At 46.0% G+C, this 64,358-nt stretch overlaps 1 protein-coding gene across 1 annotated transcript; it reads right to left on the bottom strand.

Moving 5' to 3' along the window:
* Nucleotides 1–1,068: 1,068 nt before the first annotated feature.
* Nucleotides 1,069–55,767, bottom strand: EPSTI1 (epithelial stromal interaction 1). The gene is made up of 10 exons (XM_054162918.1): nucleotides 55,571–55,767; nucleotides 38,967–39,025; nucleotides 35,361–35,444; nucleotides 33,217–33,290; nucleotides 32,396–32,479; nucleotides 28,875–28,948; nucleotides 15,038–15,131; nucleotides 11,256–11,339; nucleotides 6,939–7,012; nucleotides 1,069–1,225 (listed from the first exon to the last, which is right to left on the bottom strand). The coding sequence occupies exons 1-10, from the start codon at nucleotides 55,765–55,767 to the stop codon at nucleotides 1,069–1,071; spliced, it is 981 nt and encodes a 326-aa protein (XP_054018893.1).
* Nucleotides 55,768–64,358: the final 8,591 nt, after the last annotated feature.

The raw sequence follows: 64,358 nt of genomic DNA on the forward strand, positions 1-64,358 counted from the left end.
AGTTGATTGGACGGTGTTGGATGATAGGTTGGACTCCATGATCTCAAAGGTCTTTTCCAACCTGCTCTATTCTATTCTATTCTATTCTATTCTATTCTATTCTATTCTATTCTATTCTATTCTATTCTATTCTATTCCATTCCATTCCATTCCATTCCATTCCATTCCATTCCATTCCATTCCATCCTATCCTATCCTATCCTATCCTATCCTATCCCTGGAATTTATTTGTCACCATGTACATCCCCACCAGACAGTCTGACTAATCCAATTCCAGTTGGTTGTTTACTTCTTTTCTATTTTGGTTTATCAAATGAACATCTTTCTCCTCACTGGCACATGCACTAAATTCTCTTAGTCTCATCTTTCTGCTGCTCAGTCGCTAGGGGCCTCTCAGAAACAGCATTTCAACCTACTGGAAATTTCCATCATGGGGAATATTATGCAATGTTTTAAATCTGGGTGGTTTTTTTTTTTTTACACCAAAGAGTATTAAGAGTGCATAATGGAGTTCTAAATATAAGTCACATTAATGCCTCATTAAGACAGCTGAAAAAATTAATGGACAGGATCATAGAATCATAGAATCAATAAGGCTGGAAAAGACCTCAGAGATTATCGAGTCCAACCTATCACCCAACACCTCAGGACTGTTTAATAAGCTCCAGTCAAGATCCTTTTCTCTTCAAAGAATTCTTACTATTTTGGATGAAGTTGGGTCTTCTTTGTCACCACTTTATATGGGCAAAAACTGAACAGCTGTACTCTTCATGGTATTTTTCCCCTCCAATTTCAGTATCACATTAAGATGTTTACAGCATTTCCAAACACCTTTCATTTAAATCCATTATGATTTTCTTACCCTTGTTACAAAGTTAAGGAAGTACCTTGGATATGGTTCTTTGCAGTTAAGTACCTTGCACTCGGTTCTGCTGCAGGAACAGCTGTTCCTCCTTCCTCCCATTTGAACAGCTTATTAAAAGTTATTGTAGACAGCCAGTCAGGGCTATAAGCTCTGTCAGGCAGGCTAAACATGCACAGACACAAGACAGTAGCTAAGGGGGAAAGTCAGCTTTTAAACAGTCTCATGGCTTTCATGTTCTGTATCCAAAAACTTACCCAGGTGTAATTACTGAGGCAGTCCAGACTCCCAGCACATCCAGGTTGGTAAATGCTATTAGGTTGTGTTCTGTTCTGGAGTCGGTCCAGAAAAGCATTATTTACCCTTCAAATACAACAAAAAATAATGACTGAAGGTAACTGAGGAGATCACCAGGTTTTGAAATTTAACACTCCATTGAGTGGCTTTCCCTATTCTCAGTTCAATAACCATCTTGTGCTTTTCAAGCCTGTGCTACATACCCAGGGGCTGGCATCAGAGAAGGTGGACTTCATTTTCTGTCCGGGCAGACACAGAGATGCACACTGACCATTATCCTGGCAGACTTACAGGCTCTCTCCAAAGGATAGGATAGGATAGAATATGACAGGATAGCATGGGATGGGATGGGATGGGATGGGATGGGATGGGATTGGATTAGATTAGAATAGAATAGAATAGAATAGAATAGAATAGAATAGAATAGAATAGAGTGGGATGGGATAGAGTGGGATGGGATAGAGTAGGATGGGATAGGATGGGATAGGATGGGATAGGATAGAATACATAGAATAGAATACATAGAATAAACCAGGTTGGAAGAGACCTTCAAGATCATCGCGTCCAACCCATCAACCAATCCAACTCCGCCCAAGCAACTAACCCACAGCACCAAGTACCCCGTCAAGTCTTCTCCTAAAAACCTCCAGTGATGGTGACTCCACCACCTCCCCAGGCAGCCCATTCCAATGGGCAATCACTCTTTCTGTATAGAACTTTTTTCTAACATCCAGCCTGTATCTCCCCTGGCGCAGCCTGAGACTGTGTCCTCTTGTTCTGGTACTGCTTGCCTGGGAGAAGAGACCAACATCCGTCTGTCTACAACCTCCCTTCAGGTAGTTGTAGAGAGTAATAAGGTCACCCCTGAGTCTCCTCTTCTCCAGGCTAAGCAACCCCAGCTCCCTCAGCCTCTCCTCGTAGGGCTTATGTTCCAAACCCCTCACCAACTTTGTTGCTCTTCTCTGGACTCGTTCCAGCAAGTCAACATCCTTCCTAAACTGAGGGGCCCAGAACTGGACACAGGACTCGAGGTGCTGCCTAACCAGTGCAGTGTACAGGGGCAGAATGACCTCCCTGCTCCTGCTGGCCACACTGTTCCTGATGCAGGCCAGGATGCCATTGGCCCTCTTAGCTGCCTGGGCACACTGCAGGCTCATGTTCAGTCTACCGTCGACCAGCACCCCCAGGTCCCTCTCAGCCTGACTGCTCTCCAGCCACTCTGACCCCAGCCTGTAGCTCTGCATGGGGTTGCTGTGGCCAATGTGCAGAACCCGGCACTTGGATGTGTTAAATCTCATGCCCTTGGACTCTGCCCATCTGCCCAGCCTGTCGAGGTCCCTCTGCAGAGCCTCTCTACCCTCCAGCAGATCAACTCCTGCGCCCAGCTTGGTGTCGTCAGCAAATTTACTGATGATGGACTCGATGCCCTCGTCCAGATCATCAATAAAGATGTTAAAGAGCAAGGGGCCCAGTACTGATCCCTGGGGCACACCACTGGTGACTGGCTGCCAGCTGGATGTGGCACCATTCACTACCACTCTCTGGGCTCGGCCCTCCAGCCAGTTCCTAACCCATCTCAGTGTGCTCCCATCCAAGCCATGGGCTGACAGCTTGGCCAGGAGTTTGCTATGGGGAACGGTGTCAAAGGCCTTGCTGAGGTCCAGGTAGACTACATCCACAGGCCTCCCCACATCCACCAGGCGGGTCACCTGATCATAGAAGGAGATCAGGTTGGTCAGGCAGGACCTGCCCTTCCTAAACCCATGCTGGCTGGGCCTGATCCCTTGGCCATCCTCTAAGTGTTGCGTGATTGCACTCAGGATGACCTGCTCCATAATCTTGCCTGGCACTGAGGTCAGGCTGACAGGCCTGTAATTCCCTGGCTCATCCAACCGGCCCTTCTTGTGGATGGGTACCACGTTGGCCAGCTTCCAGTCAGCTGGGATCTCTCCAGTGAGCCAGGACTGATGAAAAATAATGGAGAGTGGCTTGGCCAGCTCATCTGCCAGCTCTCTCAGCACCCTAGGATGGATCCCATCTGGTCCCATGGACTTGTGGGGGTCCAAGCTGCTGAGAAGAGCTCCTATCACTTGCTCATGGAACACAGGGAAACCATGCAGCTCCCTGGCTCCCTCTGCCAGTTCTGCAGGCCAGCTGTCTGGTAGACGTTCTTTCCAGCTAGTAAAAACTGAGGTAAAGAAGGTGTTAAGTACCTCTGCCTTTTCCTCATCCTGTGTTACAACATTTCCTTCCATGTCAACCAAGGAGTGGAGGTTGTCCCTGCCCTTCCTCTTGCTATTAATATATTTATAGAAGGACTTTTTGTTGTCCTTCACATCAGAGGCCAGTTTAAGTTCCAAATATGTTTTTGCCTCCCTAATTTTTCTCCTACATGCCCTAGCAACCTCTTTAAACATTCCATGGGTTGCCTCACCTTTCTTCCACAGATTATACACCCTCTTTTTTTCCCTTAGTTCAATTAAAAGTTCATTACACAGCCAGGCTGGCCGTCTGCCCCGGCGGCTCCTCTTCCGGCACATTGGCACAGCCTGCTCCTGAGCCTTCATCAGCTCTTTCTTGAAGCAGGTCCAGCCCTCCTGGACCCCTTTATTTTTAAGGGCTTTCTCCCAAGGAACCCTCTGAATTATTTCCTTGAGCAACCTGAAGTCCGCCCTCCGGAAGTCCAGAGTGGAGGTCTTCTTGCTGGCCCTCTTAGCTTGACTGAATACTGAAAATTCTATTATTTCATGGTCACTGGCCCCTAAACAGCCTCCGACCACCACATCACCCACCAGCCCTTCCCTGTTGGTGAAGAGGAGGTCAAGCATAGCCTTGCCCCTGGTAGGCTCACGCAGTACCTGGGATAAGAAGCTGTCCTCCATGCAGTCTAAGAACCTCCTAGACTGCCTCCTCTCTGCTGTGTTGAGATCCCAGCAGATGTCAGGCAGGTTGAAGTCGCCCATAAGGACAAGGTCAGGAGATCTTGAGACAGCCTTAAGCTGTCTATAGAATGCTTCGTCGACATCATCCTCCTGGTTGGGTGGATAGGATAGGATAGGATAGGATAGGATAGGATATGACAGGATAGGATATGACAGGATAGGATGGGATGGGAGTAGAATAGAATAGAATAGAATAGAATAGAATAGAATAGAATAGAATAGGAGTGGGATGGGATAGGATAGGATAGGATAGGATAGGATAGGATAGGATAGGATAGGATAGGATAGGATAGGATAGGATAGGATAGGATGGGATAGGATAGGATAGAGTGGGATGGGATGGGATAGAATAGGACAGGATAGGATAGAATAGAATAGAATAGAATATGACAGGATAGGATGGGATGGGATAGAATAGAATAGAATAGAATAGAATAGAATAGAATAGAATAGAATAGAATAGAATAGAATAGGACTATGACAGGATGGGATGGGGTGGGATGGGATAGAATAGAATAGGATAGGGTAGGATAGGATGGCATGGGATGGCATGGAATGGAATGGAATGGAATGGAATAGAATTAACCAGGTTGGAAGAGACCTTTGAGATCATTGAGTCCAACCTATCATCCAACACCATCTAATCAAGTAAACCATGGCACCAAGCACCCCATCCATTCTCCTCCTAAACACCTCCAATGATGGTGACTCCACCACCTCCCTGGGCAGCACATTCCAATGGCCAGTCACTCTTTCTATGAAGAACTTCTTCCTAACATCCAGCCTAAACCTCCCCTGGCACAGCTTGAGATTGTGTCCTCTTGTTCTGGTGCTGGTTGCCTGGGAGAAGAGACCAGCCCCCACCTGGCTACAACCTCCCTTCAGGTACTTGTAGACAGCAAGAATGCCTCCTCTGAGCCTCCTCTCCTGCAGGTACATGGTTTGCATTGCTATTGGTAAGAATGATGTAAAATATTTGATGTAAAAGATGCTGGATGATTTCTGTCTAGGGACATGAGATGGACTGAATCGAAAAGCCTTCATTAACTTCTATGGGTAATTATCTTAGTATCTGTTCTAGAGGAAAAAAAAAGTAATGAAAATAGTATGCAGAGTGGTTGCCTACAGAAGTAATTTTTTTGTTTAATATTTCCCTAATGATCTAAAAAAAAAAAAGGAAAGAAATGGTGTTTATTCTTTTTGAGCCTGAGCATTATTTCTTTTTACCATCAGAAAACAAAGCTGAGACTAAAGCTGTGCTTCTAGACAATGGGAAGTTAGTTACGTGACAGAAGAGCAAGAATAGAAATGCTGAGCACAAAGAGGGCACAGCAGTGGGGCATAGCCTGGGGTGTGAAGCAATGCTGCTGCAGAAGGCCTTGCTGCCTTGCTCCACTGCAGCTTCTGTCTGTATCAATATCAAATCCCAGGTTGATTTGGCTCTGCCTGTTAACCTCACTGACAGTCATCCACAAAATGGGGCATGGACCAGGTAGCCCATTCTGAAAGGAAGTAAAAATAAAGAGAGAGAGATTAGAAAGAGAGGTAGGTAGATAGACAGACAGGTAGATGAATAGAATAGAATAGAATAGAATAGAATAGAATAGAATAGAATAGAATAGAGTAGAGTAGAGTAGAGTAGAGTAGAGTAGAGTAGAGTAGAGTAGAGTAGAATAGAATAGAATTAACCAGGTTGGAAAAGACCTTTGAGATCATCGAGTCCAACCTATCACCCAACACCATCTAATCAACTAAACTATGGCACCAAGCACCTCATCCAGTCTCTTCTTAAACACCTCCAGTGATGGTGACTCCACCACCTCCCTGGGCAGCACATTCCAATGCCTAGAAACTCTCTGTGAAGAACTTTCTCCTCACCTCAAGTCACTCTTTCTATGAAGAACTTCTTCCTAACATCCAGCCTAAACCTCCCCTGGCACAGCTTGAGACTGTGTCCTCTTGTTCTGTTGGTGGTTGCCTGGGAGAAGAGACCAACACCCACCTGCCTACAACCTCCCTTCAGGTAGTTGTAGACAGCAAGAATGCCTCCTCTGAGCCTCTTCTTCTCCAGGCTAAGCAACCCCAGCTCCCTCAGTCTCTCCTCAAAGGGCTTGTGCTCCAAACCCCTCCCCAGCTTTGTTGCCCTTCTCTGGACACTTTCCAGCAATTCAACATCTTTCCTAATCTGAGATAGATAGATAGATAGATAGATAGATAGATAGATAGATAGGTTGGTCGGTTGGTAGGTTGGTAGGTTGGTAGGTAGATAAATAGGTGGGTAGGTAGATAAATAGGTAAGTAGGTAGGTAGATAGATAAATAGGTAGGTAGGTAGATAAACATATAGGTAGGTAGGTAGGTTGGTAGGTAGATAAGTAGGTAGGTAGATAGACAGATAGGTAGGTAGATGGATGGATGGATAGATAGATAGATAGATAGGTAGATAGGTAGGTAGATAGGTAGGTAGGTAGATGGATGGATAGATAGATAGATAGGTAGATAAATAGATAGGTAGGTAGGTAGATAGGTAAAATGTTTCCCTTTTGAAAGTACTGTATTGGCAATTACCAATGAAACTACCAATAGTTTCTACCCTGTGCTGTATCCCGTGCTGACAGGATAAAGTGAATAAGGCACTCTGGGTCATACTGCATTACAGTGAGCAGTTGTAATGATGGATATTAGTAGCTCATTTGAAAGCAAAGTCAAACCAGAGGCAAGGTCAGGGATCCCCATTGCAATTTTCATCTAAAAGCATGAATGCCTGCAATTTTGAAACCCTTTCCAGACAGGAATCCCATTAAGTGCATTCTGCATTTGTGCATTCTTGCATCATACCTCTTCTGTTCATTTTGAAGTGCTCTTGTCCTGGCTTCCTCTTTCTGCTTTTGTTTCAATTCCATTAATTCAGCCTGAGAATGATAAAAGGAGAGAAAAAAAATACACACCAACAAACCACCGAACACCAACAAAACCCCAACCCAAATTACTTTTAATTAACATACCTATATTGCAGTGACAGTTAATTCCACATGGTTTTAACTTCTGCAAGAGCCACCTGTCATTCCGAGAACCTCTCTCAACAGCATTTTGTTTACATGACAGCACAATATTGAAAGCTGAACTAATTTATCTCTTTGGCATTGCACTGGCTGAGTCTTGTTTATGCCTTAGAAAGTGGGAGTTTACTGGACTTGATGATCTTTGAGGTCTCTTCCAACTTTGGTGATTCTGTGATTTGCAGTTTTACATTTAAAGGGGTAATGTCAGACACCATTCTGCTTCCCCTTGCCCCAAACCATAGGTTTGAGTTTCTCTGTGAGTCCAGGGGGGAAGACAGCTGATCTCATCTAGCAGGAACAGGCACGGTTGTCACACATGTGAGGCATAAAGCAGATACACCCTTTGCCTCCTGCCTCCATGGAGTGTAAGGAGAAGATGAGAATGGGTGTACACAGTGTGGTGTGTCACCTCCACCTCCCTGGGACTCCTCCAAGGGTAAATGATGCCTGTTGGTGCAGTGGAAACCTGTGCAAGCTCCCAGCATTGCAGCAGCCCATCATCTTTGGTGGGCTATGTCTGGGTTGGAAGGCACATCCTCCCTTGCCTCCCACGGGGGCAGAAAGAATGAGACTTGGACAAATGGGTTGCAGAGGTGATGGAAAGTTTAAATGGAAAAGCAGTGAATGTTTTACAGAGAGGTACAAGCACAGTGACAAAAGAGATCCCAAAGCATACCCAGAAGCCTCCCAGCATTTCCCTTCTCCCTACCTGAGGGTACACCCAAAACCCCCAGGGCTCTTTCTTCCCCCCTCTCCACTGTTAGGCTAATCTCAGCTGGCCAGATCTGAGATTGCCCTTCCCCCTTCTCCTCTTGGCATTAGGCCTAGCCAGGCCTTGAGATAACTCCCCTTCCATTACCAGATAGGGAGCATCTCCCATGGGAGCAGTGAGGGAAGAAAAAGGAAGCGTGGCACCTTGCAGATGGATTTATAGGGAGCAGGACATTATGGGTATGAAATACACAGCTTCCTGTGTCCACCCACTGGGCTGGACACCCGGGGCACCAGAGGTGCACGCCATGTAGCAGCATCAGGAGGCACCCAGCCTAAACTACCACAACATAAGAGTGTGAAAGGGAATTATTTTCAGAGGAGAGATTGTGTGTGCAGTTTTAGGCAGGACTGAGAAGGAAACACAGCTAGTATGACTCTGCTCTGTATGTGTGGTTGCCTGCCTCTTGGCTCCCTGCAATGCACCCAGAAACTGAAGATGCAGATTTTTCTGCAAAGAGAATTTGGCTGGCAGGATGAGGGGGAAGGGATAGGAACAGACCCATCTTTCATATTTTTCATAGCAACTGGATCCACAGCCTCTGGATGAGGATATTGAGTCCATCATCTGTAAATTTGCAGATGACACCATATGGGGGCAGGAGTTGATCTGTTAGAGGGTGGGAGAGCTCTGCAGAAGGACCTTGACAGGCTGGACAGATGGGCAGCATCCAAGGGCATGAGATTTAACACATCCAAGTGCAGGGTTCTACACATTGGCCACAACAACCACATGCAGTGCTACAGGATGGGGTCAGAGTGGCTGGAGAGCGGCCAGGCAGAAAGGGACCTGGGGGTACTAGTTGATAGTAGGCCAGCAGTGTGCCCAGGTGGCCAGTGTGGCCAGCAGGAGCAGGGAGGTCGTTCTGCCCCTGTACTCAGTGCTGGTTAGGCCACACCTTGAGTCCTGTGTTCAGTTCTGGGACCCTCAGTTTAGGAAAGATGTTGAGTTGCTGGAAGGTGTCCAGAGAAGGGCAACAAAGTTGGGGAGGGATTTGGAGCACAGCCCTGTGAGGAGAGGCTGAGGGGGCTGGGGTTGCTTAGCCTGGAGAAGAGGAGGCTCAGGGAAGATCTTCTTGCTCTCTACAACTCCCTGAAGGGAGGTTGTAGCCAGGTGGGGATTGATCTCTTCTCCCAGGCAAGCAACACCAGAACAAGAGGACACAGTCTCAAGCTGCACCAGGGGAGGTTTAAGATGGATGTTAGGAAGAAGTTCTTCCCAGAAAGAGTGATTGGCCATTGGAATGTGCTGCCCAAGGAGGTGGTAGAGTTGCCATCACTGGAGGAGTTTAGGAAGAGACTGGATGGGGTGCTTGGTGCCATGGCTTAGTTGATTAGATGGTGTTGGATGGTACGTTGGACTCAATGATCTCAAAGTTCTCTTCCAACCTGGTTCATTCTATTCTATTCTATTCTATTCTATTCTATTCTATTCTATTCTATTCTATTCTATTCTATTCTATTCTATTCTATTCTACTCTACTCTACTCTACTCTATTCTATTCTAGTCTATTCTATTGTAACTGAGTAGCAGTAGGAATAGGAACTAAAATAAAGTGATGCTGTTAGGGAACAACTTCAACAGCTAAACGCAACCACTAAAGCATTTCTTGGTTGAAATCAATGTAAGTGGAACATTAAATAAAAACCATGCAATAAATGTATGAAGGAAATCAATAAGTGCAAACATGCTATGTATCAATATTTGCCTAACCCTAAGAGAGGAAATGGGATTAAGAAATAAAAAAGCCAGCCTTAGTTTTCACTGTTTTAAATAACTGTTCAACCTGAAAATTAAACCCCCAGTATCTGACTTTCCAATATGCTGAGTCCCCTCGTGGAGTAATGTTCTGAAATATATGGAGTGTATGAGGTGTGGTGTTCAAAGTGTGCTGAAAATTTCTAAATCAAGCAATACATACTAAAACCTGTGCTGAAAAGGGGACCTGACAATAGCTGTGCATTTTACAGCTGCACTCTGCTGGGAGGTACCTACGAGACAGAATTCACAATGGCTACCATAAATAGTGGTTTGAAGTAGAAACAAGCCACCATATATCTGAGGGACAATTACTGGAGGCTTCCAAATGTATATTATATACAGTAGGTTTGCAAGGACTGCCTTACTCTGTGCAATAGGCAGCAGCAGCTGTGCAGGCAAGGAGCACTTGGAACCATGTGTCATGGTATCAATAAGGTTGGAAAAGACCTCAGAGGTCACCAAGCCGAACCTATCACCCAACACCTCATGACTAACTAAACCATGGCCTCATGTGCCACATCCAATAGCTTTTTGAACACCTCCAGAGTGTCCAGTTTTGGGCCCTTCAGTTTAGGAAAGATGTTGAGTTGCTGGAAGGTGTCCAGAGATGGGCAACAAAGCTGGGGAGGGGTTTGGAGCACAAGCCCCAGGAAGAGAGGCTGAGGGAGCTGGGGTTGCTTAGCCTGGAGAAGGGGAGGCTCAGAGGAGACCTTCTTGCTGTCTGCAACTAATTGAAGGGAGGTTATAGACACGTTGGGGTTGGCCTCTTCTTCCAGGCAACCACCAACAGAACAAGAGGACACAATCTCAAGCAGTGCCAGGGGAGGTTTCGACTGGATGTTAGGAAGAAGTTTTTCACAGAAGGAGTGATTGGCCATTGGAATGTGCTGCGCAGGGAGGTGGTGGGGTCACCATCATTGGAGGTGTTCAGGAGGAGACTGGCTGAGGCACTTGGTGCCATGGTTTAATTGATTAGATGGTGTTGGATGATAGGTTGGACTTGATGATCTCAAAGGTCTTTCCCAACCTGGTTAATTCAATTCAAACCAATTCAATTCAATTCAATTCAATTCAATTCAATTCAAATCAAGTCAAGTCAAGTCAATTAAATTCAATTCAATCCAATCCTATTCTATTCTATTCTATTCTATTCTATTCTATTCTATTCTATTCTATTCTATTCTATTCTATTCTATTCTATTCTATTCTTTAGAAAGAGAGTATTAGGAGCCTGAGATCACCATGAATATCTCAGCAAGATTACTTACACATGAAGGAGAGGAAATGGGGTACCATGGTCATAAAATGCTCTGCACAACTGTTCAAATGAAGAGGCAACCAGGAGGTAGTCATCCAGATGCAAATAGCCTTGAACACAGAATTGTCCTGTCCCTGCCCAAATTTTGCAGCTTGGCTCATCTCTCTCACAATGCTTGAAAACACTGAGTCACTTTTGCTGAAGAGTAGCTCTGTGTGTAGGCTTACAAGTAATCAATGTATTTAATTGGTTTCACAGCATGCAAAAATGATACAATATGCAAACTGTTAATGTCTAATTACCTTCCTCCGCTGTTCTTGCTTCGTTTCCTCTAATCTTCTGTTTTCCTCCTCTCGAAGAGCTTGCTTATAAGTATGGCTTCTCATCTATTGTTCAGCAGAGAATATAAACATATTGGGCTGTGTGTAGGGGGGGGCAATATCCCAAACCTTATTCCCAAATGGTTATATAGGTAATTAACAAAACAGAAATGCTTGAATGATTCCAATTACTTAAAAAAAGGAGTAGTCTCGAAACTAAAATTTAAACAAGAAAGGGTCTAGAGCCTCTTAGTCGTTTGGCTTGGCTGGATGTCCACCCACACAACCACCAGGCAGCTCCAACACATGCAGTTCTGTGTCCTTGTATAGAATACAACAGGATAGGATAGGATAGGATAGGATAGGATAGGATAGGATAGGATAGGATAGGATAGGATGGGATGGGATGGGATGGGATGGGATGGGATGGGATGGGATGGGATGGGATGGGATGGGATGGGATGGAATAGAATAGAATAGAATAGAATAGAATAGAATAGAATAGAATAGAATAGAATAGACCAGGTTGGAAAATAACTTAGAGATCATTAAGTCCAACCTGTCACCCAACTCCATATAATCAACTAAACCATGGCACCAAGTGCCCCATCCAGTCACTTCCTAAACACCTCCAGTGATGGTGACTCCACCACCTCCCTGGGCAGCACATTCCAATGGCCAATCTCTCTTTCTGGGAAGAACTTCCTAATATCCAGCCTAAACCTCCCCTGGTACAGCTTGAGACTGTGTCCTCTTGTTCTGGTGCTGGTTGCCTGGGAGAAGAGACCAACCCCCACCTGGCTACAACTGCCCTTCAGGGAGCTGTAGACAGCAAGAAGGTCTCCCCTGAGCCTCCTCTTCTCCAGGCTAAGCAACCCCAGCTCCCTCAGCCTCTCCTCACAGGGCTGTGCTCCAAACCCCTCCCTAGCTTTGTTGTCCTTCTCTGGACATGTACCAGCAAGTCAACATCTTTCCTAAACTGAGGGGCCCAGAACTGGACACAGGACTCAAGGTGCGGCCTAACCAGTGCTGAATACAGGGACAGAATGACCTCCCTGCTCCTACTGGCCAAACTGTTCCTGATACAGTCCTGGATGCCATTAGCCTTCTTGTCCACCTGGGCACACTGCTGGCTCATATACTTATACTGTGAAGTCTTTGGCAACTTATCCTGTAAAGTCTTTGAGCAGGGACGTAGCGTAGCACACTCAAAAATGAGCCAGTGTAATTTAATATGTGCACAATTTAATATGTGCACTTGCAGTCCGGAAAGCCTGGGCTACATCAAGAGAAGTGTGGCCAGCAGGTCCAGGGAGGTGATTCTCTCCCTCTGCTCAGCTCTGGTGAGACCCCACCTGGAGTACTCCCTCCAGTTCTGGAGCCCCTATTCCAAGAGGGATCTGGAGGTGCTGGAAGGTGCCCAGAGAAGGGCCACAAGGATGATCAGAGGGCTGGAGCACCTCTCCTATGAGGACAGACTGAAGGAGTTGGGGCTGTTCAATCTGGAGAAGAGAAGGCTCCCAGGTGACCTCATTGTGGCCTTCCAGTATCTGAAGGAGGCCTCCAAGAAGGCTGGGGAGGGACTTGTCAGGATCTCAGGGAGTGATAGGACTAGGGGGAATGGAATGAAGCTGGAGGTGGGGAGATTCAGACTGGATGTGAGGAGGAAGTTCTTCCCCATGAGAGTGGTGAAGCCCTGGAATGGGTTGTCCAGGGAGGTGGTTGAGGCCCCATCCCTGGAGGTGTTTAAGGCTAGGCTGGATGAGGCTCTGGCCAGCCTGATGTAGTGTGGGGTGTCCCTGCCCATGGCAAGTGGGTTGGAACTAGATGATCCTTGTGCTCCCTTCCAACCCTGACTGATTCTATGATACTATAATACAAGAAGCATGTAGGTTTGACTTTAGTGAGGAGTTTGTTGTAGGTCCACACAATGTTCTTGAAACATGATATATGTGTGCAGAATGACACCATTAAAACAACAGGCACATCATTTGCTCCAAAGGCTGAATAGAGGAAGCAATTATTAATAGCTCAATTTTGAGCTGGGAGGAGTTGTTACATGTGTCCAGGGAGACTCATTGTGGGTCCAATACCATTCATTACTCTCCGTAATGGCTTGGAGAATTGTGTGGAGTGTATGTTAATCAAGTTGGAAGACAATAAAAATCTACACAGGATTGGTAACACTTTGAAAGACAGGATTAAAGTTAATTATGAGGTTGATTAAATAAGCGGGCAAAAAGTCACTGGTGACAGACACTCCAAAGAAGTTAAATGTCTTCATGCACATCGAGGAATGTTTGACACTGATGTTTGAGCTAGGTGTGCTAAATTAATATCACTGTCAAAGAAATGATGTGAGGAAAAGAAATTGATCAATATTACATTATACCAAATGTTGCTGGAAGGTGTCCAGGGAAGGGCAACCAAGCTGGGGAGAGGTTTGGAGCACAGCCCTGTGAGGAGAGGCTGAGGGAGCTGGGGTTGCTTAGCCTGGAGAAGAGGAGGCTCAGGGGAGACCTTCTTGCTGTTTACAACTACCTGAAGGGAGGTTGTAGCCAGGAGGGGGTTGGTCTCTTCTGCCAGGCAACCAGCACCAGAACAAGAGGACACAATCTCAAGCTGCACCAGGGGAGGTTTAGGCTGGATGTCAGGAAGAAGAGTGATTGGCCATTGGAATGGGCTGCGTAGGGACGTTGTACCCAGGTGGGGGTTGGTCTCTTCTCCCAGGCCACCAACAGAAAAAGAGGACACAATCTCAAGCTGTGCCAGGGGGGTTTAGGCTGGATGTTAGGAAGAAGTTCTTCAGAGAAAGAGGGATTGCCATTGAAATGGGCTGCCCAGGGAGGTGGTGGAGTCACCATCACTGGAGGTGTTTAAGAAGACACTGGATGGGGTGCTTGGCACCATGGTTTAGTTGATTAGATGGTGTTGGATGATAGGTTGGACTCAATGATCTCAAAGGTCTCTTCCAACCTGGTTAATCGTATCCTATCCTATTCTATTCTATTCTATTCTATTCTATTCTATTCTATTCTATTCCATTCCATTCCATTCCATTCCATTCCATTCCATTCCATTCCTTGTAATGATGATTTCTCTCCACTTGGCTGCCCGCTTTCTGTCTTCCCTCAATTTCAAACCTTCCCAAAGGAGAAAACCTTCTATCTCAGAGTTAGCACTCTCCACTGCAAATTTGTACATCAGTAGGAAGGCTTGGTTTAGGCACAGAGAGACTAATCATATGTGAAAAAGCCTTTCTGAGGCAATTAGAATAATGAAACCTGAGCAATACTTTATCTGTTTCCTAATTACATTGATACTTACCAGGCTCATTCAAACTGAGACAAAGTGCCCAAGCAGGCTATGAAATCATTTTTAGGACACAGTGAGAAATAAGCTTATCTTCTGACCAGATTTTCAATGCAGTAAAGCATCCACTGACATGAACTGGTTGAGATTCCATAAAAGCTTGCCACCAACAGATGGGTATGGAGCACATTTAAGACTCTGATCTGACCTTAGAATATAAAGCCGCATCTCATTTATCAGAGAGAGATCTGAGAGTCATAAAGGCAGTCCCTTACTATGTAGGCTAGTCTGCCAGTATGAAAGAGACATTGCAGGCAGTCTCATTCAGAAAGACTCCTTGTTACTCAGTTATGTTTAGGCAATTAAGCTCAGTTAGAGTATTCTAATATTAGTCTATTGACAGCACCTGGAAAGATGACAGAAAATACAGCACATGTCATGTTTTTGCTTACCCATGCTGCAGACTCTTGGCCATGATTAGCAATCTGACAGGAATCACTCTTTGGCAAACCCAAGTCCAATCTGTTCAACAATTCATTGGTTTTGCTGTGAAGAAATCCAATCCAAATAGAATTGTTAGTGCTTCCATAAACACAAATACAGCTTTTTATCCCACCCTTGGAATGTAGCCTGGACATTTTATCATATGACTGCTGAAAAACATCACAGGTGGAACAAAAGGTTATGGAGAAAGGCAGAATGAAATGAGAGAGAGGATACAGAACCTATATTGTGGTTATTTGCTGGGAGGAGTTTTTAAGCAAACAATTATTGTCGTTTGCATATGTGGGGGTTGCAGTGGGTTTGCTTTCCTTCCTTATTGTAAAGCTTCTAAGAAGATGACTTGCATCCCATTGGGCAAGGTCTTTTCCAACCTAGTCTATTCTGTTCTGTTCTGTTCTGTTCTGTTCTATTCTATTCTATTCTATTCTACTCTATCCTAAACAGATGTATGAATGTATTTGTGGCTAAGCATCCTGGCTGTCCAGTCTGTCTAGGTCTTATAGTGATAGGTTGAACTTGATGATCTCGAAGGTCTTTTCCAACCTGGTTAATTCTATTCTATTCTATGCTATGCTATGCTATGCTATGCTATGCTATGCTATTCTGTTCTATGCTATTCTATTCATCAGGATGTTAGTGCTTCACAGATTTAGTTGCAAACTCTTCTGCTGGCTCTACAAACCCCAGATAAGCAATTCAAAAGATGAGTCAGGGAATTTTCCTTCACGGTGAATAGGATGCAGCATTGCAATGGATTACTTTGGCAGAAAGAGTTTGAAGCATTTTGTAGCACTGAAACAAAAGTAAAATGTTTGGGTTTAGTTGAAGCAGAATGGCACAACATTGTCATCTCTTATTTTGTCAAGGGCAATTTTATGTTTCCCATCACAAGCCTTAAAAAACAGATTTTGAAAGTAGTGTCGCTGTGCTCACAGTTTCAGAAGGCCAATGGCATCCTGGCCTGGATCAGGAACAGTGTGGCCAGCAGGAGCAGGGAGGTCATTGTGCCTCTGGACTCAGCACTGGTTAGGCCACCACTTGAGTCCTGTGTCCAGTTCTGGGCCCCTCAGTTTAGGAAAGATGTTGAGTTGCTGGAAGGTGTCCAGAGAAGGGCAACAAAGCTGGGGAGGGGTTTGGAGCACAGCCCTGTGAGGAGAGGCTGAGGGAGCTGGGGTTGCTTAGCCTGGAGAAGAGGAGGCTCACAGGAGACCTTCTTGTTGTCTACAACTACCTGAAGGGAGGTTGTAGCCAGGTGAGGGCTGGTCTCTTCTCCTAGGCAGCCAGCACCAGAACAAGAGGACACAGTCTCAAGCTGCACCAGGGGAGGTTTAGGCTGGATGTTGGGAAGAAATTCTTCACATAAAGAGTGATTGGCCATTGGAATGTGCTGCCCAGGGAGGTGTTGGAGTCACCCTCACTGGAAGTGTTTAGGAAGAGACTGGATGGGGTGCTTGGTGCCATGGTTTAGTTGCTTAGATGGTGTTGGGTGATAGGTTGGACTTAATGATCTTAAAGGTCTTTTCCAAGCTGGTTAATTCAATTCAATTCAGTTCTATTCTATTCTATTCTATTCTATTCTATTCTATTCTATTCTATTCTATTCTATTCTATTCTATTCTATCCTGTCCTATTCTATCCTATCCTATTCTACTCTACCCTACTCTATTCTATTCTAACTACAAGGGTGGAAGAAAATGAAGTTTCTCAGCAAGACTGTGTACTGCTTTTGAATATAGAAAACACTTTACCACACCCAATTCAGTAATACATGGATAAAGCAGTCATATCATGAGAAAGCGACTCAGGGTTCCAAACCTAACCAAAGACAAACACAGTCATGTCAGTCATACATGTTAATTCATTGTGTGTCACCTGTATGGAAACCCAGTAATGAATTTGGAGTTGCCAGACTGTCAAAATATTGTCTGAATGGTATTTTTCATAACGCTAAACCTATAGTCACAACAACACAAATCATAGCATAAGCCATGCTGCAGGGAAAGAGGGAAGTAGGAGGGATGACAGTTCAATTAATGTTCCAGACAGGAAAACATTAACTGCAGAAGGAAATCAGCATATCAAAGTGTCCAGAGGTATTCCACACTCAGAGAGCTGGAGCAACATCTCACTTGCTAAAACTTCGGGGACTAATCAAAGAAGCTAACAAAATGCAATCCTCTAATATTAAGCAAAGAGAGTAGAATAGAATTAACCAGGTTGGAAAAGAACTTTGAGATCATTGAGTCCAACCTATCATCCAACACCATCTAATCAACTAAACAATGGCACCAAGTGCCCCATCCAGTCTCTTCCTAAACACCTCCAGTGATGGTGACTCCACCACCTCCCTGGGCAGCACATTCCAATGGCCAATCACTCTTTCTGGGAAGACCTTCTTCCTAACATTCAGCCTACCCCTCCCCTGGTGCAGCTTGAGACTTTGTCCTCTTGTTCTGGTGATGGTTGCCTGGGAAAAGGGACCAACCCCACCTGGCTACAACCTCCCTTCAGGTATTTGTAGACAGCAAGAAGGTCTCCCCTGAGCCTCCTCTTCTCCAGGCTAAACAATCCCAGCTCCCTCAGCCTCTCCTCACAGGGCTGTGCTCAAGGCCTCTCCCCAGCCTTGTTGCCCTTCTCTGGACACGTTCAAGTATCTCAATGTCCTTCTTAAACTGGGGGCCCAGAACTGGACACAGGACTCAAGGTGTGGCCTAACCAGTGCTGAGTCCAGGGGCACAATGACTTCCCTGCTCCTTCTGGCCACACTATTCTTGATACATTCCAGGATGCCATTGGCCTTCTTGTCCACCTGGGCACACTGCTGGTTCACAACGTGTTTGCAGTCTCCCTGAGTAACCTGCTTGTTCTTTCTCCCATAAGCTATAGAATTTCTTTTTCTTCCTGATTTCCAGACAAAGCTCAGTTTATCCATCTCCGCCTTCTTCCCTGCTGTTTTGTCTCATGGCACACTAGGACATTTTGCTCCTGCATTGTAAATATTTTCCCTTTGAAGAATTTTCAGCCTTCGTGGACTCCTCTGTCCTTCAGGACTGCCTTCCAAGGAAATGCATCAACCAGTCTCCCAAACAGGTCTGACAAGGGGACACAGTCTCAAGCTGCGCCAGGGGAGGTTTAGACTCGAGGTGAGGAGAAGGTTCTTCACTGAGCAAGACGTTCTTCATAGAAAGAGTGACTGGCCATTGGAATGTGCTGCCCAGGGAGGTGCTGGAGTCACCATCCCTGGAGGTGTTCAAGAGGAGATTGGACGTGGCACTTGGTGCCATGGTCTAGTCGTGAGGTCTGTCGAGACAGGTTGGACTTGAAGATCCTTGGGGTCTCTTCCAACCTTAGTTATACTGTGATACTGTGACTGCTAGAAATCCAAGCTGGCAGTTCTACTGACCCCTCCCCTTACTTCCCCAAGAATGTAAAACTTTACTACTCCATGATCACTGTGCCCAAGAGAGCCTCCAACCTTCACAGCAACCACAAGGCCTTCTCTGTCTGCAAACAACAGGTCTAACACAGAGCCTTCTCGGTTTGGTTGCCTCATCAGCTGTGTCAGGAAGTTATATTCCACACACTGCAGAAACCTCCTGGACTATTTCCTCTCTGCAGTACTGCATTTTCAGCAGACATGTGGTAAATTGAAGTGCCTCACAAGAACAAGTAGTATTGATTCTGAGACTTCTCCCAGCTGCTGTTTTTAATGCCTCTTCATCCTGACTAGATGGTCTGAAACAGACTCCCATCATTATATCTGCCTTGTTGGCCTTCTTTCTGATTCTTACCCACAAACTCTCAATCTTATCATCACCATCATTAAGAATGGAATGGAATGGAATGGAATGGAATGGAATGGAATGGAATGGAATGGAATGGAATGGAATCATGGAGAGGAGACTCGAGGAGACGAGAAGAGACGAGAGGAGAGGAGAGGAGACTCGAGGAGAGGAGACTCGAGGAGAGGAGAGAAGAGAAGAGAAGAGAAGAGAAGAGAAGAGAAGAGAAGAAAAGAAAAGAAAAGAAAAGAAAAGAAAAGAAAAGAAAAGAAAAGAAAAGAAAAGAAAAGAAAAGAAAAGAAAAGAAAAGAAAAGAAAAGAAAAAAGAAAAGAAAAGAAAAGAAAAGAAAAAAAGAAAAGAAAAGAAAACTTTCTCAGCAGAATTATTTTCATCTCTTCCCACCCACTCCCCAAACCAATCTTTCCTGCTAACCCACTTGCTTTTTCGGTTGTCCTGACTGGATGGAACAATGGAGCTCAGCTATGTTTTTTCCTCCCGCCAACTCATCCAACATTCTTGGAAGTTATTCTGGATATCGAGTTTCATTTATCCTCTAAAGTAACAAGCACAAACCCCAGTTTTAAGGAAGATGCAGCTTTGTAGAAGACTGCTGCATCGCTCTTCCATTCTGTGCGCTCCATCTGCATGTGCAATCTGCTTCTGTATTTTCAGCCAGCTTGCATGGGCAGATTAATGCGCACAATTAGAAAGCAACCTCACAGGCGTTCAATAAACTGCCTTCGTTATTACACTCAAGAGAGTCCCTCTGGATGTCTATAAAAGCCTAGTTTTCTGCCTGTTAGTTAAATAATTGACAATGCTTAAAATAATCAGGAGCAGAGGAAGAAAACGGAGACCATTGTGGCGAAAAGCAAACAAATGGTTCTCGAGGCTGCAAACCCTTTTTGTGTGCGAGCCCTCTTTCATTCTCTCCAGCAGCGTGGATTAAAAGTCTGGTCAGGTTTCCATGTGCACTTCTGGGCGGGGGGGGGGTGGGTGAAATTTGTTACCACCTTGCTGTTTGAACCACACATCGTAGGGGGCTGGAAGCTGGCAAGGACACTAGTATTTATCCTGTGAAAACCAGATAAATGAATAAAGATTCTGGTTTGATTCAGGTTTTGTTTCCTTGCATTTTATGACTTTCGAGAGAACTGGTTTGGCAGGAGAGTGCGGATGAGCTCGGTTTGGTGAACTCCCTGCATTGTGTTTGGAATATGTGCTCAGAGGCACTCTGGCAAATCCTGAGCTCCAGATTCTGAGCAGAATATATTGAGTGCACACATGTCCCCGAGTGCAGCAGTGCCAGGAAATTTTAGAGTGCAACCTTCACAAAAAAACAGAGGCATGAATATGTAACAAAGGGAAGGATGGAGTGATGCAACAGCCATCATGTACTATCGAAACTCCATGTGCTCAACTGCTTTTCCCACTACATAAATTATCAGATAGCTAGCAGAAACACAGTGGACCACATGCAGCACTACAGGTTCTGGGAAGTTGAATTAAGATTGAATATAAGCACCTTACTAGGGAGCTGGGCTAAACCCTTATGATGAGATAAGCTACAATTCAGGCAAAGATTCATGTGACCTGCACAGGAAGCCACAGACAACAGCAAGTCATGAAGTGGTCATTCCTCATTACTGCATTAAAGACATGTTCTGCATGCTACAGTCATAGAATCATAGAGTCAATAAGGTTGGAAAAGACCTCAGAAATCATCAAGTCTAACCTGTCACCCAACACCTCAGGACTAACTAAACCATGGCACCAAGTGCCGCATCCAATCCCTTTTTGAACATCTCCAGGGACAATGACTCCACCACCTCCCTGGGCAGCACATTCCAATGGCTAACAACTCTCTCTGTGAAGAACTTTCTCCTCACTTTGAGTCTGAACTTCCCCTGGTGCAGTTTGAGGCTGTGTCCTCTTGTTCTGGTGCTGGTTGCCTGGGAGAAGAGACCAACCCCCACCTGGCTACAACCTCCTTTCAGGTCGTTGTAGACAGCAAGAAGGTCTCCCCTGAGCCTCCTCTTCTCCAGGCTAAACAATCCCAGCTCCTTTAGCCTCCTCTTGTCTTGAAAAGTCCTAACCTCTTATTCATTCTCATTTGGAAAGATAGACACTCAGGCCTTTCCTCACAAGGATTAGCCATTGTGAAGTATGGACTTAGCAAGCATGCATTATCTCTCAATGCACCCTGACAGAAACACAGTCTAGCACACACTATCATGTAAAATGCATCCAAAACACCATTACTCAGAAAGAAGGATTCCATTAAGGTAAGCAGTGTAAGTAGTTTCCAGCAGAAATTTGCATATCTACTCCTTATTGTGTATACATACTCCTTAAAATGTGTATGTGCTCCATCTGGCATATGCAGAGGCAGAACCACAGACACACCAATATATCCCTCAAGTGCTTCTCTTATGTTAGTACAAACCCTGGCTGTCCTCCCACCCAGCAGCTCCCCACAGCTACTCTAGGAGATATCTTGTGAGTTTTGTCCACTTTAGTTGTTTAATAGAGCTTGAGTCCACCTGTGTTAGGGGAGCTTCTGATGTGTCCAGAGAAGGGCAACAAAGCCGGGGAAGGGTCTGGAGCACAGCCCTATGAGGAGAGGCTGAGGGAGCTGAGGTTGTTTAGCCTGGAGAAGAAGAGGCTCAGGCGAGACCTTCTTGCTGTCCACAACTCCCTGAAGGGAGGTTGTAGCCAGGTGGGGATTGGTCTCTTCTGCCAGGCAACCAGCACCAGAACAAGAGGACACAGTCTCAAGCTGCACCAGGGGAGGTTTAGGCTGGATGTTAGGAAGAAATTGGAATGTGCTGCCCAGGGAGGTGGTGGAGTCACCATCACTGGAGCTGTTTAGGAGGAGACTGGATGTGGCACTTGGTGCCATGATTTAATTGGTTAGATGATGTTGGATGATAGGTTGGACTTGATGATATTGAAGGTCTTTTCCAACCAGGTTAATTCAATTCAATTCAATTCAATTCAATTCAATTCAAGTCTAGTCTAGTCTAGTCTAGTCTAGTTTAGTCCAGTCTTTTCTACTCCATTCCATTCCATTCCATTCCATTCCATTCCATTCCATTCAAAAGAAAGAGGCTTGCAGACTTTTCTACAGCACTCTGCACCCATATCTGGACCTCATTGTCAAAACATGCAAACACCTACTCAAGCACCAGTGATAACAGATACAGTTGACTTCCAAGGCCCAGTTGTGCACAAAAAAGGCTAAACCAGACTTTCAAGAGGTAGGAAGTAATTGTATTCTGCAGACAGTGGACAAGGGGAATGGAGGGCCCCATTTGTCGGCCAGACCCATCTCATAGGGAACTCTGTTGTCTCCCTGGAGCCCAAATTAATGATGTTACCAGAAGGCTACCCAGGCTGGTACAGCCTTCTGACTATTATCCTTTGCTACTTATGCAGATAGGGAATGATGATGTTGTAGTCAGAACTCCCAGGGCTATCAAAAATGATTTCAGGGCCCTGGGAGATCTGGTTGAGGGGACAGGTGCTCAAATAATTTTTTCCTCAATACCCTTAGTTGCAGGAGGGAATACCACAAGGAACAGAACAGCAGCCATAATCAACAAGTGGCTTAGAGGCTGGTGCAGACAAAAGAATTTTGGGTTTTTTGATCTTGGTAAAATTTCTACTGCACCAGGCCACCTGGCAACAGATGGAGTACATCTGTCCCAAAGAAGGGGAAAGGTCACAGTATATGAGAATGGCCTGTCCCCCAAAGGTAAAAAGATTCTGGGGAGGGAATTGGCAGCTCTCATCGACAGGGCTTTAAACTAGTTTCGAAGGGGGGAGGGGCTGAAACTAGTCCCCTCAGGCAAGAGTCTGGGGGCAGTAAGCTAGGGTCAGAGGCCAAACCAGCAGCCCAGCTGAGGTGCATGTACACCAATGCACGAAGCATGGGAAACAAACAAGAGGAGCTGGAAGCCTTGTTGCAGCAGGAAAGTTATGACGTAGTTGCCATCACGGAGACGTGGTGGGATAGCTCACATGACTGGAGTGCTGCAATTGATGGCTACAGGCTTTTCAGGAGAGATAGACAAGGAAAAAGGGGTGGAGGGGTGGCCATGTACATCAGGGAGGCACTAGATGCCATTGAGCTAGAGATTAGGGACAATCAGGTTGAATGCTTGTGGGCAAGAATTAGAGGGAAGACTGGTAGGGCAGACATCCTGGTTGGAGTCTGTTATAGACCACCCAACCAGGAGGATGATGTCGACGAAGCATTCTATAGACAGCTTAAGGCTGTCTCAAGATCTCCTGACCTTGTCCTTATGGGCGACTTCAACCTGCCTGACATCTGCTGGGATCTCAACACAGCAGAGAGGAGGCAGTCTAGGAGGTTCTTAGACTGCATGGAGGACAGCTTCTTATCCCAGGTGCTGCGTGAGCCTACCAGGGGCAAGGCTTTGCTTGACCTCCTCTTCACCAACAGGGAAGGGCTGGTGGGTGATGTGGTGGTCGGAGGCTGTTTAGGGGCCAGTGACCATGAAATAATAGAATTTTCAGTATTCAGTCAAGCTAAGAGGGCCAGCAAGAAGACCTCCACTCTGGACTTCCGGAGGGCGGACTTCAGGTTGCTCAAGGAAACAATTCAGAGGGTTCCTTGGGAGAAAGCCCTTAAAAATAAAGGGGTCCAGGAGGGCTGGACCTGCTTCAAGAAAGAGCTGATGAAGGCTCAGGAGCAGGCTGTGCCAATGTGCCGGAAGAGGAGCCGCCGGGGCAGACGGCCAGCCTGGCTGTGTAATGAACTTTTAATAGAACTAAGGGAAAAAAAGAGGGTGTATCATCTTTGGAAGAAAGGTGAGGCAACCCATGGAATGTTTAAAGAGGTTGCTAGGGCATGTAGGAGGAAAATTAGGGAGGCAAAAGCATATTTGGAAGTTAAACTGGCCTCTGATGTGAAGGACAACAAAAAGTCCTTCTATAAATATATTAATAGCAAGAGGAAGGGCAGGGACAACCTCCACTCCTTGGTTGACATAGAAGGAAATGTTGTAACACAGGATGAGGAAAAGGCAGAGGTACTTAACACCTTCTTTACCTCAGTTTTTACTACCTGGAAAGAACGTCTACCAGACAGCTGGCCTGCAGAACTGGCAGAGGGAGCCAGGGAGCTGCATGGTTTCCCTTTGTTCCATGAGCAAGTGATAGGAGCTCTCCTCAGCAGCTTGGACCCCCACAAGTCCATGGGACCAGATGGGATCCATCCTAGGGTGCTGAGAGAGCTGGCAGATGAGCTGGCCAAACCACTCTCCATTATTTTTCATCAGTCCTGGCTCACTGGAGAGATCCCACATGACTGGAAGCTGGCCAACGTGGTACCCATCCACAAGAAGGGCCGGTTGGATGAGCCAGGGAATTACAGGCCTGTCAGCCTGACCTCAGTGCCAGGAAAGATTATGGAGCAGGTCATCCTGAGTGCAATCACACAACACTTAGAGGATGGCCAAGGGATCAGGCCCAGCCAGCATGGGTTTAGGAAGGGCAGGTCCTGCCTGACCAACCTGATCTCCTTCTATGATCAGGTGACCCGCCTGGTGGATGTGGGGAGGCCTGTGGATGTAGTCTACCTGGACCTCAGCAAGGCCTTTGACACCGTTCCCCATAGCAAGCTCCTGGCCAAGCTGTCAGCCCATGGCTTGGATGGGACCACACTGCGATGGGTTAGGAACTGGCTGGAGGGCCGAGCCCAGAGAGTGGTAGTGAATGGTGCCACATCCAGCTGGCAGCCAGTCACCAGTGGTGTGCCCCAGGGATCAGTACTGGGCCCCATGCTCTTTAACATCTTTATTGATGATCTGGACGAGGGCATCGAGTCCATCATCAGTAAATTTGCTGACGACACCAAGCTGGGCGCAGGAGTTGATCTGCTGGAGGGTAGAGAGGCTCTGCAGAGGGACCTCGACAGGCTGGGCAGTTGGGCAGAGTCCAACGGCATGAGATTTAACACATCCAAGTGCCGGGTTCTGCACATTGGCCACAGCAACCCCATGCAGAGCTACAGGCTGGGGTCAGAGTGGCTGGAGAGCAGTCAGGCTGAGAGGGACCTGGGGGTGCTGGTCGACGGTAGACTGAACATGAGCCTGCAGTGTGCCCAGGCAGCTAAGAGGGCCAATGGCATCCTGGCCTGCATCAGGAACAGTGTGGCCAGCAGGAGCAGGGAGGTCATTCTGCCCCTGTACACTGCACTGGTTAGGCCGCACCTCGAGTACTGTGTCCAGTTCTGGGCCCCTCAGTTTAGGAAGGATGTTGACTTGCTGGAACGAGTCCAGAGAAGAGCAACAAAGTTGGTGAGGGGTTTGGAACACAAGCCCTACGAGGAGAGGCTGAGGGAGCTGGGGTTGCTTAGCCTGGAGAAGAGGAGACTCAGGGGTGACCTTATTACTCTCTACAACTACCTGAAGGGAGGTTGTAGACAGACAGATGTTGGTCTCTTCTCCCAGGCAAGCAGTACCAGAACAAGAGGACACAGTCTCAGGCTGCGCCAGGGGAGGTTCAGGCTGGATGTTAGAAAAAAGTTCTATACAGAAAGAGTGATTGCACATTGGAATGGGCTGCCTGGGGAGGTGGTGGAGTCGCCATCACTGGAGGTTTTTAGGAGAAGACTTGACAGGGTGCTTGGTGCTGTGGGTTAGTTGCTTGGGCGGTGTTGGATTGGTGATGGGTTGGACGCGATGATCTTGAAGGTCTCTTCCAACCTGGTTTATTCTATGTATTCTATGTATTCTATTCTAAGGCTGCAGACATTGTTCCCTTTTGGCATTCACTTACTTTATGTTACACCCTTTGAAAGGAGATTTCAGTGGGAAGTTCTTGTTTTTAAATGACAGGAATTTAACAGGAACAACAAACTTCTGGGCAGCATCATACTTTATTGTCAGAGTATGTTAATGACATGGGAACCTTAGGTGCATTTCCTTATCAAATGGAAGCGGCACTTCACAGGGCTGTACCCCGTGGAGGCTGATACAGCTCGAGGTGGTGATCAATTTTAAAAGGCTTCCCAGTTAATGAGACTGCTGGTGGGCATTGATCTGCTCAGAAAAATTGTGGTGTTGCAGCTAGAGATGCTTACAGAGGACAGACTAACAAGGGAGCTTATCTTTTGAAATGGCTCCACAGGCCATGACTTTGCAGAGGTCATTGCTTCATATGCAGCACATGACCCTCCTTCCCTGCTCTTACAGCGAGCAGGGAAGGAGATCAAAATTCTCCAGCAGAGACAGCAAGGAAAGGGGCACAACCTCATATTTTCTCTCTTTGCCTCTAGAAATAAGGTCTTAGATGATGGAAGTAATGAGTCACTCATTTTTGCATACTAGGCAGAACCACATTGCTAAATACCAAGCACTTTTATGTGAGCACGTCTCTAATAACCAGCAGTGCTTCAATGGAGCTATTTTACAAGATCCAAGATGTTGCATGATTCCTCAATGTTGTACTTCATAATGCCAAAGTATCTTAGCAATGCAACCTCCACATCTGTTAGGAAAGACTCCTTTTCCTTTGCCCACCGTCAGACTCCTTCAGACTAGGAAAGGTGCTAGTGTGACACTAGTGGATGATAGGTTGGACTCGATGATCTCAAATGTCTTTTACAGCCTGGTCTGGTCTGGTCTGGTCTGGTCTATTCTATTCTATTCTATTCTATTCTATTCTATTCTACTCTATTCTTATTCTGTTCTATTCTTATTCTATTCTATTCTATTCTATTCTAGTCTAGTCTAGTCTAGTCTTATTCTGTTCTAGTCTTATTCTGTTCTGTTCTAGTCTTATTCTATTCTATTCTATTCTATTCTATTCTATTCTATTCTATTCTATTCTATTCTATTCTATTCTATTCTATTCTTTCCAGCCTAAACCTCCCCTGGTGCAGCTTGAGATTGTGTCCTCTTGTTCTGGTGCTAGCTGCCTGGAAAAGAGACCAACCCCCACCTGGCTACAACCTCCCTTCAGGGAGTTGTAGAGAGCAAGGAGGTCTCCCCTGAGCCTCCTCCTCTCCAGGCTAAGCAACCCCAGCTCCCTCAGCCAAAAAATTTCATGCCCCCACCCTGGCTTCTCCAAAAATGTCTTGGAAATGTTTGAGGCTGATCCCTTTTCCATTTGTACAGGTTCTCTCTTTCCCACCTTTAAAGGTCACAGAAGAGGAAAAAGCAATCAATCATGCTAAGAACACAGGTGAGTAATTTCAGGAGCTAAAGATAAAGAAGGTAAAGGTGACTAATCAGCACTGTCTGTTAATTATGCGATAAAATTGGCTTGGATCAGAGTGAACAGGCAAGCTAAGAACAATGCTGTCAAAGGAATTAATTATCTCAGGAGTCAAGTCATATCTAAATCTCACATTAAGGAAGCATTCCAGGAAGATAGGCCTTCACAGTAGTTCTCTACATTTAAGCTGCAGAGTTATGCTAAATAAGTCCTTGATATTTCCATCTGGGTTAGAGTTCTTTAGTGGTCACTAAAATAAACTCGATCCTGTTGCAATAATTAGTCCTGAATTGAATGATCACATATTGATTCAGTTAGGAGGAAAAAGGACAAAGTTGTCCTATAATTCACAGTTTTCATCTCAAAGTATATGCTTTGACAAACTAAGATAAACCTAGTCAGTCAAATTTATCACGGAATAAAGTATAGAATCATAGAATCATAGAATCTGTAAGGCTGGAAAAGACCTCAGAAATCATCAAGTCCAACCTATCACCCAACACCTCAGGACTAACTAAACCATGGCACCAAGTGCCACATCTAATCCCCTCTTGAACAACTCCAGGAATGGTGACTCCACCACCTCCCTGGGCAGCACATTCCAATGGCCAATCACTCTTTCTGGGAAGAACTTTGATCCAGCCTAAACCTCCCCTGGTGCAGCCTGAGACTGTGTCCTCTTGTTCTGCTGCTGGTTGCCTGGGAGAAGAGACCAACCCCCACCTGGCTACAACCTCCCTTCAGGTACTTGTAGAGAGCAATAAGGTCTCCCCTGAGCCTCCTCTTCTCCAGGCTAAGCAACCCCAGCTGCTTTAGTCTCTCCTCAGGAGGAGAAGCTATGGAGGAGGCTTGGAATATGTCACAGTACCACAGAGTAGCTGAGATTGGAAGGGTCATCTGGAGGTCAACCTGTCCAACCTTCTGCTCAGCAGGGCTGCCTAGAGCCATATGTCCAGAACTTTTTAATATCTCCAAAGACAGAGACTCCTCAAGTTCCCTGGGCAACCTGTGTCCATGTTCAGTCACTCTTACAGTGAAAAAGAGTTTCCTGATGTTCTGAAGGTATCTCCAGTGCTGCAGTTTGTCCCCATTGCTTCTTGCACTGGAGTTGAAAGTTTCAAGTCTAACACTGAAAAAAATAGTAAGCCAAAGCCTTCCTTAGCCCCAAAGAAGACAAAGGCAAACAAACAAACAAAGGAACAGAAAAGGAAGAGGAGAAGGAAGAGGAGAAGGAGGAGGAGGAGGAGGAGGAGGAGGAGGAGAAGGAGAAGGAGAAGGAGAAGGAGAAGGAGAAGGAGAAGGAGAAGGAGAAGGAGAAGGAGAAGGAGAAGGAGAAGGAGAAGGAGAAGGAGAAGGAGAAGGAGAAGGAGAAGGAGAAGGAGAAGGAGAAGGAGGAGGAAGAGGAGGAGGAGGAGGAGGAGGAGGAAGAGGAGAAGGAGGAGGCGGAGGAGGAGGAGGAGGAGGAGGAGGATGAGAAGGAGGAGGAGGAGGAGAAGGAGGAGGAGGAGTAGGAGGAGGAGGAGGAGATGGAGATGGAGGAGAAGGAGAAGGAGAAGGAGGAGGATGAGGAGGAGGAGGAGAGGGATAAGGGGGAAAAAATCAAAAGGAAAAGGAAAAGGAAAAGGAAAAGGAAAAGGAAAAGGAAAAGGAAAAGGAAAAGGAAAAGGAAAAGGGAAAAACCAACAACAAAGGAAAAGAAAAGAAAAAGACAAGCAGCTGAGGAATTTCAGGTAATCCATTTCAAATCTTACTTACTAATGTTGATCTTCAAAGAACTTCTCTCTTCTTTGCATTTCTTCTTGTCTTTTTTTAGCTTCAAGTCTCTCTGCCTACAGCATTAAACCCAGGAAAACATAGCTGAGATTTCCAGCAAGCCACAAACAAACAAACAATTATTTCAATTCAAGAATGTCAATATTCTGTTGGTTTTTTTTTTTTTTTTAACAAACAACTACTAGCAGCAGTTGGGTTCAGAAGTGACTCATTTTCAAATTTAAAGGTATTCAGACATGATCAAACAGCCTCCAGTCAGGAGACTCATCTGAGAAACAGAAAACCACGCTGTGCTCCTGGCAGACCCATCTATTCTTCCAAAGGGTCTGGTGAGCTTTCACAATTCCCATGCCACAGCAGTGCTGGGGCCATCTCTTGTGGTATAACTGATGCACTGCTGGTGCTTTTGAGAAGGTACAGGATGTGAACCACTGCATCAAAGCAGATGCTAGTCCTCTAGCATTGAAAGCACGCTGACACGGGTAGCTTTGCACATAGTCCTGTGGCCTTCAGTAGCATTGGGTACTGGTCAGTTAAATAGAAGCTAAGATGGATGGAAGTGGGAGACACTTAACCAGTGTTATTCTGCTTCAGATACCATGCCCAGTGCAAGAGCCAGCCAATACAAACCTTAGAATCATAGAATCAATAATGTTGAAAAAGACCTCAGACATCAGCAAGTCCAACCTGTCACCCAACACCTCAGGACTAACTAAACCATAGCTTCAAGTGCCACATCCAATGTCTTTTTGAACACCTCCAGGGATGGTGACTTCACCACCTCCCTGGGCAGCACATTCCAATGCCCAATCACTCTTTCTATGAAGAACTTCTTCCTAACATCCAGCCTAAACCTCCCCTGATGCAGCTTGTGACTGTGTCCTCTTGTTCTGGTGCTGGTTGCCTGGGAGAAGAGACCAACCCCCACCAGCCTACAACCTCCCTTCAGGGAGTTGTAGACAGCAAGAAGGTCTCTCCTGAGCCTCCTCTTCTCCAGACTAAACAGCCCCAGCTCCCTCAGCCTCTCCTCATAGGGCTGTGCTCCAGACCTCTCCCCAGCCTTGTTGCCCTTCTCTGGACACGTTCAAGTGTCTCGATGTCCTTTTTAAATTGAGGGGCCCAGAATTGGACACAAGGGGTGGCCTAACCTGTGATGACTACAGGGGCACAATGACTTCCCTGTTCCTGGTGGCCACACTGTTCCTGATACAGGCCAAGATGCCATTGGCCTTCTTGGCCACCTGGGCACACTGCTGACTCATGTTCAGCCTGCTGTCAAAAGCCAGCTTGACACACGAAACCCTGAAAACTGGGCACCACACAAGTGATTAAGCTCTTTAATATAAAAATTGCACATAATTTCCTGTGGAGGGGCCTTATAAGCTGCCCTCCCAGCCCACAAATTCAAGTGAAATAAAACTTACAATAGAGCAGAAAACTAGAGAAATCACAGCAACAGCAATATGCAGCAAAAGCAAAATACCAGTTAAAAAGAGGCCAGTCAGTTGCTGTGGATTTTTGACACACAGGCTGTAGGTTGGTCCAGTGGGAAGAGCAGTCCAAAGGCAGTTCAGTGTATTAAAAACACAAATCATAAATGCCAAACAGGGATTTCAGCCCTGCTGTATTTTGAGCACAGGCTCCCTTATTGCATTTGGTGGGGGGGGGCTGCACCAAATGGTGCTACATCCAGCTGGTGGCCAGTCACTAGTGGTGTGCCCCAAGGATCAGTGCTGGGCCCCATGCTGTTTAACATCTTTACTGATGATCTGGATGAGGGCATTGAGTCCATCATCAGTAAATTTGCTGATGACACCAAGCTGGGGGCAGGAGTTGATCGGCTGGAGGGTAGAGAGGCTCTGCAGAGGGACCTCGACAGGCTGGGCAGATGGGCAGTGTCCAACGGCATGAGATTTAACACATCCAAGTGCTGGGTTCTGCACATTGGCCACAACAACCCCATGCAGTGCTACAGGCTGGGGTCAGAGTGGCTGGAGAGCAGCCAGGTGGAGAGGGACCTGGGGGTGCTGGTTGATGGTAGGATAAACATGAGCCTGCAGTGTGCCCAGGCAGCCAGGAGGGCCAATGGCATCCTGGCCTGCATCAGGAACAGTGTGGCCAGCAGGAGCAGGGAGGTCATTCTGCCCCTGTACACTGCACTGGTTAGGCCACACCTTGAGTACTGTGTCCAGTTCTGGGCCCCTCAGTTTAGGAAGGATGTTGACTTGCTGGAGCAGGTCCAGAGAAGAGCAACAAAGTTGGTGAGGGGTTTGGAACACAAACCCTATGAGGAGAGGCTGAGGGAGCTGGGGTTGCTTAGCCTGGAGAAGAGGAGACTCAGGGGTGACCTTATTGCTCTCTACAACTACCTGAAGGGGGGTTGTAGTCAGGCAGAGGTTGGTCTCTTCTCCCAGGCAGCCAGTACCAGAACAAGAGGACACAGTCTCAGGCTGCACCAGGGGAGGTTTATGCTGGAGGTTAGGAGGAAGTTTTACACAGAGAGAGTGATTGCCCACTGGAATGGGCTGCCTGAGGAGGTGGTGGTGTTCAGGACGAGGCTTGATAGGGTGCTTGGTTGCATGGTTTAGTTGATTGGGTGGTGTTGGATGATAGGTTGGACACGATGATCTTGAAGGTCTCTTCCAACCTGGTCTATTCTATTCTATTCTATTCTATTCTATTCTATTCTATTCTATTCTATTCTATTCTATTCTATTCTATTCTTTTCTTTCCTACTTGAGGATTACAATGACCAGCATGTCGAGCAAACTGCAACCTTAGATTGTCACTCTGCTTCTTGCCCTCCCGCAGAATGATAACAGTAATCATCTAAATGAAGTATCCTGGAAATTTCAGGCAATACCTTGCAGAGATGGAAAGGGAGCTGTAGTTGGGAATGGGTCAAAGCCCCGAATCAGAGACGGGCAACAAAGCTGGTGAGGGGTTTGGAGCACAAGCCCTCTGAGGAGAGGCTGAGGGAGCTGGGGTTGCTTAGTCTGGAGAAGAGGAGGCTCAGGGAAGACCTTATTGCTGTCTACAACTACCAGAAGGGAGGTTGTACGCAGGTGGGGTTTGGTGTCTTCTGCCACAGAACCAGCACCAGAACAAGAGGACACAGTCTCAAGCTGCACCAGGGGAGGTTTAGGCTCGAGATGAGGAGAAAATTCTTCACAGAAAGAGTTTGCCCATTGGAATGGGCTGCCCAGGGAGGTGGTGGAGTCACCATCACTGGAGGTGTTTAATAGGGGACTGGATGAGGCGCTTGGTGCCATGGTTTAGTTGATTAGATGGTGTTGGGTGATAGGTTGGACTTGATGATATCGAAGGTCTTTTCCAACCTGGTTAATTCTATTCTATTCCATTCCTATTCCTATTCCTATTCCTATTCCTATTCCTATTCCTATTCCTATTCCTATTCCTATTCTATTCTATTCTATTCTATTCTATTCTATTCTATTCTATTCTATTCTATATAGCTCCAACTCTGCAGTGACCATGTTTACCTTTTCTCTCTGAATTGCTTTCTTTTTCAGGATCTCAGCCTCTTCAGCTGCCTTTTTTACTTTTATATATTCTTCTCTCTTGAGCTGCATGACACAAACAGAGAAAATTATTTGCCCACATCCATATACAAAGGAGACAGAAGGTAACTCAACCTGACTGCAGCACTGAACATCTTTCTAATCTAAAGTGTGTTTAAGGAAAGTTTCCAGCCATTTTTTTCTTGAGATGAGGCACTGAATAAAGCAGGCTGTGCACCAGCTACTCCAAATATTGGCTTTACGAAGGCTGAGAAATCTAGGACTGATAAATGGGCATCCATGCAAGGAATTACACAGCTGATTGGTAACTTACAAGCATTTAAACCTTTTATAACAGGAATAACATTTCTACCTAAGCACTTGATGGGCTGCTACATTGATCAATTAGTCGAAGTGCAGGCAGCGTACTGGAAAATACAGCAAGGCGTATCAGTGGAATTACAGCTGTACTGGTTATCATTTGAGGTGTGGGTTGCCACATATTTATAGCTAGATTTCTCATTTTCTTTGGTGCAGAACATTTGTTTCCAGTTTTCTGCTGCTTCTTTCAGGTTTCTTGACTTTCATAGAATCACAGAATCAGTCCAGGTTGGAAGGGACCGCAGGGATCATCTAGTTCCAACCTCCCTGCCATGGGCAGGGACACTCCACACTAGATCAGGCTGGCCAGAAGCAAGCAGTTTTTGAGCTCATTTCATACCCATATGAAGCTCCCCATGAAAAGCTTTTTCTTTTTTGTTTTTTAGCCCTTAAAATAAGCAAACAAATTTATTCCTCCTGACCTTTTGTTGGTATTTACATTGCATGAGCATCATTTGCTGGTTTTGCCTTGCTTGAGCCTCTGATGCCTTTCCACCTTATAGATGAAAGAAAGAAAGAAAGAACATATAAATTGCATTTTGCATGAGCATTTTAAGTTCAAATGCCAGTCATTTCAGAACACAGCAATATAACAGATTTGATGCATACATATACAGGAAATTTTTCATCATTACAGTAGCTGTCTAACATTAAAGAGGACAGGAGACCTTTTAGATCATTCCTTCCATCCATCAGAAGCACTACCTTGCTATTTACAGAGCATCCACTGTATCACACACTCCACCAGAAAATATGTCCTACTGCATATGATAATTTTACTGAGAACTATTCCATTTCCAGAATATCAGTCATGCTTTGCAGGTGAGTGTCCTGAAGGGTCAAACCCCCAGACATGCCCTAGCTCACACAATGGGCTAAGCACCTGCAAATGTGCAAACCTGGACAGTTCCTGGGGTCCAGATGGCCAAGGCAAATGTATAGCTGGAATGTGTCCAGAGAAGGGCAAGAAAGCTGGGGACGGGTTTGGAGCACAAGCCCTGTGAGGAGAGGCTGAAGGAGCTGGGGTTGCTTAGCCTGGAGAAGAGGAGGCTCAGGGGAGACCTTCTTGCTCTGTGCAACTCCCTGAAGGGAGGCTGTAGCCAGGTGGGGGTTGGTCTCTTCTCCCAGGCAACCAGCAACAGAACAAGAGGACACAGTCTCAAGGTGCACCAGGGGAGGTTTAGGCTGGATGATAGGAAGAAGTTCTTCATTGTCCATTGCAATGTGCTGCCCAGGAAGGTGGTGGAGTCACCAGCCCTGAAGGTGTTTAAGAGGAGACTGGCTGAGGCACTTGGTGCCATGGTTTAGTTGATTAGATGGTGTTCAGTGGTAGGTTGGTCACGGTGATCTCAAAGGTCTTTTCCAACCTGGTTAATTCTTTTCTATGATATGCTGTGGTATGCTGTGCTGTGCTGTGCTATGCTATGCTATGCTATGCTGTTCTGTGCTATGCTATGCTATGCTATTTTCACCTAGTCTTATTCTGTGAAGTTCCCCATTATGTGTCTGTTAATTCTACAAAAGCCATTGGACTGATTTGTGCTACATGAGGTGCCTGAAATGCAAGACAGCTGTACTATATCTTTCAGGAGGGATCACTCTCCATTAAAAGCAGCTTTCACTACTTTCTAATGGAAGGCAACTAATCTTGAGATGCTTTTGTGATGCTCACAGAATGGGAGATCAATTCCCTAAGTGTGGCAATGGCATCCTGGCCTGCATCAAGAACAGTGTGGTCAGTACTGTGCATTGGTTAGGCCACACCTTGAGTCCTGTGTCCAGTTCTGGGCTCCTCAGTTTAAGAAGGACATTGAGACACTTGAACGTGTCCAGAGAAGGGCAACAAGGCTGGGGAGGTGTTTGGAGCACAGCCCTGTGAGGAGAGGCTGAGGGAGCTGGGGTTGCTTAGCCTGGAGAAGAGGAGGCTCGGGAGAGACCTTCTTGCTGTCTTCAACTACCTGAAGGGAGGTTGTAGCCAGGTGGGGGTTGGTCTTTTCTCCCGGGCAACCAGCAGCAGAACAAAAGGACACAGTCTCAAGCTGTGCCAGGGGAAGTTTAGGCTGGATGTTAGGAAGAAGTACTTCCCAGAAAGAGTGATTGGCCATTGGAATGGACTGCTCAGGGAGGTGGTGGAGTCACCATCACTGGAGGTGTTTAGGAAGAGACTGGATGGGTTACTTGGTGTCATGGTTTAGTTGAGTACATGGTGTTGGGTGATAGGTTGGACTCGATGATCTCAAAGGTCTTTTCCAACCTTATTAATTCTATTCTATTCTAACACAGAGGAGTTTTCTTATGGGCATCTGGAGGGTCTCTGACAGATGCCATCCACCTGCATGCTAAAGCCAGGTATGAGCCCATCAGCCAGAAGGAGAGATAATCCACCTGGTCTTCCCAAAGGTTAGTATAGATTTTCTGCACTGATCTTGACAGATTTTTTTGAGTGATGATCTATGCTGGTTTGTTTCAGAAACATCTTCACTGCCATGACCATCAAAAAGCACAGAGCACATACAGCACATTACTGACAGCAGCTGAGAAGGCGTAAAAATGTCCAGTGTCTTACCCAGTCTCTGTGGAACCAATTTAACTGGCTTTGGCTTGTCCTTTTCCTTCCACTGCTCCAGGTCATCCAACTCTTTCTTAGCAACTGAGCAGGTATAAGAAGAGACAGACATATGGAAGTCAGAGGCAAGATAAAAACGCAGGCAGTATCACTAATTGTATGTGACCCTGAAGACTCTTCCACGAGCAGACAAATTTTCTCTTAAGGGTTTCAGACACCCCCCTAGAAGGTTATGCAGTCACTACAATGTTCAGGTAACAAGGCAAACATTTTGCTTAACTTGAGAGTTCATAGTGAGGACTCAACCCCAAAAGCAAAACAAAAAACCAGCTAAGGAACTGCTAATAGCCTGCTCTTTAACCCCTGGGAACCTGCAGGTTAATGCCACAGTGTGTACTCCTGCAGGTAAAGCAGGTAAAGCAGAAGCTCTTCTTATTTAGATGTATGTTATTATTGTGTATTATTATTAGCATTAAGATGTTATTGCTGCATGGAGGGAAATGATTGTGGTGCAGCTGCCCTCGACAGCAAAATGAAGAATAAGTCATTTTGGGAAGAAAAGGCAGCTCAGAGGCACTTGGTTTTGTTAAAGGAGTGGTTTTCAAACACATACAGCAACCTCACATTAACAGGGAACAGAATCTCAACGGATGGAAGAGACTGGCACATTTTGGATACACGTTTAATGGTGCTTGTAAAGGACTGATGTCTTCAGGCGGTGAGTGGGCAGGAGGATGAGATCCCAGCAGCCAGCAGTGTCCTTTCATAGCTGTTCTCCTTATCGCTACAGCTGGATGAGCCACAGATGATGGGAAGGAGGAAGAGGCTAATAAATAAGATTCCATTCTCCTCTTAAAAAAAAACATAATTCAGTCCTGTGTTCAGTTCTGGGCCCCTCAGCTTAAGAAGGACATTGAGACACTTGAACGTGTCCAGAGAAGGGCAATGAGGCTGGGGAGAGGCCTTGAGCACAGCCCTGTGAGGAGAGGCTGAGGGAGCTGGGGTTGCGTAGCCTGCAGAAGAGGCGGCTCAGGGGAGACCTTCTTGCCATCTACAACTACCTGAAGGGAGGTTGTGGCCAGGAGGGGATTGGTCTCTTCTCCCAGGCAACCAGCACCAGAACAAGAGGACACAGTCTCAAGCTTCACCAGGGGAGGTTTAGACTCGAGGTGAGGAGAAAGTTCTTTACTGAGAGAGTTGTTAGCCATTGGAATGTGCTGCCCAGGGAGGTGGTGGAGTCATCATCCCTGGAGGTGTTCAAGAGGGGATTGGATGTGGCACTTGGTGCCATGGTCTAGTCATGATGTCTGTGGTGACAGGTTGGACTTGGTGATCTTTGAGGTCTCTTCCAACCTTGGTGATTCTGTGATTTTCTCTCTCAATCACATGCTCCCTTCATGCTCCACATGCTGCTTCAAATTAAGGCCCTTCAACATGTGAGTCCACATGCAAGATAGGTGCCAAGCTCCCAGGGTAGCAGTTAGTGGAACTCTAGTCGATAGAGCCAGAGGCACCAGCCATATGCTCTAGGATGGATGGTTGATTAAGCAGCTCTCTCAAACTGGCTGACAGGGGAGACATACCAACAATTCCTTTCAATACCAAGGTCCACAAAACCTATGGAAAGTGGAGCTGTGTTTTACAGAAGTACTTCAGTTGCCCTAGGAGCTCATTTCAGTCTCACTAAAGCCAGCATGAACCATATTTTCTAACGGTAGGCTGTGGCTAGGAGATGCTAACACAAGCTCTCCTCTAACACAATGCAGCTGATTCCTGGGCAAGTCTCTAAAGAACCCAAGAGAGAGACCAGCTAATTATTTCACTTTGAAGCAAGAACTGAGGTGAAGACTGGATTTGGTGAGGCCCTATTTCTGCCAGTATCCAAGGCAGAAATACTTGACATGTTTCAGACATTGGATGCTGGTGGCACTAAGGGAAAACAGATCTTAGAGGAGCAGCACCTTTGCTGTTAGCATCATAACCTGCTCTAAGACAATCTGCTTTTATTTATCCTAACAGAATATTGGTTTGGTGCAGAACTTCTCCATTTCCTTTCTTGTGATCTAAGTAAACCCAACCCCACACCAGCCTGCTGAAGCATTTCAGCCAGTCACAATGGTTAAGAAAGAATTCAATTGCACTGTTTACCTTAGGGCTCAAAACATGAGGAGTGCTGACTGACTCCTTGAGCTTTCATATCCTGCACAAATAAACAGCTAGGAGTGCAGAACTGCAGGGTATGGTCACTTCTGCATACCAGATTTCTATCACCACTGACTCTTGCTCTAACTTTGGCAGTGAAAGCTTTTCAACACATATCTAATCTTTATGGTAGAGGTGTTCCTGCTTAGCTACCTTCACCAACAAGACTCAAAGCCAAGCAAAAGCAAACTTATATCCACAGGTAATTTTCCATCTAAAATGCTTTTTCTCAGCTTTATTACAGGAGACAACTACAGTCTTCAAATGGATGCAAAAGAACTAGCATGGGTCCAGAGAAGAGCAACAAGGCTGGTAAGGGGTTTGGAGCACAAGCCCTGTGAGGATAGGCTGAGGGAGCTGGGGTTGTTTAGCCTGGAGAAGAGGAGGCTCAGGGGAGACCTTCTTGCTGTCTGCAACTCCCTGAAGGGAGCTTGTAGCCAGGAGGGGGTTGGTCTCTTCTCCCAGGCAACCAGCACCAGAACAAGAGGACACAGTCTCAAGCTGCACAAGGGGAGATTTAGGCTGGATGGTAGGAAGAAGTTCTTCCCAGAAAGAGTGATTGGGCATTGGAATGTGCTGCCCAGGGAGGTGGTGGAGTCACCATCACTGGGGGTGTTTAAGAAGAGACTGGATGGGGTGATTGGTGCCATGGTTTAGTTAATTAGATGGTGTTGGGTGATAGGTTGGACTTGATGATCTCCAAGTTCTTTTGCAACCTGGTTAATTCTATCCTATCCTATCCTATCCTATCCTATCCTATCCTATCCTATCCTATCCTATCCTATCCTATCCTATCCTATCCTATCCTATCTTATTCTATTCTATCCTATTCTATCCTATTCTATTCTATTCTATTCTATCCTATTCTATCCTATCCTATCCTATTCTATCCTATCCTATCCTATCCTATTCTATCCTATTCTATCCTATGCTATGCTATGCTATGCTATGCTATCCTATCCTATCCTATCCTATCCTATCCTGTTCTATTGTATTCTACTCTATTTGCTTTGGTCTCCACGTAAGAGTATTTTCAAAAACATTTCTTACTCATATTTTTCTTCTTCCCCCCTGAAGCCAGAGAGCAGTCAAAGATGGGCTCTCTAATCTGAATGCAATCCTGTAAAAGGGGGATAGAACTAATTCCAAGTAAGTCTTGAAGAAGCCAGCACCGAAAGTCCTGAACAAGATTTGTTCTGCCTGAATTTTAGTCAGATAAGTTAATTTGAAGAAAAGCCCACACAATGACAGAGAATGTTCATGGGATTGACTTTGCTGTCACAGATGCACATATAAAAGCATTATGAAAACGAGGGTGAAAATTGCAAGGGTAATAAATTGCACAAACCTCCAAAGTTATTCAAGGAGAAAGAGTGTATTACCATATCAGACAACTCAACTTACTTTGCTGCAACTTCTGTCTCCTGGTTTCATCTGGAGTTACCAAGACATATGGGCCAACACTAAAATGAAAGAAAACACTCTTATTATTGTATTTCTTTTTTTTTTTCCCCTTTTATTTTTGTTTGTCTACACAAAACCACAAGTAAAAGAAGGCTCCTTCCTCAGCAAGGTCACTTTTATGGTGTTGTAGCAAATAACTTCATATCAAAGAATTGCAGATGACACCAAGCTGGGGGCAGGAGTTGAGCTGTTACAGGAAAGGAGGGCTCTGCAGAAGGATCTTGCCAGGCTGGACAGATGGGCAGAGTCCAAGGGCAGGAGATTGAACACATCTTAGTGCAAGGTTCTACACACTGGCCACAACAACCCCATGCAGTGCTACAGGCTGGGGTCAGAGTGGCTGGAGAGCAGCCAGGCAGAAAGGGACCTGGGGGTACTGGTTGATAGCTGGCAGTGTGCCCAGGTGGCCAAGAAGGCCAGTGGCATCCTGGCCTGCATCAGGAATAGTGTGGCCAGCAGGAGCAGGGAAGTCATTCTGCCCCTGTACTCAGCACTGGTTAGGCCACACCTTGAGTCCTGTGTCCAGTTCTGGGTCCCTCAGTTTAGGAAAGATGTTGAGTTGCTGGAATGTGTCCAGAGAAGGGCAATGAAGCTGGGAGGGGTTTGGAGCTTAAGCCCTATGAGGAGAGGCTGAGGGAGCTGGGGTTGCTTAGCCTGGAGAAGAGGAGGATCAGGAGAGACCTTCTTGCTGCGTACAATTCCCTGAAGGGAGGTTAAAGCCAGGAGGGGGTTGGTCTCTTCTCCCAAGCAACCAGTACCAGAACAAGAGGACACAGTCTCCAGCTGTGCCAGGGGAGATTTAAGCTGGATGTTAGGAAGAAGTTCTTCCCAGAAGGGGTGATTGTCCATTGGAATGTGCTGCCCACGGAGGTGGTGGAGTAACCATCACTGGGGGTGTTCAGGAAGAGACTGGATGAGGCACTTGGTGCCATGGTTTAGTTGATTAGATGGTGTTGGGTGATAGGTTGGGCTCGATGATCTCAAAGGTCTTTTGCCACCTGGTTTATTCTATTCTATTCTATTCTATTCTAAAACTGGCATTTATTTTGATTCAGCTCTTCAGGAATTTGTGTGTGTGTGTGTGTGTTTGTGTGTATATATATGTGTGTGTTATATTTGGAGTTGGATGAAAATACCAAGGATAAGATTTTTCAGAAACTTTTAGCATAGCCTTCACTTTTCTTATTCAAGTCTCACTCTACACTGCTGACCTCAAATCTCTGCCACTTCAATTCAAATCACTTCCTTGAATGAAAATGTCCTCTGTGGTAGACAACTGCTTCCACGGCTTTCTCAAGCACAGAGCTAGATCACTGTCTACTGGGAAGAGCACTGGTGCTGGCTATCCCCAGCACATACCTCAAGGGCACCAAGCACCTTGTGGATTTTGGCAGTCTGCCCAAGAGTTGTCCAAGGAGCATGAAAAATCATATTATTTGTTACAGACTCAGGTCACTGAGGCCTGAGCCTCAGTTTCCTTTTCAGCCTTGTGCACCAGGTATGAGGAATTCCTTGGGCATATTTATCTTGCTGTCTTGCCTAAGGTGCAACTTACTGAATCAGGACAGAAGCTCTGTTTTGCTAGACTTAATTCAAAAGGCAGTTGCTGTCTCAAGAAGCTATCAATTTAATGTGACAGCAAAGAAGCAGGACAAGGTTCAGAGCATATAAGAGATGCAAGGTGATCAAAAGAGTGATGAAAACATGTCAGTTCCACTAGTAGAAAACAAAGTGTTTTATCTACACAGCGTATTTTGTGGGTACCTGTTTACACTGCTCCCACCTAGTAGAGAGAGGGGCTGCAGGTTCACCAGAAACACACCAGAAAGTCAACTCCATCTATCAGGCTAATCTCACACCTCTCTGCAGTGTCTGACAGGGTTTTATCTGCACTCACAGTGACAAATGTTTCATCTGACTTCATGGTAGGTAAGGTCCAAGGAGAAGAGAGAAAATATGAATGGAATGGAATGGAATGGAATGGAATGGAATGGAATGGAATGGAATGGAATGGAATGGAATGGAATAGAATAGAATAGAATAGAATAGAATAGAATAGAATAGAATAGAATAGAATAGAAAATAACCAAGTTGGAAAATACCTCAGAGATCATCAAGTCCAACCTATCACCCAACACCATCTAATCAACTAAACCAGGGCACCAAGTGCCCCATCGAGCCTCTTCCTAAACACCTCCAGTGATGGCGACTCCACCACCTCCCCAGGCAGCACATTCCAATGGCCAATCACTCTTTCTGGGAAGAACCTCTTCCTAACATCCAGCCTAAACCTCCCCTGGTGCAGCTTGAGACTGTGTCCTCTTGTTCTGGTGCTGGTTGCCTGGGAGAAGAGACCAACTCCCATCTGGCTACAACCTCCCTTCAGGTAGCTGTAGACAAGAAGGTCTCCTCCGAGCCTCCTCTTCTCCAGGCTAAGCAACCCCAGCTCCCTCAGCCTCTCCTCACAGGGCTGTGCTCCAAACCCCTCCCCAGCTTTGTTGCCCTTCTCTGGACACGTTCCTGCAACTCAGCCTATTTCCTAAACTGAGGTGTCCAGAACTGGACACAAATAATAACAGGTGAAGACTGAGCCTCTTAAATGAAAGGGCCACAAGGACTGGCTAATGGACCAGCTAGGAAACAGAAAGCATACTTGGCTGTGAAAAGGTAAAGAAAGGATGAGGCCTGGGACTGAGCTGAAAATGGGAAATTAAAATCATGCAAAGAGATCAAAGTGCAAAAAAGCTGCCTGCTGCAGTATCACTGTAATTCAAGGTTTGAGAAGGAAGATATTTATATCCAATTACCTCTTTCTCTTTGAAGACTTATTCTAGGAGGATGTGGATTAATTTATGAGATTAAACTAGTAAAGATAGAGCTGTGAGCTTTAATGGTGCCATTTAATATGATCCTTCCCATTCCCACCAGCTTACTCTGGCGTCTGTTGGGCTGCTCTTCACCTCTCCATTGAATCCCAGACCCTCAGAGGTAGGAGATGAGGGAATACATACATACATAGAATACATACATAGAATAAACCAGGTTGGAAGAGACCTTCAAGATCATCGCGTCCAACCCATCAACCAATCCAACACCACCTAAACAACTAACCTATGGCACCAAGCACCCCATCAAGTCTTCTCCTGAAAACCTCCAGTGATGGCGACTCCACCACCTCCCCAGGCAGCCCATTCCAATGGGCAATCACTCTTTCTGTATAGAACTTTTTCCTAACATCTAGACTGAACCTCCCCTGGCGCACCCTGAGACTGTGTCCTCTTGTTCTGGTACTGGCCGCCTGGGAGAAGAGACCAACATCCGTCTGTCTACAACCTCCCTTCAGGTAGTTGTAGAGAGTAATAAGGTCACCCCTGAGTCTCCTCTTCTCCAGGCTAAGCAACCCCAGCTCCCTCAGCCTCTCCTCGTAGGGCTTATGTTCCAAACCCCTCACCAACTTTGTTGCTCTTCTCTGGACTCGTTCCAGCAAGTCAACCTCCTTCCTAAACTGAGGGGCCCAGAACTGGACACAGGACTCGAGGTGCGGCCTAACCAGTGCAGTGTACAGGGGCAGAATGACCTCCCTGCTCCTGCTGGCCACACTGTTCCTGATGCAGGCCAGGATGCCATTGGCCCTCTTAGCTGCCTGGGCACACTGCAGGCTCATGTTCAGTCTACCGTCAACCAGCACCCCCAGGTCCCTCTCTGTCTGGGTGCTCTCCAGCCGCTCTGACCCCAGCCTGTAGGTCTGCATGGGGTTGCTGTGGCCAATGTGCAGAACCTGGCACTTGGATGTGTTCAATCTCATGCCGTTGGACTCTGCCCATCTGTCCAGCCTGTTGAGGTCCCTCTGCAGAGCCTCTCTACCCTCCAGCAGATCAACTCCTGCCCCCAGCTTGGTGTCATCAGCAAATTTACTGATGATGGACTCGATGCCCTCGTCCAGATCATCAATAAAGATGTTAAAGAGCATGGGGCCCAGCACTGATCCCTGGGGCACACCACTGGTGACTGGCTGCCAGCTGGATGTGGCACCATTCACCACCACTCTTTGGGCTCAGCCTCCAGCCAGTTCCTAACCCATCGCAGTGTGCTCCCATCGAAGCCAAGGGCAGAAATGCTTCTTCAGCATTTGTGGTGCAACTGCAACAGTAACTTAAAAGAAGTTTGGATAACTCATCTTGTTTAGGGTATGCAATTCCCCATCACTGTTCCCCATCACAATTCCACATCAACTTCAACAGGCTGGACACATGGGCAGAGTCCAAGGGCATGAGATTGAACACATCCAAGTGCCGGGTTCTGCACATTGGCCACAGCAACCCCATGCAGTGCTACAGGCTGGGGTCAGAGTGGCTGGAGAGCGGCCAGGCTGAGAAGGACCTGGGGCTGCTGGTTGATGGTAGGCTGAACATGAGCCTGCACTGTGCCCACGCAGCCAAGAGGGCCAATGGCATCCTGGCCTGCATCAGGAACAGTGTGGCCAGCAGGAGCAGGGAGGTCATTGTGTCCCTGTACACTGTACTGGTTAGGCCACACCTGGAGTGCTGTGTCCAGTTCTGGGCCCCTCAGTTTAGGAAGGATGTTGACTTGCAGGAGCGTGTCCAGTGAAGAGCAACAAAGTTGGTGAGGAGTTTGGACACAAGCCCTATGAGGAGAGGCTGAGGGAGCTGGGGTTCCTTAGCCTGAAGAGGAGGAGACTCAGGGGTGACCTTCTTGCTCTCTATAACTACCTGAAGGGAAGTTGTAGACAGACGGATGTTGGTCTCTTCTCCCAGGCAGCCAGTACCAGAACAAGAGGACACAGTCTCAAGCTGCACCAGGGGAGGTTTATGCTGGAGGTTAGGAGGAAGTTTTACACAGAGAGAGTGATTGCCCATTGGAATGTGCTGCCCAGGGAGGTGGTGGAGTCACCATCATTGGAGGTGTTAGGGAGGAGACTTGATGGGGTGCTTGGTACCATGGATTAGTTGATTAGGTGGTGTTGGATTGGTTGATGGGTTGGACGCAATGATCTTGAAGGTCTCTTCCAACCTGGTGTATTCTATTCTATTCTATTCTGTTCTATTCTATTCTATTCTATTCTATTCTATTCTATTCTATTCTATTCTTAGATTTTTCTTTATTAGACTCAGTAGTAGCATTTAAAATGTATCCCAAACTGCTTTTGACAACTTGCCCTAGAGTTTATCAGTTTCAAGATTTTCTTTTTGTAGTAGTCCTTCTTGGCAGCTTCAGATATTAAGATCATATATCTCTCAAGTTCATACACCAAAATCATGAAGTACCTTTTACACTCCCCTCCCTTTGCCAGAGGGAAAAAAATGGCTGGAATTGTGAGCTGCACAGCTACATATTTTCCCCCTCAAAACCCATCAGTGCATCTCAAACATCCCACTGCTTCACAGCACTAGAGGAAAGAAAGGTTTTTATATCACCTAATGTATTTGGTGAGTTCAGGTTTTGGCTGTTTTGGTTTGGTGGGGGGTTGTTTGTGGCGTTGGTTGGTTGTTTTTTTGGTTGTTTTTGTGTTTGTTTTGTGTTTTAAAATTAGGAATTGAAATCATGGACCACTGTGTGACTCTACATGTATGAGAAATCACAATATCAGATCCAGTCTTTATATCAGTCTTTATATCCAGCCTTTATATCATGAATCAGATCCTTTATCTGCTTCTGCTTTTTTGGCTGGAACACTCAGAGTCTAGGAGGTCAGGTGGGGGCCACTGTTCTGACATCCAACTGTGGTTGTTATCCAGGAGCTCAGAAGGATGTTACACAAAATAATCAGGTAGAGGTGACACTATGCTTACTGCCAGATAAAGCTCTGCTCTTTTAAATAGTTCTGGGCCCCTCAGTCTAAGAAGGATATTGAGACACTTGAACATGTCCAGAGAAGGGCAACAAAGCTGGGGAGGGGTTTGGAGCACAGCCCTGTAAGGAGAGGCTGAGGGAGCTGGGGTTGCTTAGCCTGGAGAAGAGGAGGCTCAGGGGAGACCTTCTTGCTGTCTCCAACTCCCTGAAGGGAGGTTGTAGCCAGGTGGGGGTTGGTCTCTTCTCCCAGGCAACCAGCACCAGAACAAGAGGACACAGTCTCAAGCTGTGCCAGGGGAGCTTTAGGTTGGATGTTAGGAAGAAGTTCTTCACAGAAAGAAGGATTGGTCATTGGAATGTGCTGCCCAGGGAGGTGGTGGAGTCACCATCACTGGAAGTGTTTAAAAGGAGACTGGATGGGCCACTTGGTGCCATGGTTTATTTGATTAGAGTGTTAGGTGATAGGTTGGACTTGATGATCTCAAAAGTCTTTTCCAACCTGGTTAATTCTATTCTATTCTAAAGCTGACTCAGCCTTCTAGCCATTAATCCTTTGGAACTGATATTTAAAATTAAAACATTAGGACACCCTCAGAATAGCCCAGTTTCTCAGGCTCTGGGAAAATCAAGGGTTGAACAGAACAGTTGGAGAGTTAAAGTCATTGGGTGTCAGTAGAACAAAAAATGCACAGACTAGCATTAACCTAGAAGGCTTTCTGGAATATGTGCAGCAGAGGGAACTGAGTGGAATGGAATGGAATGGAATGGAATGGAATGGAATGGAATGGAATGGAATGGAATGGAATGAACTAGGTTGGAAAAAAACTTCAAGATCATCAAGTCCAACCCATCACCAAATACCATCTAATCAACTAAACCATGGCACCAAGTACCCCATCCAGTCTCTTCTTAAACACCCCCAGGGATGGTGACTCCACCACCTCCCTGGGCAGCCCATTCCAATGCCCAATCACTCTTTCTGTGAAGAACTTCTTCCTACCATCCAGCCTAAATCTCCCCTGGTGCAGCTTGAGACTGTGTCCTCTTGTTCTGGTGCTGGTTGCCTGGGAGAAGAGACCAACCCCCACCTGGCTACAACCTCCCTTCAGGTAGTTGTAGACAGCAATAAGGTCTCCTCTGAGCCTCCTCTTCTCCAGGCTAAAAGAAGGCCTTATATGCTAGGCTGAGGTTAAGAAGTGATAATAACATGGCCCTAATTAGGAAAAAAAATCTTGTTCAAATGCAAAAGTGAAGTAAAATCCTGCACATTCCCTTCCAGTTATATGCAGGATACGGTTTCAGGCCATGGAGAAAAATATTACCGCGATGACAAGTGCTTGACACTGCTTATTGTTATGAGCTTGCATTTAAGCTACTTCACTTTGTCTGCTAAGTGCCATGAAATTAACTTGTAGGAAGTGAATTCCCAAATTGCCCCTGTTCATGTCTATTCAGAAACAAATGTCTGTCGAGAAGAAAAGGTGAAGGAAAGTGGGAAAATTAGAGGCTGAACTACAGCTAGCACCTGAGAAAGAAAATGCTCTCCCAGTTCAGCAGTCTGTCTTTGGTGTGTTTGACACGAATGGTTCTGGTAAAACCCATTAAAAAAACCACCCAAATTCAACATAGTAAAACCTGAAGATTTATTGTTGCACAGCTGGTAACAATCCTTCATGGGTTTATGTGAAAGGAGAGCAGAGTTACTAAAATGCTTGACTTGCGAAAATGGTGTTCTTTGATGGAGCCAAATCTATCAGGACTTTCCTTCCTGCCTTTCCCAGTTAAATTAAAAACAAATCAAATAATGGGCTCTAGCTTGTTGAACCCCTGGCATTGTGCTGGGGGAAATGAGCTGCTTCGGGACCTGGGGACGGAGTAAACTCATCTGAATATGACTTCTTGAATTTGTTTGGTCTGACATTAGTCTAACACACGCCACGGCAAACTCTCTCCTGTTGGTGTAGTCTGCCCATGAGCATATGCTGACTGATTTTGTATTGATAGAATGGAATGGAATGGAATGGAATGGAATGGGATAGGATAGGATAGGATAGGATAGGATAGGATAGGATAGGATAGGATAGGATAGGATAGGATAGGATAGGATGGAAAGGAATGGAATGGACTAGACTAGACTGGACTAGACTAGACTAGACTAGAATAGAGTAGAATTAACCAGGTTGGAAAAGACCTTTGAGATCATCAAGTCCAACCTATCACCCAACACCATCTAATCAACTAAACCATGGCACCAAGCACCTCATCCAGTCTCTTCCTAAACACCACCAGTGATGGTGACTCCACCACCTCCCTGGGCAGCACATTCCAATGGCCAATCTCTCTCTCTGGGAAGAACTTCTTCCTAACATCCAGTTTGAACCTCCCTTGGCACAGCTTGAGACTGTGTCCTCTTGTTCTGGTGCTGGTTGCCTGGGAGAAGAGACCAACCCCCACCTGGCTACAACCTCCCTTCAGGGAATTGTAGAGAGCAACAAGGTCTCCCCTGAGCCTCCTCTTCTCCAGGCTAAGCAACCCCAGCTCCCTCAGCCTCTCCTTACAGGGCTTATGCTCCAAACCCCTCCCCAGCTTTGTTGCCCTTTTCTGGACACCTTCCAGCACCTCAACATCTTTCCTAAACTGAGGGCCTCAGTACTGGACACAGGACTCAAGGTGTCGTAAGACCTCTCACTTTTTTACATCTAGAATGCACTTAGTAGTTCTTCTTAAAATTTAATCTTCTTTCACAATCTGAAATCTTTTTTCAAAGAGAGCAAACCAGCCTGCCAAACTGGAAGTGGAGGCTCAGCGAAATGCTTGTTATGCCTACAGCTCTGCCACTGGTGGGAGTGCTAGAAGGGTACTTTGAATGATGGCCAGTCTGTTTAGAGTTGAGCTTTGCATTTTCTGCACCAGAGAGATCTCCCAGCTCTCTGTTTCAGGCAGATGCAATAATTTTTACAGCCCAGTGGGGTGATTCAGAGATTAACAGCTTTGCTGTCGTCGGTAGCCAGCCTTGTCTCCAGCCAAGTGTTCGGTGGCAGGATCTGTGTAAGAGGATAACTGTGCAGTAAGATTTCTGTTACTCTGGATTGTGGGAGTTGCTGTGCTTCTCTTAATGCTTACAGGGGAGAAGTCTTAATGCCTGTATCAGAAGGCTTTCTTGGAAGAGCTGGATTTGCATGAGCCCCGACATGTTCCCTTGATGCATAGCTTGAAGACGAGCTGTGGTGAGACAATGAATAGGGAACACATGGGAGGATACTGTGTTTGGGCAGGGACAACAGAAGGACAGCAAACACTGTGGTGCAGAGGAGGAAGAAATATATTGTGGACAAGAAAGTGGCGGAAACACAGATAAACATGCCACTAGCTTAAGTCTTAATCTTCATGCGATACAGTGTCTGACCTGCCCAGCTCTCCAGGCATGCTGGCAAGCCTGACTTGCAACACATGGCCACCTCTGCAAGGGGTAGCTCAGCTCAGTGCTGGTGTTGCCAAGCCCAGTGCCCAGCCTGCCCACCTATGAATGCTCTGTGCTCCTCACAGCTAGTGATTACCAGGTGCTCCATCTGGCTCTGGCGTACTTGCTGCCTCCCTGGCACTGTGCTGAGGTAACTGAGTTGCTTTGGGAGCTGGGGACAGAATAAACATGTCTACATCTGACTTCATAGAATTAGTTGGATCTGATGTTAGTCTACCACACTGTCACAGCAGACTCCCTCCTGTTGATGTAGTCTGCCCATGAGCATATGCCAACTAATGGCTTGTTAGTGTTTCCAGGGAAGAGAGAAAGCAGTGCTGCAGACTGAATTTGGGCTGATACCCTTTGTCTCCCTGAATTTGATCCATCACTGTGCTGGAATGTGTCCAGAGAAGGGCAACAGAGTTGGTGAGGGGTTTGGAACACAAGCCCTATGAGGAGAGGCTGAGGGAGCTGGGGTGGCTTAGCCTGGAGAAGAGGAGGCTCAGGGGTGACCTTATTGCTCTCTACAACTACCAGAAGGGAGGTTGTAGACAGGCAGAGGTTGGTCTCTTGTCCCAGGTAACCAGCACCAGAACAAGAGGACACAGTCTCAGGATGCACCAGGGGAGGTTTAGGCTGGAAGTCAGGAAGAAATTCTACACAGAGAGAGTGATTGCCCATTGGAATGGGCTGCCCAGGGAGGTGGTGGAGTCACCATCATTGGAGGTGTTCAGGAGGAGACTTGATAGGGTGCTTGGTTGCATGGTTTAGTTGATTAGGTGGTGTTGGATGATAGGTTGAACACAATGATCTTGAAGATCTCTTCCAACCTGGTCTGGTCTGGTCTGGTCTATTCTATTCCATTCCATTCCATTCCATTCCATTCCATTCCATTCCATTCCATTCCATTTTACTCTATTCTAATTTCCTTGGAGCTTTAGAAGGTGGTTGAATATTGTCCAAAATGGGGTGCTGGCTGAAACACCTATCATTGTTTCTGCTGCATTGTTGCATGCTGAGTCCAAACCAAGCTGCTGAATCTGAGCCCCACCTTCTTGGAAATTCACTTCTAAGTTTTGGTTTCACTCTCTGGAAGAAATTTGAACTTTAGGAGTTCCTCTTCAAGCCTGTGGCTACCAGAGGATTGAGATTTGGGTGCCAACAGAAGAATTGCAGATCTGTTTCTCTCCTGCTTGTTTCTGAGTCATACTTTCTCCTGGGCCTCTGCTGCTGTTTTCCTTCATGCTCTTTTCCCTTTCAAGTTCACTTGTGCAAGATTCAACTTTGTTTTATCCCGAGGCCTCGCTATACAAAAATGTTGGCTGCTTTAATGAAAGCTTTAGCTAGGCAGAGGGACAAGATACAGAAGTGAGTTACCCTGGCTTAACAAGTTTCCAGGCATCAGCTGAACTGTGGTAATTAAATGCACTCCTAGCCTGTGGCAAGCACAGGACAAAATCCATGACCCTGGACTTTTGATAACAAGCATTTTCTTCTAATGCAGTTTCTTTTCCGCCTCTTGTATTAAGAGCACCCACGCAGCCAGGATGAATCAGGCAGTGTATAATGTTAAACCCCTGTAATTCACTTTTGTCTCTGAGCTGCAAACCAGTAAGATGCTGCCCCTGATGAAGACAGAAAGCCTCAAGCCTGCACGCAAGGTTCACGCACCCTCCCAGAGGTCTGCTCATGGCACCGCCAGGGCACAGAGCATATTGCTCAGCTGAGGTCTAGAACTGTGGCTGTCAGTTATTGTTAGCATCTGGCTATGTGTGCACTGTCAAACAGGGATATCTACAGGACAGTTGTCTGCTCACTGGGATTTGGCATCTTACAGCCCTCTGGTTTGGCGGCTTCTGTGGTGCTCAGCAGCATATGGCAGCTCCATCAAGCATAGGAGCCCTGATGGAAACAGTGCTTTGTGGTGGCATGGACTTGACTGCTCTTCAAATAATTCCTGATAATTGAATACAAGGATCAGCTTAGCATGTCTTTGAAAGGGGTTTGACAACTGGCTTTGGCACTCTGATTCTTTTCCTCTCTTGAATTCAGCCTTAAACATATTATTTAATGCACTATTTAATCTGTATCTTGGAGCCCTTTCTCCAGACTGAATCCACCCAGACCTTTTCCCCAGATTTTAGTCATTTATGCTGCTCTCCAACTGCACCCTCCTTGGTTTCTGTCTGCTATGCAGAGCACATTGCCCAGCAGAGCGAAATATTTAGCTTTCAGCTTTGTGGCATTCATGTGCCGATGCACCTGCAGTATAAAACACAGTGGAACTGGAAAGAGTTTATAACAGCCATTACTTTTGCAACTCTTTAAACTATTTCACACTTCATTTGGAAAGCTCCCCAGTGGTGGATGGCTGTAGCAGGCTTGAAGAAACACTGAAGGGCAGAGCTCTGCAAAAAAAAACATTGTTGGTGAACAAGCACAAGCCCTATGAGGAGAGGCTGAGGGAGCTGGGGTTGCTTAGCCTGGAGAAGAGGAGGCTCAGGGGAGACCTTCTTGCTGTCTGCAACTACCTGAAGCCAGCTGGGGGTTGGTCTCTTCTCCCGGGCAACCAGCACCAGAACAAGGGGACACAGTCTCAAGCTGCCCCAGGGGAGGTTTAGGCTGGATGTTAGGAAGAAGTTCTTCACAGAAAGAGAGATTGGCCATTGGAATGTGCTGCCTAGGGAGCTGGTAGAGACCAGTGCCATGGTTTAGTTGATTAGATGGTGTTGGTTGATAGGTTGGACTTGATGATCTCAAAGGTCTTTTCCTACTTGGTTAATTCCATTCCATTCCATTCCATTCCATTCCATTCCATTCCATTCCATTCCATTCCATTCCATTCAATTCCATTCCATTCCATTCTTTCTACTCGGTTCCCTCATGTTCCCTCTGCTACACATATTCCAGAAAGCCTTCTAGGTTAATGCTAGTCTGTGCATTTTTTGTTCTACTGACACCCAATGACTTTAACTCTCCAACTGCTTTGTTCAACCCTTGATTTTCCCAGAGCCTGAGAAACTGGGCTATTCTGAGGGTGTCCTAATGTTTTAATTTTGAATATCAAGTTCCAAAGGATTAATGGCTAGAAGGCTGAGTCAGCTTTAGAATAGAATAGAATTAACCAGGTTGGAAAAGACCTTTGAGGTCCAACCTATCACCCAACACTCTCTAATCAAATAAACCATGGCACCAAGTGTCCTATCCAGTCTCTTCCTAAACACCTTCAGTGATAGTGACTCCACCACCTCCCTGGGCAGCACATTCCAATGGCGAATGACTCATTCAGTGAAGAACTTCCTGACATCCAGCCTAAACCTCCCCTGGTGCAGCTTGAGACTGTGTCCTCTTGTTCTGGTGCTGGTTGCCTGGGAGAAGAGACCAACCCCCACCTGGCTACAACCTCCCTTCAGGTAGTTGTAGACAGCAAGAAGGTCTCCTCTGATCCTCCTCTTCTCCAGGCTAAGCAACCCCAGCTCCCTCAGCCTCTCCTCATAGGGCTTGTGCTCCAAACCCCTCTCCAGCTTCGATGCCCTTCTCTGGACACGTTAATAACTTGATAACTGCTGAGATGTTTTCATCTGAGATCTTTCTTGAAATGCAAATTGAGATAGCAGATAAAAAATAATAATGAATTATATATTTTTGTTTGTTTGTTTTAAGAATAAAGATCTCCCCTTGCCAGATTCAGTATTCTAGATACTATCTCCCACTTTAACCAGGGGCAGTTAAGGAAATTGCAGTTTAAGCAGCTTCATTCCATTCCAACTGACTGCTAGCTTCCCCCTCCTGAAGGGATGGGAGCAAACCCCAGACTTGTTCACTTCTGGTTGGTTGAATATTTGTTTCCCACTCAGACATGGTCTCTGGTTGAACCTGCCTTTCCCTCACCCCTCCTCCTCCACCTTAATTACATACTACTGAACACTTTAGTTCATACATTCCAGGTATAGGAATATTTTTTTTTTATAGCTTTATGAATATTTTGTATTGCATGGTAAAAAAATATAAGCAGTCCTTGCAGTAAATGCAGAACAGCTTTGTCTTTTGCATGCATCATCTAATGATGAAAAAGAGAGCAGGGCTTTAAACTACTCTTCCCCAAAAGCTTACTTGGTTTTAAGGGGGATCCCATCAAGTCCCTAGAGGTGTTCAAGAGGGGATTGGGTGTGGCACTTGGTGCCATGGTTTAGTAGGCATGAGGTCATGGGTGACAGGCTGGACTTGATGATCTTTGAGGTCTTTTCCAACCTTGTTGATTCTATGATTCTGTGATTCTACCTGTTCAGAATCTGTGTTAATATATTTGCTCTCAATTTCATCATCCCCCAGCCTGTGTTCATATCAAGGACTGCCCCAACCAAGTAGACCTTATTGCTGTCTACAACTACCTGAAGGGTGGCTGTAGCCAGGAGGGGGTTGGTCTCTTCTCCCAGGCAACCACCAACAGAACAAGAGGACACAGTCTCAAGCTGTGCCAGGGGAAGTTTAGGCTCAAGGTGAGGAGCAAATTCTTCACAGAGAGAGTTGTTGGCCACTGGAATGTGCTGCCCAGGGAGGTGGTGGAGTCACTGTCCCTGGAGGTGTTCAAGAGGGGATTGAACATGCCACTTGGTGCCATGGTTTAGTAGTCATGAGGTCTTGGGTGACAGGTTGGACTTGATGATCTTTGAAGTCTTTTTCCAACCTTATTGATTCTATGATTCTATGATTCTAAGTGCAGGACCTTGCACTTTGCCTTATTGAACCTCATGAGATTCTCCTCAGACCACCTCTCCAGCTTTATCTGGATGGCACAGTATCACAGTATCACTAAGGTTGGAAGAGACCTCGAGGATCATTGAGTCCAACCTGTCTCCACAGACCTCATGACTAGACTGTGGCACCAAGAGCCACATCCAATCTCCTCTTCAACACCTCCAGGGACGGTGACTCCACCACCTCCCTGGGCATCACATTCTTCAGTCTCATCAATTGCACCACTCAGCTTGGTATCACCTGCAAATTTGCTGAAGGTGCACTCATTCTTGCTGTCTATATCATTGATTGATATAGAGCAGCATTGATTGATATTGAACAGCACTGGTCCTAATACAGACCCTTCAAGGACACCACTTGTCACCCTCTTCCATCTGGACATCGAGCCATTGACCACTACCCTTTGTATGTGATCATCCAACCAATTCCTTATCCACTGAACAGTCCAGCCAGCAAACCTACATCTGTCCAGTTTAGAGAAAAGGATATTATGGGGGACAGTGTGCAAGGCTTTACAAAAGTCCAGATAGATGACATTTATTGGTCTTCCCTTGTCCACTCATGTCAACATAGAGTGTAAGTCAGGCATGGTTTTTTGCTTTCCTGAAAGTCAGTTGTTAAAGTGCTGATGGATTTCAAAGCTACCCATCTCCTAACAGTCTCTGTATCATTACTACCTTGGGTTGTCATCAGTGGCACACAGTCAACTTGGAGGCCTGTGGCCAGTGGTCTTCCCCAGGGATCAGTACTGGGTCCAGTTTTGTTCAGTAGCTTTATCAACAACCTGATTGAGAGTACCCTCATCAAGTTCACTGAGGATACAAAACTTGGGGGGTTGGCTGATACCTCATCAGGCTGTGCAGCCATCTGACAAGATCTGGACAGGCTGGAGAGCTGGCTGCAGGCAAACCACATGAAGCTTAATAAGGATAAGTGCAGGGTCCTGCATCTGGGGAGGAGTAACAATAGGCACTAGTACAGATTAGGGGCTGCCCTGCTGGAAAGTCCTTGGAGTCCTAAGGGACATCAATATGCCCTTGTGACCTTCCACTCTGCTCTTCTGAGACCACACCTGGAATATTGTGTCCATTTTCGGCTCCCCAGTTCAAGAGAGACAGAGACCTGCTGGAGAGAATCCAACAGAGAGCCATGAGGATGATTAGGGGACTTGAGCATCTCCCCTGTGAAGAGAGACTGAGAGACCTGGGGCTGTTTAGTCTTGAGAAGGCAGAGGAGATCTCATCAATGTGTATAAATATCTGAGGGGTGGGTGTCAAGTGGAGGGGGCCAAGCTCTTCTTGGTGGTGTGCACTAATAAGACAAGAAACAACAGGTTCAAGCTTGAACGTAGATTTCACCTCAGCATGAGGAGAAACTTCTTTACAGTGGGGGTGACGGAGCACTGGAACAGGCTGCCTAGGGGATTGTGGAGTCTTCTTCTCTGGAGACTTTCCAAACTCACCTGGATGCATTCCTGTGCAGACTACCCTGGGTGATCCTGCTTTTGGCAGGGGAGTTGGCACTCGATGATCTCACGAGGTCCCTTCCAGCCTCTGATGTACTGTGATACTGTGATACTTAGCATGCAAGCATTCATGGGTTAAAACAGAAAGCTGCCCACTGTCCCTTGTGATTGGCAGCCTGCCACCTCTTTCACAGTTTGGCTTTACCTTCTTCATCCGGAAAGGAGGGGAAGGGGAACTGAAGCAGCCTTCAGTTGCTGTCAGTTGCACTTAGAAAGGCAGGGGGGAAAAGCAAGCTAAGCAAACTCAGCATGTATAATAATAGCATTGCATGCACTGTTACCAAGAGTTAGTGCACAGTTAGGGGAAATGACTGCAAAGAATTAGCTTGGGTCAGCTAAGTATATATGTATTAAGCATGTACATAAAATACACACAATACTGTCTCTACTCTATATTACAACTGCAAGCCAGGGCTTTTATCAACTATCTAGGGAATGTCACTGGAAAACCAGAGATGGATTAAGCATAGATCCCCAAAGAGCCTAAAATGAAATTGAGGGCTTTACATTTGTCAGCATAAAGTTGTTGGAAGCTGTTTCTGTGTCCTGGATTGCTGGAACACTGCCTGCATCCATCTCTTAAGCCAAAGGAAGTATCTTTAGACTTTGCAGGATGAAATGTTAGGACAGAAAACAGGAAGTTAGAACTGGATTTAAAAATGCACTTTGAAAGATATCAAAACCAGATACCATGCACACCAATACCAGAGGTACAGAAGCAGCCACTGCTATTGCCTGGGGTGCAAGTCATGTCATCACAAAGCCTACTACAAACACAACTTGGGGTTCGTGTTGGAAGCATCATACATATGTAGGCTTCAGGCTGACTGCAGGTGAGAGCATGAGGACAAGCTGCCTGTGTGCCCAGTGCCATTCACAGGCTCTCTGTAAAGTACTTCTACCTTTGAAGATGCACATCTCAAGGAAGCTCAAGAACAGGCACTCAATGCATGTTCCATCACCTCAGTCAGTCTCCTTGTTACTTACTATTGCTTTTGCCGTTGTTGGTTGACTGATGTTTGCCTGCTTTGCACCTCTTCAGGTGTTGTCAGCTTCTGGGGTTTTCCAGCCTCCTCAGTTTGATTGTTACTGTTCCAGAGGGAACCCTGAGATGGATATGGGGTACTGGAGGCACCAGCTCTCTCGTACCTGCTGTTCTCCCACTGTCCTTTAATCCCAGACATAACTTCAGGAGTGCCTTGACTTGTTGGAAAGGAGTACTGCCGCTAAAGCTAGGGAAAGCCTCAAAACTTCAAGTTGGCACAAACTGGTTTCAGTTCTGTGTAAGCCCCACCCCTGCCTGGACTCTCAGCTGTAAGAAATGAAACTCCAGGCTGCTGAGTCACCCTCCAGCTAAAGCTCAGTCCGATCATCTGCAGGATGCAGGAGTAGGGAGATCATACTCCCGCTGTACTCAGCACTGGTTAGGCCACACCTTGAGTCCTGTGTCCAGTTCTGGGCCCCTCAGTTTAGGAAAGATGTTGAGTTGCTGGAAGGTGTCCAGAGAAGGGCAACAAAGCTGGGGAGGGGTTTGGAGCACAGCCCTGTGAGGAAAAGCTGAGGGAGCTGGGGTTGCTTAGCCTGGAGAAGAGGAGGCTCAGGGGAGACCTCATTGCTGTCTACAACTACCTGAAAGGAGGTTGTAGCCAGGTGGGGGTTGGTGTCTTCCCCCAGGCTACTACCAACAGAACAAGAGGACACAGTCTCAAGCAGTGCCAGGGGATGCTGAGGCTGGATGTTAGGAAGAAATTCTTCATACAGAGAGTGATTGGCCATTGGAATGTGCTGCCCAGGGAGGTGGTGGAGCCACCATCATTGGAGGTGTTTAGGAAGAGACTGGATAGGGTGCTTGGTGCATGGTTTAATTGATTAGATGGTGTTGGATGATAGGTTGGACACGATGATCTTGAAGGTCTCTTCCAACCTGTTTTATTCTGTTCTATTTCTGTTCTATTCTGTCTCAACCACAGCACCCAGGCAGCCTGGAATCATGGGGTGACGTCAAACCTTATCCATACTGTCAACAACACTTTGTACTGTTGGAACAGACCCCAGCATGCTTGTGCTGAAAGATGGCTGAAAGCCATATTTCTGTCAATTTTTTATCCCAGCATTTCATAACTCTTGGGGGGTTTGCTGGTTCCTGTTTCAGAGGAGTGTACAAAGAAAGATGAAAGCAAAACTTAACACTAGCCCTCAGATAAATCCTAAAGCAATAATCCTGCACCACTCCAATGTTGCCTTTCAATTCTACTCAATCAGAAACAGTTTTTATTGTGATTCTTCTAATTGTACCTGATGAATAGAGGACAAATAAATGATCCTCTGAAATGAAAACACAAATCCCTTCAGCAAACACATCTGAGCTGCCTAGATGAGTTTCTGTGTGATCTGGTAAAGGTGATCCTGCTCTGGCAGGGGGGGTTGGACTAGATGATCTCTCAAGGTCCCTTCCAGCCCCTAACATTCTGTGATTCTGATCAGGGGTATTGTATCTATGGCATTTGAGGGGCTGGGGAAAGCCAGCAGAGAGAGTGATTGCCCATTGGAATGGGCTGCCTGGGGAGGTGGTGGAGTCACCACCATTGGGGGTATTTAGGAGGAGACTGGCTGGGGTGCTTGGTGTCATGGTTTAGTTGAATAGAAGGTGTTGGATGATGGGTTGGACACGATGATCTTGAAAGTCTCTTCCAACCTGGTCTATTCTATTCTTTTCTATTCTATTCCATTCCATTCCATTCCATTCCATTCCATTCCACTGCATTCTATTCTATTCGACTCCTATTCTATTCTATTCTACTCTACTCTACTCTACTCTACTCTACTCTACTCTACTCTATTCAATTCGATTCCATTCGATTCGATTCGATTCCATTCCATTCCATTCCAATTCTAATTCTAATTCTAATTCTAATTCTAATTCTAATTCTATTCTGCCCAAGTTCTTCTGGCTTGCTGTACAATTAGCTGTGACAGAAAGCTTTAAACTGGACAACAAGTCATGTTCAGCTTGACTTCTAAACTGCTTGATCTGAAACATGCTTATGACAAGCAGCAGATCTGAGGTCACTATACAGCAAAGCCACAACACGTTAATACAACTGAAAGTATCACTTTTGGTTTTGCACACTTCACAGAAAGTGTTTTGTAAGAATCATAGAATCATAGAATGGTCTGTGCCCCAACAGACCCCAAAGACCATCTAGTCCAACCTCTCCGCAGTCAGAAGGGACATCCCCAACTAGATCAGGTTGCCCAGGGCCTCATCAAGTCTTACTTTGAATAACTCCAGAGAAGGGGCCCCAACCACCTCCCTGGGCAACATGTTCCAGTATTCCACCACCCTCATAGTGATACCCATTCTGAATCTGCCCTTCCCTAGTTTGAAGCCATTGCCACTCGTCCTGTCACCACAGGCCCTTGTAAACAGTCTCACCCCATCCTTCATGTAGCCCCCCTTCAGGTATACTGGAAGGCTGCTATTAGGTCTCCCTGGAGCCTCCTCTTCTCCAGGCTAAACAACTCCAGCTTCCTCAGCCTTTGTAGCAGAGGTGCTCCAACCCCCTGATCATTTTCGTGGCCCTCATCTGGACTCGCTCCATCAGGTCCATGTCCTTCCTATACTGAGGGCTCCAAACCTGCAACACAATACTCTAAGTGAGATCTCACCACAGCAAAGTGGCAGAATCACCTCTCTGGATCTACTGGCAACATGTCTTTTGATGCAGCCCAGGATGTGATTTGCCTTCTGGGCTGCAAGCTCACACTGCTTGCTCACGTCCAGCTTGGACAAGATTGCTCCATTGTGAGGACAGTGTGTTCTGCAGGGTTGAGAGAACTAATTTTTACAGCTCAGGATGCTGGAGACAAGAAATTCCTCTGCTCTCTGGAGATGTAGGCCCAGAAGGAGGGTTAAATGTCAACATTTCACCATGATTTATTTTTGTTTAGACTTAGGACTGCAATTTGTCAGGCTCAGCAGAAATAATGCCATTAGCTTTGACAAGTGTGTGTGTGTGTCTCTGTGTTAAGTAATCTAAGTAATCTATAAGCCCTACGAGGAGAGGCTGAGAGAGCTGGGGTTGCTTAGCCTGGAGAAGAGGAGACTCAGGGGTGACCTTATTGCTCTCTACAACTACCTGAAGGGAGGTTGTAGACAGACGGATGTTAGTCTCTTCTCCCAGGCGGCCAGTACCAGAACAAGAGGACACAGTCTCAGGCTGTGCCAGGGGAGGTTCAGGCTAGATGTTAGGAAAAAGTTCTATACAGAAAGAGTGATTGCACATTGGAATGGGCTGCCTGGGGAGGTGGTGGAGTCGCCATCATTGGAGGTTTTCAGGAGAAGACTTGATGGGGTGCTTGGTGCCGTGGGTTAGTTGTTTGGGTGGTGTTGGGTTGGTTGATGGGTTGGACGCGATGATCTTGAAGGTCTCTTCCAACCTGGTTTATTCTATGTATTCTATGTATTCTATTCTATTTAGGGGTGTGTGCTGCACACACTTCCCATTTTATTGCAAAAAGCTGAAATTGACAGCACCTGTCAAAAACTATCTTCCACTCTCTGAAGGAAAACTGACCCTTGCTTTCTCTGCAGTATCCTTCAGCATTTGAGCAGGTCCACCTCTCCTTTATCTAATACTACTTCAGTAAAAGGAAGTGGAGATTGAAAATACAATTGACCTGATGTCCAGGACTTGCTATACTGAGATCAGGAAGTATTGCTACCTTTAAGAATATTCTTATGTCTGGCGAATGCTATGCTTATCTATATTGCATTATAAATAATACTAAAAAATGCTGCAGGGCTGTTGTTACAAAAACAATGAGGACTAAAAATTTATGTCTTATGCCATTAAAAAATGCCTGAAACAATGCATCCTGGCCTGTATCAGGAATAGTGTGGCCAGCAGGAGCAGGGAAGTCATTCTGCTCCTGGACTCAGCACTGGTTAGGCCACCCGTTGAGTCCTGTGTCCAGTTCTGGGCCCCTCAGTTTAGGAAGGCAACAAAGCTGGGGAGGGGTTTGGAGCACAAGCCCTGTGAGGAGAGGCTGAGGGAGCTGGGGTTGCTTAGCCTGGAGAAGAGGAGGCTCAGGAGAGACCTTCTTGATGTCTACAATTCACTGAAGGGAGGTTGTAGGCAGGTGGGGGTTGGTCTCTTCTCCCAGGCAACCAGCAGCAGAATAAGAGGACACAGTCTCAAGATGCACCAGGGGAGGTTTAGGCTGGATGTTAGGAAGAAGTTTGTCACAGAAAGCGTGATTGGCCATTGGTATGGTCTGCCCAGGGAGGTGGTGGAGTCACCCTCACTGGAAGTATTTAGGAAGAGACTGGATGAGACACTTGTGCCCTGGTTTAGTTGATTAGATGGTGTTGGGTAATAGGTTGGACTCAATGATCTTGATGGTCTTTTCCAACCTGGTTAATTCTATTCTATTCTATTCTATTCTATTCTATTCTATTCTATTCTATTCTATTCTATTCTATTCTATTCTATTCTATCCGATTCGATTCCATTCCATTCCATTCCATTCCATTCCATTCCATTCCATTCCATTCCATTCCATTCCACTCTACTGAAAAAGCCTACATTGGCTGGCAAACTACAGAAATGCTACCAGAAACAAAGAACTCTCACAGCGATTGCTCCAGCATTGTGACCAGAAGGATAAGGTCCTTGAGAAGTCTGACAGTATTAGAATAATGCTTGCAAAATTCCTGCAGATATCTTTTTTTTTTTTTTTAAACAGTTTTTAAAGTAGAGATTTACTTGCACATAAATTATTTTAACACTCTTATTCACAGAAAATACCTGAGCCTTTTGCTGTATATATTACCTTCTTCAAGGAGTAATTGTGCTCTTGTAATTCCTGAAGGCCATGATTAGTTCCATCTTAGGATTTTGTATAATATACTGCCCCGTGGTACCTAGCCAACCAAAAGTGTCAATCAGACAATTATAATGGTATCTATATATTATATTATATTCTTCATTGCTCAATGTTTCAGAGTATGTTATTGAATAAAACAGAAGTCCACAGCTCGTGTCTCTTTTTGCTTTTAGAGTATATTGTGGTAATTAAAGAAACATACAAATGCTTTTAGAATCATAGAATCAATAAGGCTGGAAAAGACCTCAGAGATCATCAAGTCCAACCTGTCACCCAACACCTCATGACTAACTAAACCATGGCTTCAGGTGCCACATCCAATCCCTTTTTGAACACCTCCAGGGATGGTGACTCCACCACCTCCCTGGGCAGACCATTCCAATGGCTAACAACTCTCTCTGTGAAGAACTTACTCCTCGCCTCCAGCCTAAACTTCCCCTGGTGCAGTTTGAGACTGTGTCCTCTTGTTCTGGTGCTGGTTGCCTGGCAGAAGAGACCAACCCCCACCTGGCTACAACCTCCCTTCAGGTAGTTGAAGAGAGAAAGAAGGTCTCCCCTGAGCCTCCTCTTCTCCAGGCTAAACAATCCCAGCTCCCTCAGCCTCTCCTCATAGGGCTTGTGCTTGAGACCTTTCCCCAGCCTCATTGCCCTTCTCTGGACAGATTCAAGTGTCTCTATATTCTTCTTTAATTGAGGGGCCCAGAACTGGACCACAGTCCTCTAGGTGTGGCCTAAGTACTGTCATGGCACTGAGTACAGGGGCACAATGACTTCCCTGCTCCTCCTGGCCACACTATTTCTGATGCAGGCAATGAAGGAGCAATGAACTCCTCCAACCTCTAATCCAGGTGCAGTGACTGGGAAGATTTATTCTTCATTCATTTGTATGCACATGACAATTCAGCAAAGCTGGAGTACTGACTCTACCAGTTTTATATGATACGCTTTATGATTTCCTTGATAACTTTCAATTATACTCTCTGCCTGACCTCAAAAACTTTAATCATCAGCATGAAACTTTAGCCCCTGCCATTCTCATGTCACTGATCAGGTGCTACACTTACAGGTATTTTGGAAATTCTCAGTAGTACAAAGTAAATCAATTCCACAAGCCTTAATCTGCTATCTGTTTCTTCATTCCAGAGAGGGATACTTGCCAGCATTGATCCTGACTGCAACATGGAACACTGCAACACAGACTGTTTAGGAAAGTCATTTCCAGGAAAAGTATGCAGACAATTAACTTAAATGGCATAACAAATATAGGCAAAATTGCTACACATTAATAGTGACAATATGCTGGAACATACCACTGTTTAGGATTACATTAAAATAGTAATGGACAGATTGTCTCCACCAGCACCATCCTGTGCATAGTGTGGCACACAGCTGTGCCACGCTGAGAAGAGCTTCAGGAAGGAACCAGAACCGAAGACCCAGCTGCTTTCATTCCTTCCCTCCTTGCTTCCAAGGAAAACAATCTACAGTCTTGCACTCCTTGCAAAAGATCCATCTTCTCTTGTGTTAGTTATCTGGTTTGCTTTGCCATAACCTATATGCCACCCATGTCATACTGTCCAGAAAGCAGCAGTAGAAGCATAGCAGGTGATAGCAGGAAGATATTCAGCCCATGGATTTCCATCTCAGAGCTTGCCTAAATATATTTATTGGAACCATGGTATGACAGAGTGTTTTTAAAAGCCAAATTTTGCCACCCTCACAATGGCATGTTTCCTGAGAAGAGCTGTAATGATTATGTCCATGCAAAGTGTGCTCAAGGAGCTGACAAATGGAGATGATTTTTCTAGATGTGGTACTTTGAAATGAGGAAGCATTTGGCTGCAGTGACCATTCGACAATAGAAATATGACAAAATGTCAGAACTGCAGCCTGTGCTGAAGTTGAGCAGATTTTGACCTGTTCAGGGGTCTCAGGAGAGAGTATGGAAGGATCCCATGGGATACATGGGATCTGAAGACGAGTCCAGTTTGCTTTTCAAGGTTCATAGAATAATAGAATCAATGAGGTTGGAAAAGAACTCAGAGATCATCAAGTTCAACCTGTCACTCGAGACCTCATGACTACTAAACCATGGCACCAAGTGCCACATCCAATCCCCTCTTGAACAGCTCCAGGGATGGTGACTCCACCACCTCCCTGGGCAGCACATTCCAATGACTAACTGCTGTCTCTGTGAAGAACTTTCTCCTCACCTCAAGCCTAAACTTCCCCTGGCACAGCTTGAGACTGTGTCCTCTTGTTCTGGTGCTGATTGCCTGGGAGAAGAGACTAACCCCCTCCTGGCTACAACCTCCCTTCAGGTAGTTGTAGACAGCAAGAAGGTCTCCCCTGAGCCTCCTCTTCTCCAGGCTAAGCAACCCCAGCTGCCTCAGCCTCTCCTATAGGGCTTGTGCTCCAAACCCCTCCCCAGGGGGGAGCTTCTTCTCTGGATGCGTTCAGGCGTTTCAATGTCCTTCTTAAATTGAGGGTCCCAGAACTGGACACAGTACTAAAAGCTTAAGAATAGTCCATCCTGACAGCAAGAAGTCAAGAGTGGCAGGGAGCCTGTGTGGATGAACAAGCTGCCCTTGACTAAACTTAAATACAGAAGTGTAGAAGAGCTGGGAACAAGGTAACATGGGAAGAATATAGAGACTCCACCTGACTGTACAAGAAAGTCTGAGGAAATAAAGGTTGTTCAGCCTCTCATTGATCCCCAAGAAGGTGGAGAAGCAAGTAATTCCTGGTAGACAAGTTGACCAGAAGACTGCAAAACATTTGGGATTCCTCACCCTCCTCTATTTCACATGGATTTTATGTCATACCACTCAGGCAGATTGTGTGAATCATGGCTGTATACCTGCATGTTAGAGAAATACTTTTAAACTACCTTGGGTTTGGTGGTCCAGAATTGCCGAGCACCATTAAAATTCATTATCATTGATGTTCTGCTGATTCTTATCAAGTGAATCTTTCACGTTTCTCAGAGCAATGCAGCTCTTCTGGTCTAGAGACACTCACAAGTATTTCCTACAGTTGCCTTGTCAAACACATACATGGCCACATTGTGGCCAGCAGGAGCAGGGAGGTCATTCTGCCCTGTACTGATCACTAGTTAGGCCACACCTTGAGTCCTGTGTCCAGTTCTGGGCCCCTCAGTTTAAGAAGGATATTGAGACACTTGAATGCGTCCAGAGAAGGGCAACGAGGCTGGGGAGAGGTCTGGAGCACAGCCCTGTGAGGAGAAGCTGAGGGAGCTGGGGTTGCTCAGCCTGGAGGAGGCTCAGGGGGGACCTTCTTGCTATCTACAGCTACCTGAAGGGAGGCTGTAGCCAGGTGGGGGTTGGTCTCTTCTCCCAGGCAACAAGCACCAGAACAAGAGGACATAGTCTCATGCTGTGCCAGGGCAGGTTTAGGCTCAAGTTGAGGAGAAAGCTCTTCCCAGAAAGAGTGATTTGCCACTGGAATGTGCTGCCCAGGGAGGTGGTGGAGTCACCATCCCTGGAGGTGTTCAAAAAGGGATTGGACGTGGCACTTGAAGCCATGGTTTAGTTAGCCATGAGGTATTGGGTGACAGGTTGGACTTGATGATCTCTGAGGTCTTTTCCAATCTTATTGATTCTATGATTCTGTATGATGGATAAGCTGAGTTACTCTCATTTGTTTTACTGTCCCATTGGCCTCAGAGATTATTCTTTTTATGAGTAGGTACTTTTCAATGAGTAAATACTGCAGAAGCTGAGGGAGGAAGTACTATTTTCAATGGCCTTCCACTTTATAGATTTGCTCCCTAGTCTAATTTGTCTTCTATTTCCTGCAAAATCAGTTTTCTCCCCAATTCAAGTGTGTTTCTTCTATTAAGGCTGAGTATCTTTTAATAAAAAAC

Source organism: Dryobates pubescens, chromosome 7 (assembly GCF_014839835.1).
Source record: "Dryobates pubescens isolate bDryPub1 chromosome 7, bDryPub1.pri, whole genome shotgun sequence".
NCBI classification, from domain to species: domain Eukaryota; kingdom Metazoa; phylum Chordata; class Aves; order Piciformes; family Picidae; genus Dryobates; species Dryobates pubescens.

Bases quoted from the DNA above. Each gene is read 5' to 3' on its own strand.
- EPSTI1 (XM_054162918.1), bottom strand. From the start codon at position 55,767: ATGTCTGGGATTAAAGGACAGTGGGAGAACAGCAGGTACGAGAGAGCT. The intron at 33,291-35,360 runs GTAAGACACTGG...TTCATCTATAAG, and splicing joins ATTGGTTCCACAGAGACTGG to GTGGAAAGGCATCAGAGGCT. The intron at 15,132-28,874 runs GTAAGTAAGATT...ATTTCTTCACAG, and splicing joins TTCTTTGAAGATCAACATTA to CAAAACCAATGAATTGTTGA.